Below are 72089 nucleotides of genomic sequence, written 5' to 3'. Positions count from 1 at the left end.
TATATACAGTAGCAGTCAAAAGTTTGGACACACCTACTCATTCAAGGGTTTTTCTTTATTTTTTTTACAATTTTCTACATTGTAGACTAATAGTTAAGACATCAAAACTATGAAATAACACATATGGAATCATATAGTAACCAAAAAATTGTTAAACAAATCAAAATATATTTTATATTTGAGATTCTTCAAATAGCCACCCTTTGCCTTGATAACAGCTTTGCACACTCTTGGCATTCTCTCAACCAGCTTCACCTAGAATGCTTTTCCAACAGTCTTGAAGGAGTTCCCACATATGCTGAGCACTTGTTGGCTGCTTTTCCTTCACTCTGCCATCCAACTCATCCCAAACCATCTCAATTGGGATGAGGTCAGAGGATTGTGGAGGCCAGGTCATCTGATGCAGCACTATATCACTCTCTTTCTTGGTAAAATAGCCCTTACACAGCCTGGAGGTGTGTTGGGTCATTCTCCTGTTGAAAAACAAATGATAGTCCCACTAAGCCCAAACCAGATGGGATGGCACATCACTGCAGAATGCTGTGGAAGCCATGCTGGTTAAGTGTGCCTTGAATTCTAAATATATCACAGACAGTGTCACTAGCAAAGCACCCCCACACCATACCACCCCCTCCTCCATGCTTTACGGTGAGAAATACACATGCGGAGATCATCCGTTCATTCACACGGCGTCTCACAAAGCCACGGCAGTTGGAACCAAAAATCTCAAATTTGGACTCCAGACCAAAGGACACATTTCCACCGGTCTAATGTCCATTGCTTGTGTTTCTTGGCCCAAGCAAGTCTCTTCTTCTTATTGGTGTCCTTTAGTTGAGGTTTATTTGCAGCAATTCACCATGAAGGCCTGATTCACACAGTCTCCTCTGAACTGTTCATGTTGAGATGTGTCTGTGACTTGAACTCTGTGAAGCATTTATTTGGGCTGCAATTTCTGAGGCTGGTAACTATGGGTCTTCCATTCCTGTGGCAGTCCTCATGAGAGCCAGTTTCATCATAGCGCTTGATGGTTTTTGCAACTGCACTTGAATAAACTTTCAAAGTTCTTGAAATGTTCCGTATTGACTGACCTTCATGTCTTAAAGTAATGATGGACTGTCGTTTCTCTCTGCTTATTTGAGCAGTTTTTGCCATAATATGGACTTGGTCTTTTACCAAATAGGGCTATCTTCAAATCAAGTCACATTTTATTTGCCACATGCGCCGAATACAACAGGTGTAGAGATTACAGTGAAATGCTTACTTACAAGCCCTTAACCAACAATGCAAAGTAAAACAAATAAAAAAAGTGTTAAGCAAAAAAAATTTAAGCAAATAACTAAAGAGCAGCAGTAAAATAAAATAACAGTAGGGAGGCTATACACAGGGGAGTACCGGTGCAGAGTCAATGTGTGGGGGCACCGGCTAGTCAAGGTAATTGAGGTAATATGTACATGTGGGTAGAGTTAAAGTGACTATGCATAAATAATAAACAGAGTAGCAGCAGAGTGAAAAAGGGGAACGGGGTGGGGGTGGGGGGGCAGTGCAAATTGTCCGGGTAGCCATGATTAGCTGTTCAGGAATCTTATGGCTTGGGGGTAGAAGCTGTTGAGAAGCCTTCTGGACCTAGACTTGGCGCTCCGGTACCGCTTGCCATGCGGTAGCAGAGAGAACAGTCTATGACTAGGGTGGCTGGAGTCTTTGACAATTTTTAGGGCCTTCCTCTGACACCGCCTGGTATAGAGGTCCTGGATGGCAGGAAGCTTGGCCCCAGTGATGTACTGGGCCATACGCACTACCCTCTGTAGTGCTTTGCGGTCGGAGGCCGAGCAGTTGCCATACCAGGCGGTGATGCAACCAGTCAGGATGCTCCCGATGGTGCAGCTGTATAACCTTTTGAGGATCTGAGGACCCATGCCAAATGTTTACAGTCTCCTGAGGGGGAATAGGCTTTGCCGTGCCCTCTTCACGACTGTCTTGGTGTGTTTGGACCATGATAGTTTGTTGGTGATGTGGACACCAAGGAACTTGAAGCTCTCAACCTGTTCCACTACAGCCCCGTCAATGAGAAAGGGGGCATGCTCAGTCCTCTTTTTTTCCCTGTAGTCCACAATCATCTCCTTTGTCTTGATCACGTTGAGGGAGAGGTTGTTATCCTGGCACCACACTGACAGGTCTCTGACCTCCTCCCTATAGGCTGTCTCATCGTTGTCGGTGATCAGGCCTACCACTGTTGTGTCGTCGGCAAACTTAATGATGGTGTTGGAGTCGTGCCTGGCCATGCAGTCATGGGTGAACAGGGAGTACAGGAGGGGACTGAGCACGCACCCCTGAGGGGCCCCCGTGTTGAGGATCAGTGTGGCAGATGTGTTGTTATCTACCCTTACCACCTGGGGAGGCCCGTCAGGAAGTCCAGGATCTAGTTGCAGAGGGAGGTGTTTAGTCCCAGAATCCTTAGCTTAGGTAGGATCCTTAGCTCTGCAGCATTGAAGGTCCACAAGAACACAGTGGCCTTCATCATTCTTAAATAGAAAAAGTTTGGAACCACCAAGACTCTTCCTAGAGCTGGCTGCCCAGACAAACTGAGCAATCAGGGGAGAAGGGCTTTGGTCAGGGAGGTGACCAAGAACCCGATGGTCACTCTGACAGAGCTCCAGAGTTCCTCTGTGGAAATGGGAGAACCTTCCAGAAGGACAACCATCTCTGCAGTACTCCACCAATCAGGCCTTTATGGTAGAGTGGCCAGATGGAAGCCACTCCTCAGTAAAAGGCACATGACAGCCCGCTTGGAGTTTGCCAAAAGGCACCCAAAGGACTATCAGACCATGAGAAACAAGATTCTCTGGTCTGATAAAACCAAGATTGAACTCTTTGGCCTGAATGCCAATCATCACGTCTGGAGGAAACATGGCACCATCCCTACGGTGAAGCATGGTGGTGGCAGGGACTGGGAGACTAGTCAGGATCGAGGTAAGGATGAACGGAGCAAAGTACAGAGAGATCCTTGATGAAAACCTGCTCCAGAGTGCTCAGGACCTCAGACTGGGGTGAAGGTTCACCTTCCAACAGGACAACGACCCAAAGCACACAGCCAAGACAACGCAGGAGTGGCTTCGGGACAAGTCTCTGAATGTCCTTGAGTGGCCCAGTGTTACGGATACAGGTATCCTGTTTGTGTTTTTGTGTTTTTCCTCTCCTTCTGCCCTAATCACAGGTGTCCTTTGTGTTCCTGATTGGAGGTCGTTGGTGTGATTGCACCACCTGTTTCTGGTTTTCATACTCAATCACATCACACATTCCCTTGTTTTAACAGCCAGTCAGTTGTGTTTTCTGACAGAGATGCTTTTTGTTTGTGAGTATGGGTACTGTGGTGTCTTGTTTTTTGTGTACTCACTCATTTGCTGTTTACTCCATATGGTAACTATGTTGTTTGTTTGTTCCTGGAAAAGGGGATTTTTAGCAAGTCGCCCTTGGGCATACACTACCCGTAGGAAAACTTTGTCTAAAAACTCTAGTTAGACCTGAGCGGACCACCCACTGTATTTTTGTGTAGTTAGTAGTAAGCTTAGTGGTTCTTGAGGCAGGCAAGATCAGTTTAGGGGTTTTTGACATTATTGTTTCATTCCTTGTGTCCGTCTCAGCCCCTTTTCCCCATACCTTTACTGTGTGTTTATAATAAACATTTTTGTGTTTGACGGTAGCTTTTTGGTTGTCGGCGTATTTTTGTTCTCACTGTTCCTTGGGAATATTCTAATTCGCATGAGTTATGTTACGGATCTCTTTTCCATCCACCCTAGACTTTTAAAGCCACAGGGTTCGTAACATCAAGTGGGGGTTCGTCCGGGATCTCGCAATGCTACTCATGCAAATTGGTTCAGTGTTGAGCTTGGCAGCTGTGACAAGATGGTTTCGTGTTCAGTATTCGTCGGCTCGTGTTGCTAGCTTAAGATGGCTACTTTTGATTTGGATGCCTTTTTGGATAACCCTACGTGGGAGGTTTTTTATAATTACCGTAGAGTGGATCTACAGGCTTTAGCTGACCACTTTTCTATACCCATAGTGAGGGTTTTAGTGAAAGCGGAAGTTAAGAAAGTGGTGTTAGAGGTATTATTGAACGAGCGAGTGCTTGAGTTACCGCCGCCTGAGTCTGCTGCTCCTGTAGGGGATGTGGCTGCTGCTCCTGTAAGCCCGTCGGTGTCTGAGGGCGAGGCTAAGGCTCCAGCCACATTGCCCCGTTTTGACTCACTCTCCCCACTGTCAGACAGTGATGCCAGGATGGATGTCCGCTCGACACGGCTCCAAATGGAGGCGGAAGAGGGGGCACAAATCAGGCGAGAGAAGTTGGAGATGCGTAAGCTAGAGGCAGAACAGGGGACACGTAAGATGGAACAGGAGACGTGTAAGATGGAACTAGAGACGCGTAAAATGGAACTGGAGGCAGAGACAGCGAGGTTAGTCTCTGCTCATGCTATGCCTGCTAGAGAGCCGTCCTCACCAGCTGTGTCGTCTGCTACTTTTGATATTAGTAGACAGATCACCTTAGTACCTGTGTTTAGGGAGTCAGAGGTTGACTCCTATTTTAGTGTTTTTGAGCGTATAGCGGTAGCATTGAAATGGCCCGAAGAGGTATGGTTCCTATTACTTCTGTGTAAATTAACAGGTAATGCCCAAGAGGTTCTGTCAGCGCTACCTCTTGAAGACAGCTTGAATTATGACGTGGTCAAAGCTACTGTTCTTCGGGCCTATGAGCTTGTCCTGAGGCATATCAACAGAGATTTAGGTCTCATAAAAAGTATTCTACTCAGACTTATGTGGAGTTTGCTAGAGACAAAGGAAATCTGTTTGACAAATGGCACACCGCTAGTAAGGTAACTGATTTTAACTCTCTACGGGAGTTAATCTTGTTAGAAGAGTTTAAAAATTGCTTACCAGAACGCATTGTAGTTTACCTAAACGAACAGAAAGTATCCTCACTATCGGAAGAGTCTGCACTGGCAGATGAGTTTGTGTTGACGCACAAGAGCATGTTTTCGGCTCATATGGAGAGAAGGGCCGCGGAGTTGCTAACTCTTAGCCCTAGTCGACCAGCAGTACATCCAGCACGCCCGAAAGATGTGCGTAACTGTTTCTATTGCCATAAGGTGGGACATATGGTTAATGATTGTTTCCTGCTAAAACGAAAACAGGGGATGCCTCTGCACGCCAGGCCACCAACGAGTGTTGGGCTAATTTGTACGGTTGTAAGGCCAGAATCAAAACAGATGACTCATGGTAAATGTAGTTTGAAAGTCCCAGTCCCAGATTGCAGTTATGAACCGTTCATTTTTGAGGGGTTTGTTTCGATATCAGATGACGAAGCGTCTCAACGTCCGGTTAGAATCCTTAGAGATACTGGTGCGGCGCAGTCATTCATACTATCTGATGTGTTGCCCTTGTCCGATAATACATAGTGTGTTCCAGTGTGTTAGTACAGGGAATTGAAATGGGACTTGTCCCAGTGCCATTGCTCTTTGTGAACGTACACTCGGAGTTAGTCAGTGGATTGTTTGGAGTTGGAGTACGTCCTATGTTGCCAGTAAAAGATGTGACCTTTATAATGGGCAACGATATTACCAGAGGAAAGGTGATACCCGTATTGGAGGTATTAGATGAAAGTGACCAGTCTCTCTCCGAGGAGCTGGCACAGAGTTATCCAGATGTGTTCCCCGCTTGTGATGTCACACGTGCTCAAGCACGACAAGTGGGTGACGCGATAGATTTGTCGAACACGATTCTATTCAGAGAGTGTGACCCAGAGGATAGCTTGTGTGCTACCTCTGGTAAGCTGGTGCAGTCTGACCAACAGCCCAAGGAAGGGGAGAAGTATGTAGAACTTGTTGCTGATGCAATACAGTTACCAGTCACTCATGAGCAGCTGATTGCTAACCAGAAGTTTGACATTAGCCTGGCTAAATGTTTTTCTAGTGTTGTCTAAGTGGAGCAGCTAAAGAAGAAAAACATGGCATACTTCATTGATGGTAATCTCCTCATGGGTAAATGGACATCCCATGTTGATGCTGGCGGAGATTGGAATGCTGTTGACCAAATAGGGATTCCTACAGCCTTTCGACAAAATGTTTTATCCCTCGCTCATGGTCACCAGTGGTCCGGATATCTGGGAGTCCAAGACTTATGATCGGGTTTTACAACATTTATTTTGGCCCGGTTTAAAACAAGATGTGGCTCAGTTCTGTCGGACATGCCACACCTGTCAAGTAACTGGGAAACCGAACCAGGTTATTCCTCCCGCTCCCCTTTGTCCCATACCTGTCATAGGTGAACCATTCGAACATGTGATGGTTGATTGTGTTGGGATCCTGGTTGTGTTTTTGTGTTTTTCCTCTCCTTCTGCCCTAATCACAGGTGTCCTTTGTGTTCCTGATTGGAGGTCGTTGGTGTGTCCCACCTGTCAGTCATCAGTTCATCTGCGGATTGCTGAGGTGGACCAATCAGTGGCCACTTCTCCTGATTGCACCACCTGTTTCTGGTTTTCATACCCAATCACATCACACATCCCCTTGTTTTAAAAGCCAGTCAGTTGTGTTTTCTGACAGAGATGCTTTTTGTTTGTGAGTATGGGTACTGTGGTGTCTTGTTTTTTGTGTACTCACTCGTTTGCTTTTTACTCCATATGGGAACTATGTTGTTTGTTCCTGGGAAAAGGGGATTTTTAGCAAGTCGCCCTTGGGCATACACTAACCGTAGGCAAACGTTGTCTAAAAACACTAGTTAGACCTGAGCGGACCACCCACCGTATTTTTGTGTAGTTAGTAGTAAGCTTAGCGGTTCTTGAGGCAGGCAAGATCAGTTTAGTTTTTTTTTACATTATTGTTTCATTCCTTGTGTCCGGCTCAGCCCCTTTTCCCCAAACCTTTACCGTGTGTTTATAATAAACATTTTTGTGTTTGACGGTAGCTTTTTGGTTGTCGGCGTATTTTTGTTCTCACTGTTCCTTGGCAATATTCTAATTCGCATGAGTTATGTTACGGATCTCTTTTCCATCCACCCTAGACTTTTAAAGCCACGGGGTTCGTAACACCCAGCCAGAGCCCAGACTTGAACCCGACCGAACATCTCTGGAGAGACCTGAAAAAGAGCTGTGCAGCGACACTGCCCATCCAACCTGACAGAGCTGGAGAGGATCTGCATAGAAGAATGGGAGAAACTCCCCAAATACAGGTGTGCCAAGCTTGTAGGGTCATACCCAAGGAGACTCGCGGCTGTAATCGCTGCCAAAGGTGCTTCAACAAAGTACTGAGTAAAGGGTCTGAATACTTTTTATTTTTAATAAATGTGCAAACATATCTAAATACCTGTTTTTGCTTTGTCATTATGTGTGTAGATTGATGAGGGGAAAAAACGGTTTAATCCATTTTAGAATAATTGTGTAACTTCACAAAATGTGGAAAAAGTCAAGGGGTCTGAATACTTTCCGAATGCACTGTGTATACACATACAGACACACACACTGATGACAGGAGCTCCCTGATGGGAAGCAATGCTACCAACCGGCCTGGGAAGTGCATCCAGTGGGTTTAGGCTGTACTCTAATGAAGGGCGCTGAGCTGGAGTCAAATCAATCTGCTCTGTCTGTCAGAAGACTTTGACACACGGCTGTCGTCTTCATTGACACTGGGCTGTGGAAGGTGTGTGTGTTATTGTGTGTGTGTGTGTATTGTGTGTGTGCGCGTTCGTGTGTGCGTGACCCAACTAGGACATGTGAGACTTGAGTTCTTGTCTGGCGCTATGCTCTCCAGAGTCCAGATGCCTGAGGCAGTTCATCTTGGTAAGGTGTCAGCTCCTCTGAATTTGCTGTCAGTCAGCTGGATAATGAATATCAACATAATGACTGGGATTGGTTTTTAATACCAGATGTCACACCACATGGTGTGATGACATCACAGCTGGATAAATTATGGCAGCTTCCAGGCCTGGCTCCAGGATGACATGCCTGAAGGGACAATTTAAATCCATGGGGGGGCACAACTAGTATTGCTTTAGAGCCCTAATAAAACAAGTTAGATTGGTCCTACTGCTGTTCAAATGTACAAAAATGTATCTGAAATGTAGCTGTACACATCAACATCCATTGTTTTATATAATAACACAAGAAGGCTATGCGCCCCACTACGACCTACACATAATTTGCGCCTACCAACACGCACAGATCAGCTCAACAGAATGAGCACCCCTATGCTATGAAAGATTCTTACAGGCTTCACAGTTTAAACTTCAATAATTAGAACTATAGGCTACATTTCTGTCGAATTTGTGACACTACGCTATGAGCGTAACCAAGCTGCCACTTCTCCAGGTGTGCAATAGAGTATCAGAAAAGCAAACTAAATCAAACTAAGTGCATATTCTATATTCATAGCTGATGTGACGTTTCCTACATGACAATAGCCAATTTGAATCTGCCGCACTATAGCAAGAGAGCAGGGACGGGGGCGAAAAAGTAGGCTATGTGTCGTTTTCATAGTATTGACATCACTTTTACAGTAGCCTATCACACAACGACTGTGTGTAAAGCAAATAAATGATAACAGAGTGAATGTTTGCCTACTTCTTTTAGTAGGCTACACACGGTATTGGTCCTACTACTGCGACATACAAAATGTAAAAAATGTAGGCCTATCCGAAATGCAGCAATATACACAACGACTGTCCTTTTGCACACAAGACAGCACGTGATATTATAGTTTTGACAATTTCAAACACAATACAACCACGCATGTGGATAAAGCATTTAAAATCATCGAGGATTTTATTTATTTATTTCACCTTTATTTAACCAGGTAAGCCAGTTGAGAACAAGTTCTCATTTACAACTGCGACCTGGCCAAGATAAAGCAAAGCAGTGCGATAAAAACAACAACACAGAGTTACATATGGAATAAACAAAACGTACAGTCAATAACACAATAGAAAAGCTATATACAGTTTGTGCAAATGTAGTAAGTTATGGAGGTAAGGCAATAAATAGGCCATAGTGCAAAATAATTACAATTATAATTTAGTATTAACACTGGAGTGATAGATGTGCAGAAGATGATGTGCAAATAGAGATACTGGGGTGCAAATTAGCAAAATAAATAACAATGTAAATAACAATATGGGGATGAGGTAGTTGGGTGGGCTAATTACAGATGGGTTGTGTGCAGGTGCAGTGATCGGTAAGCTGCTCTGACAACTGATGCTTAAAGATAGTGAGGGAGATAAGTGTCTCCAGCTTCAGAGATTTTTGCAGTTCGTTCCAGTCATTTGCAGCAGAGAACTAAAAGGAATGGCGGCCAAAGGAGGTGTTGGCTTTGGGGATGACCAGTGAGATATACCTGCTGGAACGCATACTACGGGTGGGTGTTGCTATGGTGACCAATGAGCTAAGATAAGGCAGGGATTTGCCTAGAAGTGATTTATAGATGACCTGGAGCCAGTGGGTTTGGCGACGAATATGTAGTGAGGGCCAGCCAACGAGAGCGTACAGGTCACAATGGTGGGTAGTATATGGGGCTTTGGTGACAAAACAGATGGCACTGTGATAGACTACATCCAACTTGCTGAGTAGAGTGTTGGAAGCCATTTTGTAAATGACATCGCTGAAGTCAAGGATCGGTAGGATAGTCAGTTTTACGAGGGCATGTTTAGCAGCATGAGTGAAGGAGGCTTTGTTGCGAAATAGGAAGCCGATTCTAGAGGATGCCACAAAAAAGTTTGAAAAAACGTATTTACATTGCGGTCCTCGTAGATAAATGGTTAAAACATTTACAAACATAGTATGCCTAGCCTACACAGTAGAGCTAGCTTACTAGGCAGACTTGGGTTACACATACAGTGCATTCGGAAAGTATTCAGACCCCTTGACTTTTTCCACATTTTGTTACGTTACAGCCTTATTCTAAAATGGATTAAACCGTTTTTCCCCCTCATCAATCTACACACAATACTCCATAATGACAAAGCAAAAACAGGTTTTTAGAAATGTTTGCACATTTATTAAAAATAAAAAGTATTCAGACCCTTTACTCAGTACTTTGTTGAAGCACCTTTGGCAGCGATTACAGCCTCGAGTCTTCTTGCGTATGTCGCTACAAGCTTGGCACACCTGTATTTGGGGAGTTTCTCCCATTCTTCTCTGCAGATCCTCTCAAGCTCTGTCAGGTTGGATGGAGAGTGTCGCTGCACAGCTATTTTCAGGTCTCTCCAGAAATGTTAGATCGGGTTCAAGTCCGGGCTCTGGCTGGGCCACTCAAGGATATTCAGAGACTTATCCCGAAGCCACTCCTGCGTTGTCTTGGCTGTGTGCTTAGGGTCATTGTCCTGTTGGAAGGTGAACCTTCACCCCAGTCTGAGGTCCTGAGCACTCTGGAGCAGGTTTTCATCAAGGATCTCTCTGTACTTTGCTCCGTTCATCTTTCCCTCGATCCTGACTGCCGCTGAAAAACATCCCCACAGCATGATGCTGCCACCACCATGCTTCACCGTAGGTTTCCTCCAGACGTGACGCTTGGCATTCAGGCCAAAGAGTTCAATCTTGGTTTCATCAGACCAGAGAATCTTGTTTCTCATGGTCTGAGAGTCCTTTAGGTGCCTTTTGGCAAACTCCAAGCGGGCTGTCATGTGCCTTTTACTGAGGAGTGGCTTCTGTCTGGCTACTCTACCGTAAAGGCCTGATTGGTGGCGTGCTGCAGAGATGGTTGTCCTTATGGAAGGGTCTCCCATATCCATAGAGGAACTCTGGAGATCTGTCAGAGTGACCATCGGGTTCTTGGTCACCTCTCTGACCAAGGCCCTTCTCCCCCGATTGCTTAGTTTGGCCGGATGGCCAGCTCTAGGAAGAGTCTTGGTGGTTCCAAACTTCTTCCATTAAAGAATGATGGAGGCAACTGTGTTCTTGGGGACCTTCAATGCTGCAGACATTTTTTGGTACCCTTCCCCAGATCTGTGCCTCGACACAATCCTGTTTTAGAGCTCTACGGACAATTCCTTCGACCTCATGGCTTGGTTTTTGCTCTGACATGCACTGTCAGCTGTGGGACCTTATATAGACAGTTGTGTGCCTTTCCAAAACATGTCCAATCAATTGATTTTACCACAGGTGGACTCCAATCAAGTTGTAGAAACATCTCAAGGATGATCAATGGAAACAGGATGCACCTGAGCTCAATTTCGAGTCTCATAGCAAAGGGTCTGAATACTTATGTAAATAAGGTATCTCTGTTTTTATTTTATTTTAATTTGTAAAGATTTCTAAAAACCTGTTTTTGGCTTCGTCATTATGGGGTATTGTGTGTAGATTGAGGATTTTTATAAAAGGCTGTAATGTAACAACATTATGAAAAAGTCAAGGGGTCTGAATACTTTCCAAATGCACTGTATTTAGAAATGTTTGAGGAGAGGATAGGGGAAACAGCGCTTAAGTGACTTATGGTGAAGCTATCAGGATGAAGAGATGAAACAGCGGCCTCAGAATGCCCCCCTTGTACTGTAGTCCTCTCTTCCTGTGGATAAGCTTGGGGCCTCTACATCCCTCTCTGTCTCTGTCTGTCCTCATAGAGAGGACCTCTCCCGTCCTCTCTTTCTGTTTCTCTCCCTCTCTCTACAGCCCTCTCGGTCTGTTCTCATAGAGGACTAAGGTATTTCTGTTTTTTTAAATAGATTTGCTACAAATTAAAAAAAAACTGTTTTCACTTTGTCATTATGGGGTATTGTGTGTAGATTGATGAGGATTTTTTTTTTGACTCCATTTTAGAATAAGGCTGTAACGTAACAAAATGTGGAAAAAAGGAAGGGGTCAGAATACTTTCCGAATGCACTGTATATAAAAAAAGTATAAAATAAAGGACGACACTGTCATAGCCTAGGCCCTAGAGCAGGACTCCCTCAGTAGATCAGCAATGTCAGGCTCCTAAACTGAGTTAGATGATGCTTGATGATGGTGATGCCAGATGATGATGATGATGCAATTGGCTTGCCGGCTCTGATGTTATCCTCGGCCTCTCGATCTGTAGCCTGTGATGCCAGGTGATGGTGATGAAGTTGGCTTGCGGGCCCTGATGTAATTCTCAGCTCAGCCTCTCTGTAGCCTGGACTTCGTACTCCTCCACAACTAACGTGTAGCACCCACATGGGTGATGCCTCTGCTGCTGCTACAGCGCAAAACCAGCTCACCACACATCAGTCCAGAGCAGTAGTCCTCCTAACTACGAGCTCTCTTCCATTTCCATAATGCAGTCAGGTCTCGCTGATCAACAAGCAGCCGGTGCTGAGATGTATCTTTTAAATGCAAACATTTACATTAGCCAGCTAGCTAGCCAAAACAGACAAGTCAACCTGCCATCAGTCCTGAAACTCTGTGGGTAAAGACAACCAGATATATCCAATCAACAACTAAATTACTAAAAAGCTGATTTAAAAGACGATAAAAAAAGAAACATGGCGGGCCTCCTGTGGCGGGCCGGGCGCATGCACACTGACACGGTCACCAGTTGTACGGTGTTTCCTCCGACACATTGGTGCTGCTGGCTTCCAGGTTAAGCGAGCAGTGTGTAAAGAAGCAGTGCGGCTTGGCAGGGTCGTGTTTCGGAGGACGCATGGCTCTCGACCTTCACCTCTCCCGAGTCTGTACGGGAGTTGCAGCGATGGGACAAGACTGTAACTACCAATTGGATATCACGAAATTGGAGAGAAAAAGGGATAAAAAAAGTATATACATAAATTAACAGGGGCCTCCCGAATGGCGCAGCGGTCTAAGGCACTGCATCGCAATGTTGCAGCGTCACTGCAGCCAGGCATTCGATCCCAGGCTGTGTCATTACTGGCTGTGACCGGTAGTCCCATAGGATGGCTCACAATTGGCCCAGCATCGTCAGGGTTAGGGGAGGGTTTGCCCAGGGGGGCTTTACTTGGCTCATCGCGCTCTAGCGACTCCTTGTGGTGGGCCAGGCGCCTGCAGGCTGACTTCAGTTGAATGGTGTTTCCTCCGACACATTGGTGCAGCTGGCTTCTGGGTTAAGCGAGCGGGTGTTAAGAAGCGTGGCTTGGTGGTCATGTTTCGGAGGACACATGACTCGACTTTCGCCTCTCCCAAGCACGTTGGGGAGTTGCAGCATTGAGACAAGATCGTAATCACGAAATTGGGGAGAAAAAAGGAGATAAAAATTACAAAAATAAATAAAAGAAAAATAAACACTTAAAATATTGAAGAGAAGCCCCACAAAGACTGGTAGCCCAAGATGCGCTCATTAAAACAGCACACCATAACCATCGATTCAGGACCATGGACAGAAGGCTACCACCAGTCAGCACAATGAAAGGATGACCTGCCAATTTCAGCACCACCGAAATGGAAAGCCTAGACAATAGGAGCACCGTGCCAGGCCTCACCTCAGAGTACAACCAATAGGCTACAGTGGAGAAAAAAAGTATTTAGTCAGCCACCAATTGTGCAAGTTCTCCCACTTAAAAAGATGAGAGAGGCCTGTAATTTTCATCATAGGTACACGTCAACTATGACAGACAAATTGAGAAAAAAAAATCCAGAAAATCCCATTGTAGGATTTTTAATGAATTTATTTGCAAATTATGGTGGAAAATAAGTATTTGGTCACCTACAAACAAGCAAGATTTCTGGCTCTCACAGACCTGTAACTTCTTCTTTAAGAGGCTCCTCTGTCCTCCACTCGTTACCTGTATTAATGGCACCTGTTTGAACTTGTTATCAGTATAAAAGACACCTGTCCACAACCTCAAACAGTCACACTCCAAACTCCACAATGGCCAAGACCAAAGAGCTGTCAAAGGACACCAGAAACAAAATTGTAGACTTGCACCAGGCTGGGAAGACTGAATCTGCAATAGGTAAGCAGCTTGGTTTGAAGAAATCAACTGTGGGAGCAATTATTAGGAAATGGAAGACATACAAGACCACTGATAATCTCCCTCGATCTGGGGCTCCACGCAAGATCTCACCCCGTGGGGTCAAAATGATCACAAGAACGGTGAGCAAAAATCCCAGAACCACACGGGGGGACCTAGTGAATGACCTGCAGAGAGCTGGGACCAAAGTAACAAAGCCTACCATCAGTAACACACTACGCCGCCAGGGACTCAAATCCTGCAGTGCGAGACGTGTCCCCCTGCTTAAGCCAGTACATGTCCAGGCCCGTCTGAAGTGCATTTGGATGATCCAGAAGAGGATTGGGAGAATGTCATATGGTCAGATGAAACCAAAATATAACTTTTTGGTCAAAACTCAACTCGTCGTGTTTGGAGGACAAAGAATGCTGAGTTGCATCCAAAGAACACCATACCTACTGTGAAGCATGGGGGTGGAAACATCATGCTTTTGGGCTGTTTTTCTGCAAAGGGACCAGGACGACTGATCCGTGTAAAGGAAAGAATGAATGGGGCCATGTATCGTGAGATTTTGAGTGAAAACCTCCTTCCATCAGCAAGGGCATTGAAGATGAAACGTGGCTGGGTCTTTCAGCATGACAATGATCCCAAACACACCGCCCGGGCAACGAAGGAGTGGCTTCGTAAGAAGCATTTCAAGGTCCTGGAGTGGCCTAGCCAGTCTCCAGATCTCAACCCCATAGAAAATCTTTGGAGGGAGTTGAAAGTCTGTGTTGCCCAGCGACAGCCCCAAAACATCACTGCTCTAGAGGAGATCTGCATGGAGGAATGGGCCAAAATACAAGCAACAGTGTGTGAAAACCTTGTGAAGACTTACAGAAAACGTTTGACCTGTGTCATTGCCAACAAAGGGTATATAACAAAGTATTGAGAAACTTTTGTTATTGACCAAATACTTATTTTCCACCATCATTTGCCAATAAATTCATTAAAAATCCTACAATGTGATTTTCTGGATTTTTTTTTCTCATTTTGTCTGTCATAGTTGACGTGTACCTATGATGAAAATTACAGGCCTCTCTCATCTTTTTAAGTGGGAGAACTTGCACAATTGGTGGCTGACTAAATACTTTTTTTCCCCACTGTACATTGGTCATTGTCCCTATACCCATAAAATAACACAAAGCTTTATATCCATCAATAGCAGTTAGACCCGCAAAAGCAAGCAATGACATTAAGAATCACAGATAAAGCTAACATGCATTGAAGTAGAAATCTAAGGCCTAAAGTAACTATACATTACATAAAAAAATCTGGCAACCAGGCTTACATGGGGGACAAACAATGAATTAATCATTCTGGCATGGCAACCAGGGTCATAAAGGTTGTAGATTACCATTTAGAAGAGCTGCAGCCTCCTTGATGATGTGTTGAACCTCATGAGAAGTTTCTGATTCCATTCTCCTTCCTAGCAAAAATTCCTGTCTTTTCTCAGTGTTTATTCCAATAGCGACAGAAAAAGTCCACTGCTTCCCTCTCCCATCGAGTCAATCGCATCCAAACTCCCTTGCAAAGGAAGCTCATTTACTGCAATCAACTCCACAATGTCCACAATCCCTGACACATAAAGACAATTTCTTCCTAGCTACAAAAGGCCCACTTTCTTCCACTGAAAATGCAGCTCGGGTAAGTGTCAATGCAAACCTGTGCTGGCCTCTTATCACCGAGGTTGTTAGGTGCTAGTGGCAACGGAGGTGCAGGTGCTTGTTGTGTTCTTACCCTTGTGCTGCTGGTGCTAGGCCATGGCTCTTCTCGATCTTGTTGGTCAGCAGGCAGCATCGGGGATGGGCAGGTTTGCTGCTAGGCTCCTCAACCTCGGTGGTCGGGCTAACAGGCTGCTCGGTGAGCTCGGCATCGGTCTCGACATGGTGGTCCTCCATTGTTTTTGCTCTTGGCAGTGCCCAGCCATTTTTGGATTTCCATGCTGATCAAAGCTTAGCCAACTAGCTATGATTATTCAGTGCGCCACTACCAAACCTTAACGAAGCTAGTTGTAGCTGTCTGCAAATGTGAACAACCTTTTTCCCCTCTTTGTGAGAAAATAACTGTTAATTTGACCCAGCCCTGGGATCAAATGAGCTTCCTAAACAAGGCAATGAATGAAATTATGACATTGCATGGCTAGGTGCCCAATCAGAATGTATTTTGATTTGAACTACAAAATATTACATTATTACATCCCCCCTCCCTCCCCCTCCACAGATCATGAGCGCACACCGGCCTATAGCCTCTGTCCCGATCTGCGCTACTGGTAGGCCCAGCGGTGCTACATTGGCTAAACCGAGCATGGTAATTCATATACATAGGCTTGTGGTTCTCACCTCCTTCCGTAGACTTACACAGTAATTATGACAACTTCCTGAGGACGTCCTCCAACCTACCAGACCTCTTGCAGCATAAACTGACATGTCCACCCAATCAAAGGATCAGAGAATGATTCTAGTACTGAAAGCATGAGCTAGAGCTAGCTAGCACTGCAGTGCATAAAATGTGGTGAGTAGTTGACTCAAAGAGAGAGAAAGACAATCGTTGAACAGTTTTGAACACATTAATTTCTTCCAAAATTAAGGAGAAGCAAGAGAGAGAGAGAGAGAAAAAGACAGAGCTAGCTATATATATATTTTTTTCACTTTCACTTACTAGTGAATGCATCTAGCTAGTTTAGCCTACTCAAACACCTGGCTCAAACAGAGAGGGATACTATGTTAGCTAGCTGGCTATGGCTATCCAACACTGGAACTCTTCCAAGTCAAGGTAAGCTTTTGGTTTGATTAATTTATTGCCACCGAGGCCCGCCGGTGTAACTGCTAAACTGCTTGCTGCTGACTGTACTGCATGATTGTAGCGGGTTAACTAATGTGTTCGTTCTAGTAGCTACAGTTGAAGTCTGAAGTTTACATACACTTAGGTTGGAGTCATTAAAACTTGTTTTTCAACCACTCCACAAATGTCTTGTTAACAAACTATAGTTTTGGCAAGTCGTTAGGACATCTAATTTTTCCAACAATTGTTTACAGACAGATTATTTCACTTATAATTCACTGTCTCACAATTCCAGTGGGTCAGAAGTTTACATACACTGAGTTGACTGTGCCTTTAAACAGCTTGGGAAATTCCAGAAAATGATGTGTTTTCATGATGTGTTTTCAAATCATGGCTTTAGAAGCTTCTGGTAGGCTAATTGACATATTTTGAGTCAATTGGAGGTGTACCTGTGGATGTATTTCAAGGCCTACCTTCAAACTCAGTGCCTCTTTGCTTGACATCATGGGAAAATCAAAAGAAATCAGCCAAGACCTCAGAAGAAAAATTGTAGACCTCCACAAGTCTGTTTCATCCTTGGGAGCAATTTCCAAACGCCTGAAGATACCACATTCATCTGTACAAACAATAGTACGTAAGTATAAACACCATGGGACCACGCAGCCGTCATACCGCTCAGGAAGGAGACGCGTTCTGTCTCCTAGAGATGAACGTACTTTGGTGCGAAAAGTGCAAATCAATCCCAGAACAACAGCAAAGGACCTTGTGAAGATGCTGGAGGAAACAGGTACAAAAGTATCTATATCCACAGTAAAACGAGTCCTATATCGACATAACCTGAAAGGCCGCTCAGTAAGGAAGAAGCCACTGCTCCAAAACCGCCATAAAAAAGTCAGACTACGGTTTGCAACTGGACATGGGGACAAAGATCATACTTTTTGGAGAAATGTCCTCTGGTCTGATGAAACAAAAATAGAACCTCAATCCTATAGAAAATGTTGGGCAGAACTGAAAAAAAGTGTGTGAGCAAGGAGGCCTACAAACCTGACTCAGTTACACCAGCTCTGTCAGGAGTAATGGGCCAAAATTCACCCAACTTATTGTGGGAAGCTTGTGGAAAGCTACCCGAAACGTTTGACCCAAGTGAAACAATTTAAAGGCAATGCTACCAAATACTAATTGAGTGTATGTAAACTTCTGACCCACTGGGAATGTGATGAAAGAAATAAAAGCTAAAATAAATAATTCTCTCTACTATTATTCTGATATTTCACATTCTTAAAATAAAGTGGTGATCCTAACTGACCTAAGACATGGCATTTTTACTAGGATTAAATGTCAGGAATTGTGAAAAACTGAGTTTAAATGTATTTGGCTAAGGTGTATGTAAACATCCGACTTCAACTGTATGTTGACTATGACATTAATATGGTGACAACGATGTAGGCTGTGTGTAGTGGTTACCGTTTATGATATGAAAGTTTGGCTTGGGAAGGTTTTTTAGCCTGGTCACAGACAGCTGATGTGTTGTGCACTGAAGTCCATAAGCGAAGGGTAAAGGTGAAAGGAGGAGAGCGCGTAGATGCGAGAAGGAATTATACAATGATCAAAGGGATCATGCTGTTTGTATGTGGCAGCTATGAAAGTGAACTGTGTTTGTGTGTGATCAGGGGTGTACTTATTCCGCCGATTCTGTTGAAAACGTTTCTTAAACGGAAGCATGCGGAACAAAACAGGGATAAACATACCGGAATTTCTCCGATAGAAACTCTTGTTTGCAACTGTTGGACTAATGATTACACCCTAGATCAGCTAGATGCAGGCAAGAGTGTGCAAGGCGGTATTGAATGTGCCAATGTCTGTCACCTTGATTACTCAAATGTCTCTCTATCTGTGCACCTATGTTGTAATCTTTCATTCATAGGCTAGGTTGTAGCAACCTCATGATGGGTATAGAGAAAATGTGAGTATCATGAAGTAACCTAAACCTATCGATGTTACATTGAGCTCGGTGAATGGAATATGAATGTAATAGAAATAAGGCACCGACCGCCACTGGTAAAGATATATGTACGGTAGATGTATTCGATTTCCATCACCTTTCACCTCAGTTACCCACCTTGTTCTGAACCATGTGTTCTTTTGTTCTTTGTGTCATGCTCTCATTAAAAAAATGACTAGAAACATAGGAGTTCACAAAGCATCACCTATTTATGGTGCTAATGTTCTGACAAAGGTGGAAAGGCAGAAACATCAGCACAATAAATTAGTGATACTTTGCTTGGACAGTGTGTGGGAGGGAGTTTCTTGTAGTTTGAACTATTTTCTTCAACACACCTGCAGAGGAACTACCATATGTGTAATAATGTGACCCTCTCCTACAGTGTCCTAGAAGGAGTCATCCAGAGCCACAGGGACATGAGGGTGTTTGCACCAGATTGCTTATGATCAATTACTAGACCTGTCCATCAGAGCTGGGAGGCCTATACACACACACACATGCGTACAGTACACACACGCGCACACGGACACACGCACACAGACACACGCACACGGACACACACATACACTCACACGTTCAGCCCATCCCCCTGTGTAAGGGACATCTTCTAAGCAACATCTCCATTTAGTTCATTAATAGCTAGCTAGCCCTGATGGTCACTCACTAACACAGCTTAAACCTTATATAACATATAGTTTATGTTTGTGTTGTGTGTGAGGGCCATGTCCAAATCTGATTTTAAACAGTGGAGTTGATGTTCACGAGTCACATCTTAATAGAGAGCGCTATGATCATAGTTTAACAGTGCATGGTGTCCCCGTAGTGCTCCATATCTCTATGACATCAGAGTATCAGCTGGGATAGGGGAGATTAGGGGCGAGGTGTGAAGTTCTATTGGGCCATCGTGTGTGTGTGTGGGTGTGTGTGTCTGTGTGTGTCAGTAGGGACAAGGTGAAAAGTTTTACTGTGCGAGTTTGAATGTGATGTTTCAGATTACAGTGTATCAGTAAACCACCATAGGAGTTGATAAAGGGAGAGGATGGGTAATGTACCTGTCAGTGGACTACAGCTTGTATCTGGCCTGCAGGATAAGGCACAAACACTGGCTGGGCATCTTTCAACCACAATGTCCAACATCGACATGGGCGGATGTAACCTTCAGTTATCTTGTTTTTATGACCAATATTTTGTTGACATTTTCACCTTTTTATATAGAAACAACAGAATACAACAAATACAAAGTAATAGGACCCCAAAATACCAATTAACAAACTACCTATAAAATCACTGGCTAATCAAATCACACTGGCAGAGGGAATAGGAGAAATACATCAACCAAGATTATAGAACATTATAGATTATTGAACTCCAGGGGTTGTCTTTTCCAGAACCAATACGAGGTAGCTTGGTGATGTGTGTGTTAAAACAAGTACAAATATGCAGAAATGTACACGAAAGGGAAAACTGCAGAATTTGTTTGTGTTGATAATTAGAATTGAGGTGATGAATAATTATATATCTAACACGATAATGTTGACCACAACGTGTCACTGTAGAGAGAGGACTAAAGGTTATATAATACTGAACTATAGCCATATGTCCTGATTGCTCCTAAAACACACTTCCAGCATGAAATCTATGCTGTTGGTCTCGTAATTCTGTGACAGTGGGAACACAATGGTTATAGTTATCCTGCCCTGAGCTTTGTTCAATGTCACAATGCTGTTGTATGCTCCAAACTGTCACAACACCTTCCTCTGCTAGTTTATCAAGGTCTCTAGCTATGCCCTGAGAAGATCTGCTATTGTTACGACGCAAACACGCACTCTCTGTGTGTGTCTCTCTCCATCGAAGACTGAGCAGTTCGCCTCCCCCAGCTCTCACCTCTTGTTGAAACCCAATTGTTTCGTTGAGGTGGACAAGGGAAAGAGACACGTATGAAATAACGTAACAGTGTTTTTGACCTCCAGGCTTTCCTCCTACTCCTTCATCATATGAGATAGGAATCAGACACAATATCATCAGATAGATAGTCTAGTATGTTATAGGAGAGAGTAGAGAGTGAGGGGGGGAGTCTTCTGAAGGATCATGGTGTGTGGACTCATAGTGGAAGCAGTGTATTGTCTTGATAGATTTCGCAAGACGTCATTGTTGCATTTCTCTTCCAATCGCCTTGGTTTGAAGAGAACTATATAGTGTTGTTTAGAGCAGGGATGGGCAACTATGATGGGGGTGGGGGCCACAAACAAGCCTAACTCATCATAAGGGGCTGCAGTTGCTCGCGGGTCTGCGTACCCACATCCATACATACAGTGCATTCGGAAAGTATTCAGACCCCTTGACTTTTGTCCACATTTTGTTACATTACAGCTTTATTCTAAAATGTATTAAAATGTTTTTTACCCTCATCAATCTACACACAATACCCCATAATGACAAAGCAAAAACTGGTTTTTAGACATTTTTGCACATTTATTAAAAATAAAAAATGGAAATATGACATTTACGTAAGTATTCAGACCCTTTACTCAGTACTTTGTTGAAGCACCTTTGGCAGTGATTACAGCCTTGAGTCTTCTTGGGTATGACGCCACAAGCTTGGCACACTTGTATTTGGGGAGTTTCTCCCATTCTTCTCTGCAGATCCTCTCAAGCGCTGTCAGATTGAATGGGGAGCATTGCTGCACAGCTATTTTCAGGTCTCACCAGAGATTTTTGATCGGGTTCAAGTCCAGGCTTTGGCTGGGCCACTCAAGCACATTCAGAGACTTATCCCGAAGCCACTCCTGTGTTGTTTGGCTGTGTGCTTAGGGTCGTTGTCCTGTTGGAAGGTGAACCTTCACCCCAGTCTGAGGTCCTGAGAGCTCTGGAGCAGGTTTTCATCAAGGATCTCTCTGTACTTTGCTCCGTTCATCTTTCCCTCGATCCTGACTAGTCTCCCAGTCCCTGCCGCTGAAAAACATCCCCACAGCATGTTGCTGCCATCACCATGCTTCACCGTAGAGATGGTGGCAGGTATTGTTTGTAGATTGCTGAGTATTATTTTAGAATAAGGCTGTAACTAAATAAAATGTAGAAAAACTTATCAGTAAAATAAAATAAATTACACTGAACAAAAATATAGTTACAGTTCATATAAGGAAATCAGTCAATTTAAATAAGTTCATTAGACCCTAATCTATGGATCAGAAAATAGTCTGTATCTGGTGACCACCATTTGCCTCATGCAGCACGACACATCTCCTTTGCATAGAGTTGATCAGGATTGAGGCCTGTGGAATGTTGTCCCACTCCTCTTCAATGGCTGTGCGAAGTTACTGAATATTGTCGGAAACTGGAACACGCTGTCGTACATGTTAATCCAGAGCATCCCAAACATGCTCAATGGGTGACATGTCTGGTGAGTATGCAGGCCATGGGAGAACTGGGACATTTTCAGCTTCCAGGAATTGTGTACAGATCTTTGCGACATGGGGCCATGCATTATCATGCTGAAACATGAGGTGATAGTGGTGGATGAATGGCATGACAATGGGCCTCAGAATCTCGTCACGGTATCTCCGTGCATTCAAATTGCCATCGATAAAATGCAATTGTATTCGTTGTCCATAGCTTATGCGTGCCGATACCATAACCCCACCGCCACCATGGGGCACTCTGTTCACAATGTTGACATCAGCAAACCTCTCGCCCACACGATGCCATACACGCTGTCTGCCATCTGCCCGCTACAGTTAAAACCGGGATTAATCCATGAAGAGCACAATTCTCCAGCGTGCCAGTGGCCATCGAAGGTGAGCATTTGCCCACTGAAGTCAGTTACGACGCCAAACTGCAGTCAGGTGAAGACCCTGGTGTGACGACGAGCACACAGATGAGCTTCCCTGAGACGGTTTCTGACAGTTTGTGCAGAAATTCTTCGGTTGTGCAAACCCACCTGTTTCATCAGCTGTCCGGGTGGCTGGTCTCAGTTGATCCCGCAGGTGAAGAAGCTGGATTTGGAGGTCCTGGGCTAGAGTGGTTACACAAGGTGTGCAGTTCTGAGGCTGGTTGGACGTACAGCCAAATTCTCTAAAACAACGTAAGAGGCAGCTTATGGTAGAGAAATTAACATTCAAATCTCTGGCAACAGCTCTGGTGGACATTCTTTCAGTCTGCGTGCCAATTGCACACTCCCTCAAAACTTGAGACGTCTGTGGCATTGTGTTGTGTGAAAAAACTGTACATTGTAGAGTGACCTTTTTTTGTCCCCAGCACAAGGTGCACCTGTGTAATGATCATGCTGTTTAATCAGCTTCTTGATATGCTACACCTGTCAGGTGGATGGATTATCTTGGCAAAGGAGAAATGCTCACTAACAGAGAAATAAGCTTTTTTGTGTAAATGGAACATTTCTGGGATATTTTATTTCAGCTCATGAAACATCGGACCAACACTTTACATGTTGCATTTATATTTTCGTTCAGTGTAGCTGACATGGGCTAATTGACTGACTATCGGTTAATTATATAACGAGAAAAACTGCTGATGCCCAACCAAATTTCGAAATTGCACCTGGTGTATTCTACTATTCTAACTCGCAAGAGTAAGTGGAGACCCCGACTGAGTTCCTAATTAAATATATATATTGATCCGAGGGCTTTCTGGGCCGCCAGTTGCCATCCCTGTTTTAGAGCCAGAAAGTAAGGTCCTTGTCAACACCAGGGGTGATTTAGGATAAAACCGGAAGTGTCAGGTTGTTCTAATGGAAACTGTCTAGGAAAATGAGGAATATTCTGTATGTGTGGAGAGTTACTCAACCAGAGTTTGCCCACTTGACCAAAGTGAAGACCACCCCACTCTGTTAATAGAGCTGCTATTGTCATTTCATTTCCTGATGGTGACAGTATTACAGCTGCTCATCCAGATTATATTTTCTCTCTTACTTAATAAAGTGCACATACTGAAACCTGGTCTCACATTTGACAGAATAATTTGACATTTGACCGTAGCCTTGCAATTTGACGCTTGCGACAGTTGGACAAATGTCAAGAATTCAAGTGAGTTTGTGAGATCAAAACTCACCCCACTGCTACTTTCTCAGATGAGTAGGGAGACAAAAGAGACTCATTCTCTCTGGAGACAAAAGAGACTCATCCTCTCTGGAGACAAAAGAGACTCATCCTCTCTGGAGAAAACAAGTGCCTCTCTCCCGTAACAAACCAGTGACATCATAATCACTAAGCTAATGGCAGCCATTATATCAGAGGTCCATTCAGGACATCATTGGAAGTCATGTCTGACCTAAGTGGACAATTAAACGCCTAACCACTTCCATGTCTTTAGTCTAGCTCCTGTAAAGAAATGGGATGAATTACCAGCATAGATGAGTGATTTACTCCAAATGCTCCAAATTCCTCCAAAGAGGAGGATAGCTAGATCTGAATGTAGCTCAGTTGAGAAGGTCAAGAGTGTTAAAATCAGTTCAGTCATCTTTCAAACACAATAGGCCTAGTACTCAATGGAAATGGATGTTGTCCTTTTGACCCTTAATGCTTCATATTTTAACACAGTAAATATTCTAATGTCTACTGCATAGAATGCAGGTTATACAAAATCCCATGTATTTTAAGGAGCTGTGTATGCACCCCATTGAACACATGACCTTGCAAGCAATTACAATACCTAACCTCTCAGTGGACCTGCTAGGCAGACAGAGAGGAAGCATCATCAGCAATTATGGCTAATAGATGCTAACAACATAATTTACCTTGAAATGTCCATTCAGCGTCTATGAAAAACAACTGTTTACTCTACCATCAGCTCCCCTCAGGGCCCACTTGGCATTTGTCAATGAAAGTCCACAAAGGGCCCTGCCTTTTATGTTGTGTAGGACACAGCCAAAGTACCATGTTTTTATAAAGACAGAGAGAGGCGGCGGACTCAGTGTTTTTACATGGGGCCAGATTTAATCAGCTCGATTTTTTTTATTTCATTTCAACATTGGGATACAAACCCCTCTTGGGATTAATACTTTTTCTTCCAAGTGAGTCCACTTACGCTCAGCAAATACCAAATCAAAGCCAACCAAACCAAACTGAGCCTGTGTTGCAATTAAACGACAAACCCAACAAGACATAACACTCTTTCCACTGTCAAAGCTCCATAAGGAATGCATTCACGTTTGGACCGAGGCTCACCTGGGTTTACAGAGCATCCCAATCCAATACTCTGCCTGGCACTCCCTCCATACGGCAGAGGGAGAGGAGATCACAGGGAACGAAGTGATTTATGCTAAGACAACACCCAGGACCTGCCAAGTGCGTCAGCACTCCAGAAAATCAGCTTTAACAGCAATGGAGGGAAGGATTAAACGAGCCAGACACCAGTTAGAATGATTTACCACGGCAACGGTGTGTTGGAACCCGGTGAGGTTCCCCAAGCCTCTCTAAATCACTTGTTAAATTTGGGTCACATTCTGCTAGAGCTGGGTAGGCACTCAGGCAGGCACACAACATGTCTTCTGGACTGGGTGTTTATAGGCTGTTGTTAAGAGTGTTGAGGCCCATGGTCCTCTGTAATGTGAGATGTGGTGTAATGCTCAGTGTGATCATCATGACCCTTCCATAAACTCATGGTACAATACATAGCCTCTGACTGTGTTATACATAACATCCCATGTGTAGCATATCCATCTATAGCATGTACCTCAGTGTTGTTAAACAGCTCAGCTTCAACAGTTCTATGGAAACAGTCACTATGAGTCTCAGAGAAGTACAGTGATGTCACGGTGCAAGGCTAAGCTAGCTGACGTTGGCTAGGACTCCAGCCATTGTTTAACCCCCTGGCAGTGTTTTGATTGAGAGAGACAAAGGACAGAAGGACAGGACGGACAGGTACAGAAAGGACTAAATGCCATGCCGGGATGGAGCTGACCTTTCTAAATGCCTAGGGCGCCCAGTGGCTTGGGGGGGATGGGCAGGAAGGAGGGAGGGTGGGGATGGGTGGGAGGGAGGGAGCGAGGAGACAGGTAGGGCAAGATGGAAATCTGTGGAGAAGATAACCAGTCAGTGACATGCATGGTGTGATCGGTGGAGGTCAAACTCGGATGGCCTGGCTAAACTGGCACAGCTCACATTACTTGTAGAATGGCTAGACTTGCTAAACTGTGTGAGTTTAACTACAACTAATAATAATATAATAACAATGATATAATAATATACAATCACAAGCTGATCTGAGATGTTCCTACAACTTGATTGGAGTCCACCTGTGGTAAATTCAATTGATTGGACATGATTTGGAAACGCACACACCTGTCTATGCAGTGCATTCGGAAAGTATTCAGACCCCTTGACTTTTTCCACGTTTTGTTATGTTACAGCCTTATTCTAAAATGGATTCAATTATTTTTTCCCTCATCAATCGACACACAATACCCCATAATGACAAATAAAAATCAGGTTTTTAGAAATGTTTGCACATTTATAAAAAATAAAAAACTGATAAGACATTTACATAAGAATTCAGGCCCTTTACTCAGTACTTTGTTGAAGCACCTCTGGAAGTAATTACAGCCTCGAGTCTTCTTGGGTATGACGCTACAAGCTTGGCACACCTGTATTTGGCGAGTTTCTCCAATTCTTCTATTCAAATCCTTTCACGCGCTGTCAGGTTGGTGGGGAACATCGCTGCTCAGCTATTTTCAGGTCTCTCCAGAGATGTTCGATCGGGTTCAAGTCCGGGCTCTGGCTGGACCACTCAAGGATATTCAGAGACTTATCCCGAAGCCACTCCTGCGTTGTCTTGGCTGTGTGCTTAGGGTCATTGTCCTGTTGGAAGGTGAACCTTCACCCCAATCTGAGGTCCTGAGGACTCTGGAGCAGGTTTTCATCAAGGATCTCTCTGTACTTTGCTCCGTTCATCTTTCTCTCGATCCTGACTAGTCTCCCAGTCCCTGCCACTGAAAAACATCCCCACAGCATGATGCTGTCACCACCATGCTTCACCGTAGGGATGGTGCCACGCTTGGCATTCAGGCCAAAGAGTTCAATCTTGGTTTCATCAGACCAGAGAATCTTGTTTCTCATGGTCTGAGAGTCCTTTAGGTGCCTTTTGGCAAACTCCAAGCGGGCTGTCATGTGCCTTTTACTGAGGAGTGGCTTCCGTCTGGCTACTCTACCGTAAAGGCCTGATTGGTGGCGTGCTGCAGAGATGGTTGTCCTTCTGGAAGGGTCTCCCATCTCCACAGAGGAACTCTGGAGCTCTGTCAGAGTGACCATCGGGTTCTTGGTCACCTCTCTGACCAAGGCCCTTCTCCCCCGATTGCTCAGTTTGGCCGGATGGCCAGCTCTAGGAAGAGTCTTGGTGGTTCCAAAATTCTTCCATTAAAGAATGATGGAGGCCACTGTGTTCTTGGGGACCTTCAATGCTGCAGAAATGTTTTGGTACCCTTCCCCAGATCTGTGCCTCGACACAATCCTGTCTCGGAGCTCTACGGACAATTCCTTCGACCTCATGGCTTGGTTTTTGCTCTGACATGCTCAACTCTGACATGCACTTTTGCAAAAAAGTCTAAAAACCTGTTTTTGCTTTGTCATTATGGGGTATTGTGTGTAGATTGATGAGGGAAAAAAACAATTTAATCAATTTTAGAATAAGGCTGTAACGTAACAAAATGTTGAAAAAGTCAAGGGGTCTGAATACTTTCCGAATGCACTCTATGTGCTTATCACAGTCCTAAGCGCTCGGGCATCTGTCAAAGTGCTCTCTCTGGCTTTATTTCTCCCTCCCTCCCCCTCTCTCTCTCTCTCTCTCTCTCTCTCTCTCTCTCTCTCTCTCTCTCTCTCTCTCTCTCTCTCTCTCTCTCTCTCTCTCTCTGCTCATCTGACAGTCACAGTCACAGGCGCACTGTGATTCCTATTGATTCCTCCTTTGCTCTCGTCACAAACACGCTATCTGGGGGACTGTGTAGCAATTGATCTTTACGGAGTGCGTTTTTATTGAGAAGCGCGCGGTGCGTCAACCTATAAAAAGGAGTGTGGCTTGGAGCGCTGGACCAGACTTTCCCCAGTTCTGTTCTTGAGGTGTGAGGGAGACTCCAGAGAGAGATACTGAGCAATATGGAGGGGACTTTTCGAGAGCAGCTGTTCTTCGTTGTGTTATGTCTGTCAGTTCTCAAGGGAGACACCAGGTACATCGAGGTAAGCCTCTGGAAACACTTTGCCTTTTTTATTGACCTTTTTCGTTCCCACGTGTTTACTCTACTAGACTTTGTAATAAAAGCTCAATTAATGCCATAATGTGTTTTGTGTAAGAAAAGTTGTTGCAACTAAAGTAGGCCTAATGTTCACATTGCGCACTTCTATGCTACTCAAGACGTCTTTGAACATATTGGCTTGATTTATGCATTCTGTAGCTACTAACATTTACTTAAACCCTTGTGTTATCTTGCTTGACGGTATATTGCTGTCACTTGGCCACATTAAATCTTAACTTTCTTTTTTTAAATATTATCTAAATGTTTTTTTATTTTTCTTGCAGGAAAATGAGATCACTCCAGAAGGATTATTTTCACTTCTTAATTCAGAGCTCAAAAGAGAAATACCAGAGGAATTAATGTACAGCCGACCCCTCCGTAAGTAACTGACTGAAGTAATTTCCTAGAAAACTTTATTCCCCATAGGTATATTTTCCATTTCATTTACATGGTCGACTTGTGAAGCAATACGTTTCTGTTGACATTATCACACCTTCTAAAATGCATATTTTTATTAAGAAGGTGTTTTTCATATTTTCTTTCTCTGAATTTGTCAGTCACAATTGTGTTTGGAATTCTGAGAATAATTCATAATCGAAAATAATTAATGTGAGATTAGGCCTATTGTAATTTACATCATTATAATCTGTGTATGGCTTTCATGACCAAATGTACAGACTGATGAATACTACTTGATTAATTAGAAATTGATATTAATTGATTGAAGTTTGTCAGAAACACTTCATAATGTAAAATTTAAACAGCCACTGTGCAAAAAATGTAATGTTAACCCTGTCTCTATTTCAGTCTCCCTTTCAATGTCATCTCTCTTTCTGTATCTGATTCTCCCTCTCTCTTTTCCTCCCCTGTCTTTACCCCCACATCCATCTCCCTCGTTCTAGCCCTCTTCCCTATCTCTCCCCTCTCTGTTACCCCCACACCCATCTCCCTCGTTCTAGCCCTCTTCCCTATCTCTCCCCTCTCGCTCCTCTTTCTCTCTATCCTTCTCTAACCCCTTCCTTCCTTTCTTCCTCCGTTCCTCCTCCTCTCCCTCTCTCAGAGTGTCTGGACATGGTGGCAGCAGAGGGTCAGTTCACCTTTACAGCAGACCGGCCTCAGCTCAGCTGTGCTGCTTTCTTCATCGCTGAGCCCAACCAGGTCATCAGTGTGGAATATGACAGCGTTGACATCGACTGCAGGGGTGGAGACTTCATCAAGGTAACCACACACGCAGGCAGGCATGCATGCATGCACAGCACACACACACACACGCCACCACCTCTTTCACACCCACATACGTCCCAAATACTCCACTCCCACCTCCACCTTAACTGACATCAGCACCACCAGGTCCAGGGATATAGGGGCATTTCTGGAACATTGACGGGATAAAATTTCTGGCAGATTGTTGTTGTTATTTGTGCCCAGGTCTGAGTAGTCCTCTTCCCCTGCCGAGAGCACCCAAGGCCAGGCATAATCCCTTGCCTCACCCCCCAGCCTGGGGACACTCGTTCTTAGTAGTAGATGATTACAGACTTGTAAATAGCCTACCACTAAAATATATAGCCACTTAGCAGATGCCGTCACCAGGGGGAAAATAGGGTATTTTCCTGTGTTGTTTTCTTACTTTACTCTGTAAATCCGTGCTAAGGTTACAGTTAAGTCCCACCCTGGATTTAAACACAGACTGACACTACAGAGAGTCACTTCCTGATTAAGACACCAGCTTAAATGGAAATCACTTTTAAAAGTCAATCACAGTGCACAGGTCGTTCATCTGCATTTGTTCGAATCCTGGCCATTTTTCTTAAAGAGATAACTGGGTTTGATTGACTGGTTTTGATTAAGTCCACATCTCTCTCCCCTCTCCTCTCTCCCCTCTTCTCTCTCCCGTCTCCCCTCTCCTCTTCCAGGTGTTTGATGGCTGGGTGATGAAGGGAGAGAAGTTCCCTAGTTCCCAGGACCACGCCCTGCCGCTGATGGAACGCTACGTGGACTACTGTGACTCCGGGACTGTCAGGAGAACCGTGCGGTCATCTCAGAATGTTGCCATGGTGTTCTTCCGCGTTCACACAGTCGGCAGCTCCTTCACGCTGACTGTCAGGAAACCCATCAACCCTTTCCGTGAGTAGAAACCTGAACCAGCCTGATGGCCAGTCTTACTGTTAATAGCCTTGAGGGTTTTACTTATATACTTAGTGTCAGACAATTGTGACTCGATGTATAGATAAACATGCTGAGTTAAATGTGTGTGCAGGAGTACTTTTAACAGCTATCATTGATGATAGAACCTAATGCCTGTCTGGCAGAGTGCCTCGGCCATATAATGTGCTAACATGGGGCAGGATGCCAATGTACTGCTTTAATTCTTTATCACACGCTGTAATGCCAGGGTAGTGTGTTAATGCTTTAGTAACACTTTAGGTTGTACAAATGCATGCCAATACTGGATCATGTTAGTGAGAGATTTCAGAGTAAGTTGTGGTTAAGCTAAGCATGTGTATCTCAACTAAGTATTAGGTTCAAAGGTGCGCAGCAGGGATGTATTACTAGATTTTAGTCATTTAGCAGACTCTCTTATCCATAGCGACTTACAGGAGCAATAAACGTTAAGTGCCTTGCTCAAGGGCACATCGACAGATTTTCCACCCAGTCAGCTCAGGGATTCGAACCAGCGACCTTTCGGTTACTGGCTAAGCACGCTTAATAGATAGGGTACCTGTTATGGTACAGAGAGTGAAGGAATTTCAAGCACCTAGCAGTGTGTGTTCTCTAGCTGACATATGTACCAAGCACAGAGCTGCTCACGTCTAAGTCGTACATCTGCTGATGTTTTTGTGTTTCTGTGTGTGTGTGTTTGCATTTGTTTACTAAGAAATTGTACCCACGTACTGTAAATTGATAAATGCTTTGCTAAATGAAGATCAACATGTATGAAAAGTCTAGACACTCATTTATCCCCCCCTACAGCCTGTAATATCATATCCCAGACACCAGAGGGCAGCTTCACCATGGTGATACCCCAGCAGCACAGGAACTGCAGCTTCTCCATCATCTACCCCGTGGAGATCAAGATCGCTGAGCTCAGCCTGGGACACCTCAACGACTTCCCCATCAAGGTGAGCCCTGAGCAGGGACATCACCACACAGAACAGAGCTACTCACATCTGAGTCTGGAGGTCTGCAGCACTGTTGGTTTTCTTTTCTCCCCGGTAGTTATTTGGTTGATTTAATGCCACTCACTGATTGGCCAGAGATTCCACTCACCATGCGTCACAGGTCTGAATGAAACAGTTCCTGATTGGAGGCTTCAAGGTCCAGATTTGAGTAAAGGGGGCTTAGATGTTTAGGGAGTTGTAAGGGAGGTGGTTTAGTGAACTACATTTACATTTTACATTTTAGTCATTTAGCAGACGCTCTTATCCAGAGCGACTTTACAGTTAGTGAGTGCATACATTTTTTTTTTTTTCATAACTACCCTTCCAAAGACCTAAATACTTGTGTTAGCTCCTAGTGATGATGAGGGGATGCTTTGAGTCAGAAAAAATAAGGGTAGGAAGGGAAGTAAAAATGCTTGTTAATCCACTGAGCTGGTCTCTTTCTCTCCAAAAGTCCATGCCAGGCTGTGCGGGAGCAGGGGACTTTGTGGAGCTGCTGGGAGGGAACGGGATGGACCCGTCTAAGATGTTCCCAGTAGCTGACCTCTGCTACAACATCAATGGCCCCGGTGAGCAACACCCACACCCACATCCACACCATCACCATCACCCAAATCCACACCATCACCAACACCATCAGCATCACCACCACCATCACCATGCTAACTAGAGTAGATCTTTACTACCCACACCATCACCATCCTAACTAGAGTAGATATTTACTACCCACACCATCACCATCCTAACTAGAGTAGATATTTACTACCCACAGCATCACCATCCTAACTAGAGTAGATATTTACTACCCACACCATCACCATCCTAACTAGAGCAGATATTTACTACCCACAGCATCACCATCCTAACTAGAGTAGATATTTACTACCCACACCATCAACATCCTAACGAGAGTAGATATTTACTACCCACACCATCAACATCCTAACTAGAGTAGATATTTGCTACCCACACCATCAACATCCTAAATAGAGTAGATATTTACTACCCACACCATTGCCATCCTAACTAGAGTAGATATTTACTACCCACACCATCACCATCCTAACTAGAGTAGATATTTACTACCCACACCATCAACATCCTAACTAGAGTAGATATTTACTACCCACACCATCACCATCCTAACTAGAGTAGATATTTACTACCCACACCATCACCATCCTAACTAGAGTAGATATTTACTACCCACACCATCAACATCCTAACTAGAGTAGATATTTACTACCCACAGCATCACCATCCTAACTAGAGTAGATATTTACTACCCACACCATCACCATCCTAACTAGAGTAGATATTTACTACCCACACCATCACCATCCTAACTAGAGTATATATTTACTACCCACACCATCAACATCCTAACTAGAGTAGATATTTACTACCCACAGCATCACCATCCTAACTAGAGTAGATATTTACTACCCACACCATTACCATCCTAACTAGAGTAGATATTTACTACCCACACCATCACCATTCTAACTAGAGTAGATATTTACTACCCACACCATCACCATCCTAACTAGAGTAGATATGTACTACCCACACCATCACCATCCTAACTAGAGTAGATATTTACTACCCACACCATCACCATCCTAACTAGAGTAGATATTTACTACCCACACCATCACCATCCTAACTAGAGTAGATATTTACTACCAACACCATCACCATCCTAATACTGTATGTTTAAGCCTACACAGGCAGCCAATTCTGATCTTTTTTCCCCCACTAATTGGTCTTTTGACCAATCACATCAGATCTTTTCACAACACATATTTTTCAGAGCTGATCTGATTGGTCAAAAGACCAATTAGTGAAAAAATATCAGAATAGGGTTGCCTGTCTAAACGCAGCCTAAGAGTAAATCTTTATGATCCATTGTTGAATGGAAAGTATTATTTTTGCTGACACACTCTCCAACCCCGCTGATACAAACCTGTTATTCATGTCTGACAGTTATTTATTTTTTCTTTCCTTTCCTCATCCTCCAGCCCAGATGAAGATAGGTTGTGACAACACTGTGGTGAGGATGGTGTCCAGCGGCAGGTTTGTCAACCGGGTGGTGTTCCAGTACCGGCTGTTGGACCGGCAGGAGCTGCAGAGGATCAAGGTGAACAGTGTGGAGGATTTCTGCTTCTCTGGCTGAGCTCTCTCTATCTATCTCTCCACCTCCTTTATCTACCACCTAGCTAATGGGGACCACCCATCACTGGCTGCCAAATCTACCATGAGACTGATTACAGAAAATAAATCTTGAGGGTTGCCATAACGTTCTGTTCTGTACTCCATTTTGAATTTAAAGAGATTTATTTATTTTTTACATTGTTTGTTTTTTTATTCACTATATGTTAAATGAATTGTGGCTGGCACTCAAGCTTAATAAAGTGTTATTTTGTGTTTGTGGGCATTTCTGCTATTGGTTTGATTTCATATTTATATTGTCTAAGTTGTGTGATCATATAAATGACAGTGAAATTAGAACAGTGAGGGTGCTAGCAGGGTGTTTTAGTTCACATTCTTTACAAGGAAGGGAGTTGAAAAACGGAATGTTTCTTTCTATTTATTTTGTGAGACGATGTGTGTTGTTACAGGACTGTGGCAGGAGGCAAGTGTTCAATAGAGTATGTTAAATACATGTTCATTGCTGTTATCTAAATTTATTTGTATCAAACTATTTTTTTGTAATAAAACTGAGCCGCATGAGAAAGCACTCATTGGAGCTGATAATTCATTTAATTTTCTAATCAGTTTAATTATACAGAACTTAACAGGGTTTGTTGTCAGGGAGGATGCTAGGGTGGGGTAGGGGGACACACGATGAAGAGAAGTGGACGATGTCAACATCAGTCACGTCTCAACCTAACAAGAAAACCCTCTCCAGTTCACCATTACACAGAATACAAACACTGAAATATCCATACATTGATATTGACTTTAATTAGATGTCAATAAGATTTGATGACTTGAGTTCCCAGAAATAACACTGTAATATCAAAGTCATTCCATATCTTGAAGAGCAATCCATCCAGTTCATGATTACATTTAGATTATAATGTATTAATACTTTAAATTATTCATACATTGATTTGGAGTATTATCCCACATCGCACATCAAATTATTTTGATGAGCCACTTTTAGAAGCAGGCTACTTTGGATATCTAGGGTCCAAGGTTAAAAGCTTTATTGTTCATTTAGGGTTGTGTGTGTCTGTATGCATACATATTTCTCAGAAGAGAGCTGCTCTTATACATTTTTCAGAGCGAGTTCAACAAGAATGCTTTGACTGTCGCTGTTGGACAGAGAGTTGAGATGAGCTGCAAAACAACCCTATGTTATGAAGCTACATATCACTGTCATAACAGTGACATAACAAACATCATAAACAGTTATAACCTCTCATATCATTATTATGGAAGAGAATAAGGAGAGGACAAGGGAGGTGAAGAGAGAAGAGAAGAAGGAGAGGACAAGGGAGGTGAAGAGAGAAGAGAAGAAGGAGAGGACAAGGGAGGTGAAGAGAGAAGAGAAGAAGGAGAGGACAAGGGAGGTGAAGAGAGAAGAGAAGGAGAGGATAAGGGAGGTGAAGAGAGCAGAACAGAGGAAAGGTGAAGAGCAGGAAAGGAAAAGAGAAGAGAGGGAAGGAAGGAAAACAGATGAGAGAAGGAGGAGAGGATCGGAGAGGAGGATGAGTGGGAAAGAGAACAGGAGAAAGGAAGTGGGGATATAGTTACTTTTAGCTGTTCTGGCGGATAAACTGCAATTACCAGCTTAGTCATACATCACAGTTTAACCTTGTCTGTGTGTGTGTGTGTGTGTGTGTGTGTGTGTGTGTGTGATTACGTGCGTGCCTATAGTGAGGACAGCGGAACATGTTGTTGCTGACAAGCGCTGGCTTGATTAAAAGTCGGAGTGTGTATTATCACGGTGAGACACCTGGCGCACCGCACCACCCCAATGAGTAGCACAGGTAATCACCCTGGGAGGGAGTGTGTGTGTGTGTGTATGTGTGTGTGTGGCAGTGTTTGTGCACACAGCTGTTTGAAGAGTCCTGCAATGATGTCACGACTGTAAATCATCTTCAACTGGAAATTGGTCTCACACTGACTCACATCAATGGCTAAACAAGTAGAACAGAGAAAAGGAGCGATGAGTGTGTTGAGGAGGGGGGTATGTGATGGAAGCTCTGAGGCAATTGTGGGGTATGTTTACATCTGGCTGTCCTGAGAGGAAAAAAATGGATCTGTCAGTCAACTGTCACTATGGGCTCTATTTTCGGCACAATTATTAAATGTAATTTCGACCTCTTAAAGCAGGTGCTCTGCTATTTTCAAACCCTTGCACCAGGGTTGGTAATTCACCTGTCTTAATTCACCTGTCTCTTGCTTGCGCTGAGGTGAGAGGGGTGGAAATATTTGAGGTGTGTCCTTCAAATCGTGCGCCAAAGTGCCAATTTCAGTCAGTGCTGTGGGGATATTTAAGACCAACCAAAAGCTGGTCTTAGCGGTAGGGCAGTTGTCTATGGCATGGATTTAGCCAGCGGAGGCGCACAGTATCCTAATCAATAGAATAGCATATCACCAATTGTGATATTCAAATATCACTTTTGGGAGCAGCAAAACAGTCAACACTCTTTTCTAATTATATTGGATAATATTTATGTCCAGCTCCTGTGAAAATGTTTAGACACATGTGCGATGTCCATTGAATGAACAATGTCAGCAAGCCTACAGTGAGGGAAAAAAGTATTTGATCCCCTGCTGATTTTGTACGTTTGCCCACTGACAAAGAAATGATCAGTCTATAATTTTAATAGTAGATTTTATTTGAACAGTGAGAGACAGAATAACAACAACAAAATCCAGAAAAACGCATGTCAAAAATGTTCTAAATTGATTTGTATTTTAATGAGGGAAATAAGTATTTGACCCCCTCTCAATCAGAAAGATTTCTGGCTCCCAGGTGTCTTTTATATAGGTAACGAGCTGAGATTAGGAGGACACTCTTAAAGGGAGTGCTCCTAATCTCAGCTTGTTACCTGTATAAAAGACACCTGTCCACAGAAGCAATCAATCAATCAGATTCCAAACTCTCCACCATGGCCAAGACCAAAGAGCTATCCAAGGATGTCAGGGACAATATTGTAGACCTACACAAGGCTGGAATGGGCTACCAGACCATCGCCAAGCAGCTTGGTGAGAAGGTGACAACACTTGGTGCGATTATTCGCAAATGGAAGAAACACAAAAGAACTGTCAATCTCCCTCGGCCTGGGGCTCCATGCAAGATCTCACCTCGTGGAGTTGCAATGATCATGAGAACGGTGAGGAATCAGCTCAGAACTACACGGGAGGATCTTGTCAATGATCTCAAGGCAGCTGGGACCATAGTCACCAAGAAAAAAATTGGTAAAACATTACGCCGTGAAGGACTGAAATCCTGCAGCGCCCGCAAGGTCCCCTTGCTCAAGAAAGCACATATACATGGCCGTCTGAAGTTTGTCAATGAACATATGAATGATTCAGAGGAGAACTGGGTGAAAGTGTTGTGGTCAGATGAGACCAAAATCGAGCTCTTTGGCATCAACTCAACTCGCCGTGTTTGGAGGAGGAGGAATGCTGCCTATGACCCCAAGAACACCATCCCCAACTTCACCGCATCAAAGGGACGATGGACGGGGCCATGTACCGTCAAATCTTGGGTGATAACCTCCTTCCCTCAGCCAGGGCATTGAAAATGGGTTGTGGATGGGTATTCCAGCATGACAATGACCCAAAACACACGGCCAAGGCAACAAAGGAGTGGCTCAAGAAGGAGCACATTAAGGTCCTGGAGTGGCCTAGCCAGTCTCCAGACCTTAATCCCATAGAAAATCTGTGGAGGGAGCTGAAGGTTCGAGTTGCCAAACGTCAGCCTCGAAACCTTAATGAGGAGTGGAACAAAATCCCTCCTGAGATGTGTGCAAACCTGGTGGCCAACTACAAGAAACGTCTGACCTCTGTGATTGCCAACAAGGGTTTTGCCACCAAGTACTAAGTCATGTTTTGCAGAGGGGTCAAATACTTATTTCCCTCATTAAAATGCAAACCAATTTATAACATTTTTGACATGCGTTTTTCTGGATCCTTTTGTTGTTATTCTGTCTCTCACTGTTCAAATAAACCTACCATTAAAATTATAGACTGATTATGTCTTTGTCAGTGGGCAAACGTACAAAATCAGCAGGGGATCAAATACTTTTTTCCCTCACTGTATTTAAAAACATCAAGTTGTTATGTGTAGGAAGCCTATTTAGAAACATCAAGTTGTTAAAAAGTCTGCTTGTTTCTCATTTCTAATTTAGTTGAAAAATGAATCTTCCACTGTCCTCTGTTGATGTCAAATGGTGCTGAATACACTTGGTACACTACATGACAAAAAGTATGTGGACACCTGCCCGTCGAATATCTCATTCCAAAATCATTGGCATTAAAATGGAGTTGGTCCCCCCTTTGCTGTTATAACAGCCTCCACTCTTCTGGGAAGGCTTTCCACTATATGTTGGAACATTGCTGCAAGGACTTGCTTCCACCACTCCAGCCGACGCTTGGCATTGCACATGGTGATCTGAGGCTGGTGTGCGGCTGCTCGGCCATGGAAACTCCTTTCATGAAGCTCCCAACGAACAGTTCTTGTGCTGACATTGCTTCCAGAGGCAGTTTGGAACTCAGTAGTGAGTGTTGCACTTGGCGGTTCTGTTCTGTGAGCTTGTGTGGCCTACCACTTCGCGGCTGAGCCGTTGTTGCTCCTAGACCTTTCCACTTCACAACAACAGCACTTACAGCTCTAGCAGGGCAGACATTTGATGAACTGACTTATTGGAAAGGTGGCATCCTATGACGATGCCACGTTGCAAGTCACTGAGCTCTTCAGTAAGGCCATTCTACTGCCAATGTTTGTTTATGGAGATTTCATGGCTGTGTGCTCGATTCTATACACCTGTCAGCAACGGGGGTGGCTGAAATAGCCGAATCCACTCATTTGAAATGGTCCACATATTTTTGTATATACTGTATAGTGTATTGATATTTGCCTAGTTTCGTAAACCTGACCCTAGGCAGATACATTGTGGAAGGCAACCCGTCTGCCTAAAGGGAGACTAATATTTGACTGTTGGTTTGTTTACCTTTACAATTCTTCACGTGGCAAAGTCATCACACAAGCCATATCAATGGTAAAGGTAGGCTAATCTTATTATAACATTTGGTAGGCAATGTCTGTTGCTCAGATATATAACGCAATTTAGGCTATAGGCGACCAAGTTTCCAATGCAATATTCCCATGTTGAAGCCAATTACCCTTTATGAGGCATATGAAAAACTGAATACAATAAAAAATGTACAACTAGGACTATTGTAGGGATACTGTAGGTTATTTATACTGTATGCTATTTAATAAACTAGTATGCCTATCTTCAACGGATAGGACAAACATCCATGCTCTCCTGCCAGAGTTTATGACAACAGAACATCAAACATCGTAAATACACAACTTGAAGCAACCACAAAAAGCATTATTTGTCAAGCCCCCGTCACACCTTCAACTTGTTAATTCATTGAAAGCCTGCCTCTTTACGCTACCGCCAGGTGTTGCGGCCATAATTCCCGCTGTAAAAATAATAAAAATAGAACTCTCTATGGGGGGGTCACACGGTAGTGGCAATACGGACAAGCTTGGTGCCCAAATTGAAGACGTATTTTGGGCAGCTGAGAGTTAAGTGTGGAGAAGAACAGTTTTGTTTAATGAGTTCAGTCTGTCGTCCTGATGAGCCCTTCCCAGCTAGCTAGTTTATGCTGGCTAGCTGCCAACAACAGCAGCATGGCGCTAGTTAAAACTTGTAAAAAAGGTGACGTTCATTTCGATGGGCGAGGGAGAAATAACTTGCAGTATTGGTCACCATCTGGATGTCAGCTAACGTAACAACAAGACATTGCGAATGACCACTGCAGCAGTGTTGTATCGAGGTGTTTGCCGATGTGAGTTGCTTCCCATCAGGCAGCTGTAGGCTATCACATTTCGCCGGCGGTAGCTAACGTGGCCAATTTGTTCCATCCCACTTTGTTTTATTTTGAGTAGGATAGCAACCTACACGAAAAAATAACTTGTGATATTGGTAGTAACCATCTGGATGTCACCGTGATACAGTCTACTGCTCAAGTGCCTGTGTAAACACAGCCTTCGTGAACTGTGAAATGGATAACCTCTCTCTACAGGGTTTTCTGGTAAATGACCTACTCTAGCTGTTACCCCTAAGCGCTACACTACTGCCAGTTTCCAGAACAGAGGACATTAGTGCCAGATATCACCTACTGTTTTGACATTGATTACATACATCTCCATGGTCATAGCAGGACAAATACGCACACTCTCAGAGAAAGTTACATCAAATTACATATTACATCAAATTACATATTACCATATTAAATGGTCATTTTCTACTTAGGCGGTCATGTCTCTCATGGGACTAAATATCGAGGAATAAATCAGTAACAGTAACACTAACCACTGAAAATATTTGTCATGGGCCCTCAGATCCTCAAAGGGTTATAAGGCTGCACCATTGAGATCATCTTGACTGGCTGCCTCACCACTTGGATTCGGCAACTGCAAGGCATCCCACTGCAAGGCGCTACAGAGGGTGGTTAGTATGGCCCAGTACATCACTGGGGCCGAGCTCCCTGCCATCCAGGACTTCTACACCAGGCGGTGTCAGAGGAAGGACCCAAAAATGGTCAAAGACTCCAGCCACCCAAGCCATAGATTGTTCTCTCTACTACCGCACAGAAAGCGATACCAGTGCACCAAGTCTGAAACGGAAATATCACATTTACATCAGTATTCAGACCCTTTACTCAGTACTTTGTTGAAGCACCTTTGGCAGCGATTACAGCCTCTAGTCTTCTTGGGTATGACGCTAAAAGCTTGGCACACCTGTATTTGGGGAGTGTCTCCCATTCTTCTTTGCTGATCCTCTCAAGCTCTGTCAGGCTGGATGAGGAGCGTCACTGCACAACTATTTTCAGGTCTCTCCAGAGATGTTTGATCGGGTTCAAGTCCGGGCTCTGGCTGGGCCACTCAAGGACATTCAGAGACATGTCCCAAAGCCACTCCTGTGTTGTCTTGGCTATGTGCTTAAGGTCGTTGTCCTGTTGGAAGGTGAACCTTCGCCCCAGTCTGAGGTCCTGAGCGCTCTGGAGCAGGTTTTCATCAAGGATCTCTCTGTACTTTGCTCCGTTCATCTTACCCTCGATCCTGACTAGTCTCCCAGTCCCTGCCGCTGAAAAACATCCCCACAGCATGATGCTGCCACCGCCATGCTATACCGTAGGGATGGTGCCAGGTTTCCTCCAGACGTGACGCTTGGCATTCAGGCCAAAGAGTTCAATCTTGGTTTCATCAGACCAGATAATGCTGTTTCTCATGGTCTGAGAGTCCTTTAGGTGCCTTTTGGCAAACTCCAAGCGGGCTGTCATGTGCTTTTTACTGAGGAGTGGCTTCCGTCTGGCCACTCTACCATAAAGGCCTGATTGGTGGAGTTCTGCAGAGATGGTTGTCCTTCTGGAAGTTTCTCCCATCTCCACAGAGGAACTCTGGAGCTCTGGCTGAGTGACCATCGGGTTCTTGGTCACCTCCCAGACCAAAGCCCTTCTCCCCTGGTTGCTAAGTTTGGCCAGGCGGCCAGCTCTAGGAAGAGTCTTGGTGGTTCCATTGTGTTCTTGGGGACCTTCAATGCTGCAGACATTTGTTGGTACCCTTCCCCAGCTCTGTGCCACAACACAATCCTGTCTCAGAGCTCTACGGATAATTCCTTCGACCTCATGGCTTGGTTTTAGCTCTGACGTGCACTGTCAACTGTGGGACCTTATATAAACAGGTGTGTGCCTTCCCAAATCATGTCCAATCAATTGAATTTACCACAGGTGGACTCCAATCAAGTTGTAGAAACATCTCAAGGATGATCAATGGAAACAGGATGCAGCTGAGCTCAATTTCGAGTCTCATAGAAAAGGGTCTGAACACTTGTGTAAACAAGGTATGTGTTTTTATTTTGAATACATTTGCAAAAAAATTCTAAAAACCTGTTTTCGCTTTGTCATTATGGGGTATTGTGTGTAGATTGATGAGGAAAAACATGAATTCAATCCAGTTTAGAATAAGGCTGTAACGTAACAAAATGTGGAAAAAGTCAAGGGGTCTGAATACTTTCCGAATGCACTTAAGGCTTAAGACCGAGACGATAAGACACAGTGGAAGAATAAATTCAACCACACCTTTGTTTCATCACAAAACCGGAGAGCAACCTCTAACCGGTGAAGTCCACAAAGCATATTGCATGTAACAAACAGTTACATGACCTACAGCATGGTCAAGCAAGTTAATTTTTCTGACATTTCCAGACTACTAAACAACTAATGAGTTTGAACCGCAGAGAGTTACTGCAAGTCGCAAAGAAAACAGTTGCTGCCTCCACTATTCCAGCACCATTTCAACTTCAACATTTCAACATCATCAAATCACCTATGTTTAGTCTAATACAGTGACAACAAAAAGATACCAGAAACAATTTAGTCCAATCAACTAAAGCTAAATATGATGTGGCTGTCCATGGTTCTGATTTCTCTCTCTGTGTGTGTGTGTCAAATCAAATCAAATCCAATGTATTGGTCACACATATATGGTTAGCAGAGGTTATTGTGAGTGTAGCGAAATGCTTGTGCTTCCAGTTCCGAAGTGTCAAATCAAATCAAATCAAATGTATTGGTCACATACACTTGGTTAGCAGATGTTATTGCGAGTGTAACGAAATGCTTATGCCTCTAGCTCTCTCTCTCGTGTGTGTGTGTGTGTGTGTGTGTGTGTGTGTGTGTGTGTGTGTGCGTGCGTGCGTGCGTGCGTTCGTGCATGTAGAAAGACCATGTTGACTCACCCTACTTGTAGAGAAACGTGCCATCCTCCTCTCTTTCATGTTGACGAAACGGTCTATGACTCTGTCACACAGTACAGGCTTTTATTTTTTGTTGTCCTGGCTAAAATGCTTGCTTGCTAGCCTAACTTCCTTTCATGGGCAATGTTAGCTAGTTAACATTAGCCTTCTACGTCTAGCTACATATTGAACTTCCATCCTCTCAGGCCAAGAGCACAATATATTAATTTATGGTTGGATCAGAATCGCCGTTATAGTCATTGGGCAGTACGGAGAATTAAGTAAAACCACAAGTCTAAATCCCTATCTCCATCCATGGCTAATTTAGGAAAGGGCCCATTTTAGCTAGCTAGCTAGCCACCAGAGGACAACAACACAACAAGATGCAACAATTCAAGTTATTTCTGTCAATGACGTATTCCTCTCGATGTGAAGTGATAGGAGTGAAGCATCCAAATTGGCTTCCCTTGACACTTTTTTGGTGCGCCAGGACCATTCACAGTTGAGCTCACTCAGTTTAGCTCAATGCTGATTGGCTATTATTTTGTAATTTTCTTATCAAAGGAGGTCAAATGCTCGCTGTCTTCCCTTGCATTCAATGCTATGGGCGGCAACAATTTCATACTCTTTTTGGCCAGACAGCATCAGATATACTGCCTACAAACACAGAGACAGAGGGGCGCTGTTTCGCTCGCATGCTTTCTCCGGTGAGATACATTCAGCCTCTTGCGAATTGAAGGAAAATTATGAAACAGAGAGACGAAAGATACATTATTTCATATATTTTTGCACACAGAGTGAGTCCATGCAACTTATTATGCAGTGTTGTAGTACTCGAGACCAGTCTTGGTAGAGTAGGCTAACAACAGCAAGGGCGCTGCAATAAAAAACACAGTTCCACTCACCAGATGATGATAATTTGAAACTTAGCTTCTTGTTGAAAGTTATTCTTGAAAAGGGAGAAGCCAACAAATGAGCAACAACATCCTCTTTGATAACACCTGCTGCAGCCGTTGCAAACTAGCCGACAACAAAAGCTAGTTAGCTAGACCGTGGGAAAACTACTGCTCGCTATTGCGCAGTGATCTATTGGCCTTCAAGAAGGCAGAAGTTTCCATATGTTTTTGTAAAAACGGTCCCACTCATGAAGTCAAAATGTGATTGGTTGATTCCACTGTCACTCCAAAATGTTGCCCTAATACAGTTGAACAGCAGATGCCTTTATCTAGCTTCTGATGGCCTAGCCAATGGCTGACTTAGCTAGCTAGATTTATCTCCCCAGAGACCAGCAAAGAAAAATCCTGATTGGATATCTCTTCAGTGTTAACCCTTTCCTTTCCAACAAACGCTGAAGAGATTAAATCAGGAAAGCATGGAAAATTGTTATTATAATCGTTCTTTTATAAATCCTTAGCCCTTCTCTGAAGATGTAGAAGGCCCATTGTTCCCCACTGTTTTTGGGTTAGTAATAATTTGTTGAGTGGCTCTATTTTCCCTCAGCGTGTCTTTTTTCACTATTCTGAAAGTCTAAAGAATCCATACAGTATGTTGGTCTGAAATATGAACACAGAAATACTAGATATTCTGAACTCTTATTTACATTTTAGTCATTTAGCAGACGCTCTTATCCAGAGCGACTTACAGGTAGTGAATGTATACAAGTTTTTTTTTTCTTCATACTGGCTCCCCGTGGGAAACGAACCCACATCCCTGCCGGCCAAACCCTCCCCTACCTTGGACGACACTGGACCAATTGTGCGCCGCCCATGGGTCTCCCGGTCGCGGCCGGCTGCGACAGAGCCTGGACTCGAACCAGGATCTCTAGTGGCACAGCTAGCACTGCAATGCAGTGCCTTAGACCACAGCGCCACTCGGGAGTCCTTATTATGATGGTGATTTGACAAAATTACAATCATGGTCTTGAATTGGACTCGCATTTTGCTGGTCTCGGTCTTGACTCCGTCTCCGTCTCCGACCCCTTGTCCCTCTCCCGGTCTCGGTCTTGACTCCGTCTCGCCCCCCCTCTGGTCTTGGTCTTGAATCGGTCTTGCTTTAGGTGGTCTCGAACACAACACTGTTATTATGTGATTTGTTAAACACATTTTTACTCCTGAACTTATTTAGGATTGCCATAACAAAGAGGTTGAATACTTATTGACTCAAGACATTTCAGCTTTTCATTTTAAATTAATTTGTAAACATGTCTAAAAACATAATTCCACTTTGACATTATGGGGTATTGCGTGTAGGCCAGTGACACATAATCTCAATTTCTGTAACCAAACAAAATGTGTAAAAAGTCAACGGGTATGAATACTTTCTGAAGGCACTGCCACACACATTGACTCGGTACTGGTACTGGTACTCCCTGTATATAGCAATGTTACTTTTACTCATTATTGTTATTTGTTATTCACTGTGTATTTATTACTCATGTCACTATTTATTTTATTTGAAACTGGTGTTTAGAGAACACAGAGAAAACAAGGGAGAGAGAGAGAGAGAGAGAGAGAGAGAGAGAGAGAGAGAGAGAGAGAGAGAGAGAGAGAGAGAGAGAGAGAGAGAGAGAGAGAGACAGAGAGAGAGGGAGGGAGAGAGAGGGAGAGAGAGAGGGAGAGAGAGAGAGAGAGAGAGAGGGAGAGAGAGAGAGAGAGAGAGAGAGAGAGAGAGAGAGAGAGAGAGAGAGAGAGCGAGAGAGAGAGAGAGAGAGAGAGGAGAAAAGTGGTCAACTGCTCCTATGACTGGTTGAACAAATCAACTAAATGGAAATAAATCTCAGAAGAGATATTCATAAAAAAAAAAAAAATTAGTCAATTTTGAGGGTTGAAAAATCATCCACGGCCCAGTCTGCACTTCAACAGTTTGAACTAATCGAATGTCATCTGGACATTGGATTATCGACATCCATTTTCTCTCTGACTGTTTAAGAGTGTATTTCTCCTGTATCACTGGACTAATCTCTCTTCCTCCACTGGGTTGTGTCTCTCCACCTCCTCCTCCTCTCCAGTATCACTTGCTATCAGCAGGAGCCATCTCATCTCCTCTCTTCTCTGGCATATTTTATCCCCTCTCCTCTCCCGTATCTCTAACTCTCCTCCCTCCTGACAGTGACCCCTGTTGTATCTCCACCCCCCCATTCCCCCGTCCTACCCCCTGACAGAGTGACTCTGATCAGGCAGCGAGAGCAACATGGCCAGGGCCTCCTGGAGCCTTGTCTCCAGATAACAGTGTAACCTTACATGCCTTTACTCTGATCCCTGCTTCCATGGTCCTTTCTGCCTCACCGATCCCCTCTTAGGACAGGAATGATTCCTGTTGACATTGTTGAAGGCCGGTAAACGTTCTTCTAATTCTTTCTATTCTATACATTTTTATTTTGAATAGATATATTCTCAAATTGAGATAAACAATCAGTCGTTTTCTCTCTATAGTTATTCAAGTCCCTTGATTCTCCCATGATGACATTGACCTTTTAGTGCAGGTGGAAAAACTGCAGCAATCCTGTCTATTCAATGTCATCAGTCACCATGTGACCTCTCAATGGAAACTGTCCCATTTGTCCTGCATTAAACAAGTCATACGAAGTGAAAGTCATACAGTACAACAGGAATCACAAGGGACGTCATAAGTGATACAAAGAACATGCAAACACTTCGGTTCCACTGAAATAAGAAGATTATCCCTCTTAACACTGAAACCCATAGAGAAGGAGGGAGACATGGTGTGTGTCCTACACACCTCTTTCCACCCTAATCTATCTCTGAGGAAGTATATTTTGTCTCAGGACCTTATGTCTCTACGTACATGGCATGCAATGGTGTGTAACGTAGAATGGTCAGATAGTGGTGACCATAGAATTAGGAATTAGAATACTAATAATTAATAGTAGTAGTCATTTTTTAGGATCTCTATGGTGGCCACAGAGCATAGATTTCAGAGCCATGTATTTAGACTAAATACATGGCTCTGATAGATTTGAATGGGGATTCTCTTTCTAGTCGCCTGGTCTACTTCATTGTATTTCTATGATGGCACCTCTCTCCATCTCTTTCTCTCTGCCTGTTATTAGGCCCCAGGGGATGACCTTGCTGTTTGGCAGAACATACCGACCTGTCCTGGAAAACTGTCCTGGAGGCTGGGCCTCACGTGTTGTTTGTTAGCATCATCTTCCATCTGTCGCTGAATTAGAGCACTATGGTGTGGAAACGTCTGAACGATCCGTCTCTCTTTCCATCCAAAACCCCCGGGAGGAAAATATCACACTTATTCTCTCTCTCTTTCCCTCTGTCCCTCTCTTTCTTTCTCTTTCTCTCTCTTTTTCTCTCTCTTTCCCTCATTATGTTATTTTAGGGGCATACGGAGAGAAACTGTAAAGGACAACCTTGGATGTTGTGGTTCGTGTGCCTTTTTCTAATAGGCTGATATGCCGTCTTTGAACAGACAGTCCTTAGTCCCCAGTGAAGGAAACGTTTCCCTGTATCTGCAGCAGCCTACCGATGGCTTTTTATGTAGTCCTGTCCTTGTGTTGTACTAGTCTATTAATGTTATGTATTATGCAACGTTTTATGTTTTGTGTGGACCCCAGGAAGAGTAGCTGCTGCTTTAGCAGTAGCTAATGGGAATCCTAACATAGTTTTTATGTTCTGAGTTCTGGTCCTAGTGTCTATAGAGCATGCTCTGTCATGCTATCTGGATGGGTCCAGGCCCAATAACTCTCTACTGTAACACCCATGCACGCACATACGCACACACACGCACAGGCACACACACACGCGCACACACATTCACATGTTATGTTCTTCTCACACACACACACACACACACACAGCTGACGTTTCTTTCAGCTGGGTAAAATGAATCGTATACGTTTTTAAAATTGAAAACTGACACGCTTGATCCACCACAGATACTGTGTTCAGGCAGTCTTGGAGGGATATGGATGATCAATTAAAGGTGTTTCTTTGGCGTACCAACGGGTGACTCTTCATGATTCTCTACAGGGGAAATTATGTAATGTTTTATGTTTTGTGTGGACCCCAGGAAGAGTAGCTGCTGCTTTAGCAGTAGCTAATGGGGATCCTAATAAAATACTACAAAAGACTAAATGGCTGATCCCTGGTCATTGGGATTTAAATATACCCTGGTTGTAACTATCGCTGACACACAGTCAATCAGTACCCTGTCAGGCTTTGTTGGCGTACACATCACTTCCTTGGCGTACACATCACTGACAAACTGAAATGGTCCACCCACGCAGACAGTGTGGTGAAGAAGGTGCAACAGAGCCTCTTCAACCTCAGGAGGCTGAAGAAATTTGGCTCGGCACCTAAAACCCTCACAAACTTTTACAGATGCACAATTGAGAGCATCCTGTCGGGCTGTATCACTGCCTGGTACGGCAATTGCACCGCCCTCAACCGCAAGGCTCTCCAGAGGGTGGTTCATTCTGCCGAATGCATTACCGGGGGCAAACTACCCGCCCTCCAAGACACCTACAGCACCTGATGTCACAGGAAGGCCAAAAAGATAATTAAGGACATCAACCACTGCCTGTTCACCCTGCTATCATCCAGAAGGCGAGGTCAGTACAGGTGCATCAAAGCTGGGACCAAGAGAATGAAAAATAGCTTCTATCTCAAGGCCATCAGACTGTTAAATAGCCATCACTAGCACATTAGAGGCTGCTGCTGCCTATTGAAATCACTGGCCACTTTAAGAAATGGAACACTAGTCACTTTAATAATGTTTACATATCTTGCACTACTCATCTCATATGCATATACTGTATTCTATTCTATAATATTCTACTGTATCTTAGTCCATGCCGCTCTGTCATTGCTTGTCCATATATGTATATATTCTTTAATTCCATTCCTTAATAGATTTGTGTGTATTGGGTATATGTTGTGAAATTGTTAGATATTACTTGTTAGATATTACTGCACTGTCAGAGCTAAAAGCACAAGCATTTCGCTACACCCGCAATAACATCTGCTAAACATGTGTATGTGACAAATAACATTTGATTTGATTTGATTTGTCTTCATTTAGCATTCAGGATTAGAAAGAGAAGGATCACATATCTACTATAGATAATAGCCACCACTAAGAGCCGGTCCTCCAATTATGAAGCCCCATTGTTAGGTGAAAGACATGGAGACAGACACAAAGACCGAAACCAAGGGACCATCTGAAAGTATTCTAGTGTGAGTGACGGGCTGTCGGCTGTGAAAATAAAAATCTACCATCACAACCCTCCATCTCCCCATCCCAAACATAGCATGATGGGAGGGGAGTGATCGATGATAGTAGTTTACGCTTGAATGGCAAAACAAGCCCTTCATCATCAGTTCTGTAGACGTCACAGACTGAGGGTCCGATCACGACAAGGAGAGAAAGAGATAAATGTTGCCACCAAAGAAATAGTGGCATTCTGACAGCGAGAGAGAAATGTGTATGATGGGGAGAGACAGCGGTCAAAAGGAAGGGTGTGTGCATGTGTGTGTGCCTGTGTGTGTGTATGTGTGTGTGCCTGTGTGTGTGTGTGTTTATGTGTGTGTGTGTGTGCCTGTGTGTGTGTGTGTGTGTGTGTTTTTATGTGTGTGTTTATGTGTGTGTGTGTGTGTGTGTGTGTGTGTGTGTGTGTGTGTGTGTGTGTGTGTGTGTGTGTGTGTGTCCTAAAGACATCTTTCCACCATAATCTATCTCTGAGGAGAGTATCTCTTTGCCTCAGGATCTTATCTTCCTTATTCTGTACCTTCTCTCCCTCCGCAACTCTGTATATCACTCGTCACTCCATCTACGTGTAGGTGTGTGTGTGATCTGAGGGAATCATCTTTAGGGACAGGTAATAGTTTTTATGTTCTGAGTTCTGGTCCTAGTGTCTATAGAGCATGCTCTGTCGTGCTATCTGGATGGGTGCAGGCCCAATAACTCTCTACTGTAACACCCATGCACGCACATACGCACACACACGCACAGAAACACACACACGCACAGGAACACACGCGCACACACATTCACATGTTATGTTCTTCTCACACACACACACACACACACACACACACACACACACACACACACACACACACACACACACACACACACACAGCTGACGTTTCTTTCAGCTGGGTAAAATGAATCGTATACGTTTTTTAAAATTGAAAACTGACTCGCCAGATCCACCACAGATACTGTGTTCAGGCAGTCTTGGAGGGATATGGAAGATCAATAAAAGGTGTTTATTTTGCGTACCAACGGGTGACGCTTCATGATTCTCTACAGGGGAAATGTGGTTCTGCTTGCCTCATTAAATAATATTGAAGACTAGCACGTTCTCCATGTAATACACAAGTGTTCTATGGAACCTTCTGGCCAACACTGCAATGCACTGCAGTAAGTTGCGGGCTCCTGAGTGGCGCAGCGGTCTAAGGCACTGCATCTTAGTGCTAGAGGCGTCACTACAGACCCTGGTTCGATTCCAGGCTGCATCACAATTCGGCTGTGATTGGGAGTCCCATAGGGTGGCACAATTGGCCCAGGTTTGGCTGGGGTAGGCCGTCATTGTAAATAAGAATGTGTTCTTAACTGACTTGCCTAGTTAAATAAAGGTTAAATACATTTTTTTAAATAAACAGAAATGCATGTATTAGTTCAGCATGCTTCCAATGGAAAGATGACGCAACATCACTCTAAGGAGTTGATAATAAAAGATAAGAAGGGTGTTACACCAACTACAAGTTCTTTAACAAAGAGAGAATCTATGAATCATGGAAAATTAAGTATAATTTCTAAGTTGATGATAGGGCCTCTATGATTACAGCTGTCAACCAAAAACAATATCCAGGGGGGACAGGCTCATTATCTCGCTCAATTACAATCAATCACACAGAAATGAGAAATTAACTTTCTCTGTGTGTGTGTGAATCCGTGCGTATGTAGATGATGTTTTTTTCCCCCTTCAGGATCCTCAATAACAGATCTCTGTGTTGGAGTAAAGAGAGGGGGTTGTGGGTCTGAAAAAATAAAGGAAGACTTTACTAATTCTAAATGTTATGGTTTCAGCTCAGACAACAGAGGATATTGTTAGGACTGTTGAGATAATTCATGAGGTACTATATACAGTATGTTGTTGTTGTTAACAATAACCCCCTCTTCTACAGCGCTTTTCTAAAACCTAAAGACCCTTTGTTGCTTGTAATGGATCAGGGGTTGGGTGTAAGGTTAGTGTAAAAGCTCAGGTTCAGGTTAGGGGTTAAAATCACATTTGTAAAAATAAAAATGTGTTCTTCTGCACTTTCTAGCATGGATATACTTTATGAATCCCCAAGGAGAAACTGTGACTGTGACTGCTGCTGAAGTAGGGATGTCATGCGTCACTTTGACTGACAGGTGGTGGAAAGTCCAGGTGGTTAATGGGGATTGCATCATCATCATCATGCGTCATCGAACGCATCACCAGGCGTGTTATACAGAGACCACCCAAAAGCACAGCACAACCTCTCCTTGAGAAATATTCAGAAGACTTTACCAAGAGGAGTGATGGGGAAGGAGACACAGGACAGGCACATACAAGCACACATACACATACACACACATACACTCGCACACACACTAACACACTAAATCTAAAACACACACACACTCAAGGTTTTGGGATTAGAACTTTATTATGCTGTGTTACTGTCACAATATAAAACCAATATTGTCAAGCTAATAATTTTCATACAACTGCTTGACAATATCATGTTGTCATAATCATTTACATGTGATCGATAATTAATCATGAATAAGAAACATGCTCAAGCAACTGTAATTCAATTTACATTTCTCATTAAGTGACACATAGTTTATGTCAGAAAGGGTTTCAAGAAACAAGCAAATTTTTGAATGGAAGGAACATTGATAGTTACAATACATTGCAAAAATCTATGAAAAGGTGGATGAATGACAGAATAAATCAATCAATCAATCAATTAACCAAGCAGACAGTTATTCTGACATCAAATTATTATTATATTTTTTTGGCCTCAGGGTATGTGACGATAGCTTGGGTACCAGTCTGTTTCTGCTCCAGCCAGATCTTTGTGGTTATGTTCTCTGGCGAGAAGTGTTGTTGAGAGAAGAAACAGTCTGGCACTCAGGCTAGTGTAACACCATGTTTACAACCGTTTGAAATCATCCTTTTTGACGCGTTGGAGGGACAGAAGTATCCTATCTCTAGCAAGAGTATGTTGATTGATGATTTCTACTTTAGTCTAGTCTACTTCTGCTGTTGACAAACATATAGTGTAGTGGTTTTAGTAGCACTGAGACCATGGGGAATTGGGAAGTGATCACAGTAAATATGAAATGTTCAGCATGATGGGTGTGGTTGTAATTCGTTACTTTCTACCTCTGTTGGTTTGTAATTCTATTTCTATCCACGGGCCAATCTGAAATGGCTCCCTATTCCGTTTGCACTGCACTACTTTTGACCAGAGCCCTATGTGCAGTCGTGGTCAAAAGTTTTGAGAATGACACAAATCTTAATTTTCACAAAGTCTGCTGCCTCAGTTTTTATGATGGCAATTTGCATATACTTCAGAATGTTATGAAGAGTGATCAGATGAATTGCAATTAATTGCAAAGTCCCTCTTTGCCATGAAAATGAACTTAATCCCAAAAAAACATTTCCATTGCAATTCAGCTCTGCCACAAAAGGACCAGCTGACATCATGTCAGTGATTCTCTCGTTAACACAGGTGAGAGTGTTGATGAGGACAAGGCTGGAGATCACTCTGTCATTCTGATTGAGTTAGAATAACAGACTGGTTGCTTTAAAAGAAGCTTTAAAATCATTGTTCTTCCTCTGTTAACCATGGTTACCTGCAAGGAAACACGTGCTGTCATCATTGCTTTGCACAAAACGGGCTTCACAGGCAAGGATATTGTTGCTAGTAAGATTGCACCTAAATCAACCATTTATCGGATCATCAAGAACTTCAAGGAGAGAGGTTCAATTGTTGTGAAGAAGGCTTCAGGGCGCCCAAGAATGTCCAGCAAGCACCAGGACCGTCTCCTAAAGTTAATTCAGCTGTGGGATCGGGGCACCACCAGTGCAGAGCTTGCTCAGGAATGGCAGCAGGCAGGTGTGAGTGTATCTGCACGCACAGTGAGGCGAAGACTTTTGGAGGATGGCCTGGTGTCAAGAAGGGCAGCGAGCAAGCTACTTCTCTCCAGAAAAAACATCAGGGACAGACTGATATTCTGCAAAAGGTACAGGGATTGGACTGCTGAGGACTGGGGTAAAGTCATTTTCTCTGATGAATCCCCTTTCCGATTGTTTGGGGCATCCGGAAAAAAGCTTGTCCGGAGAAGACAAGGTGAGCGCTACCATCAGTCCTGTGTCATGCCAACAGTAAAGCATCCTGAGACCATTCATGTGTGGGGTTGCTTCTCAGCCAAGGGAGTGGGCTCACTCACAATTTTGCCTAAGAACACAGCCATGAATAAAGAATGGTACCAAAACATCCTCCGAGAGCAACTTCTCCCAACCATCCAAGAACAGTTTGGTGACGAATAATGCCTTTTCCAGCATGATGGAGCACCTTGCCATAAGGCAAAAGTGATAACTAAGTGGCTCGGGGAACAAAACATCAACATTTTGGGTCCATGGCCAGGAAACTCCCCAGACCTTAATCCCATTGAGAACTTGTGGTCAATCCTCAAGAGGCGGGTGGACAAACAAAAACCCACAAATTCTGACAAACTCCAAGCATTGATTATGCAAGAATGGGCTGCCATCAGTCAGGATGTGGCCCAGAAGTTAATTGACAGCATGCCAGGGCGGATTGCAGAGGTTTTGAAAAAGAAGGGTCAACACTGCAAATATTGATTCTTTGCATAAACTTAATGTAATTGTCAATAAAAGCCTTTGACACTTATGGAATGCTTGTAATTATACTTCAGTATACCATAGTAACATCTGACAAAAATATCTTAAAACCCTGAAGCAGCAAACTTTGTGAAGACCAATACTTGTGTCATTCTCAAAACTTTTGACCACGACTGTAGACCGGTCATAGCCCTATGAGACTTTGGCCAATAGTAGTGCACTAAATAGGCAAGGGGAAGCCATTTCGGACTTAACTGTTAGTTGGCTTTCTTCTTCTGCTTCTCCTGGAAGAAGTCGTTGCAGGCTACGGTCAGGGCCGCCACCAGAACCACAAACTCATTAAAGTCCACCTCGTTGTCTTTGTTGGAATCCAGATCATTCATGATCTTCTCCACCAGCATGGGGTCTTTCTGAGACTGGAAATTAAAACAAACAACAATTAATCAATCAATCATTAAATCAATGAATCAAAGAGCTATCCACCAATCAAATAATTAAAAACCTTGATACCGTCAATTTGATAATCTGAAGGACGGGGCTAGGGGAATGTAAACACTCTCAAATTCATATACAGATCTATGGATGCAAGGACTGACAGTCCATGAGATCGACATAGTTTTGAGTCTAAAGATATAGGCATATCTCATAATTAAAACAACTATTGAACAGTAGCAAATCTTCTAGACTATGACTCTAATGTGTTCTGTTCCACTGAGCTTACTCCAGGCCTCCGACTCACTCTACTACTCTACTCAACAGGAAATAGACCGTCCTGAATCGTGTCTCATGTCGCCCATTGACCGGTCTGGATTCAGCTGCCTGGCCAATAAATAAGTCCCCTCAGGACAGCAGGCTGCAATTAGGCCCTGTGTCAATCTCCCAGCCAGAGATCTGAGATGGAGATGGGGGAGATCTGAGGAGAGACGCCTCAGGCTCTGAGTCATTGGATTCATGGTGCTGGAGCCCCATCCCGGATGTTAGACTGCCTAAGGCACTGACTGGGCACCGCACAGCACAGCAGGGCACCACACCACACAGACAATGTCCATTGGAAGCCAGAGTGACGGTGGCGATAATCAATGACCCATAAACTGAGAACCATCAGAGGTGTGTGTGTGCCCTTGTGTGTGTGTGAGATGGTGACTGTTGGATGGTTTCTGTCAGTCAAGCCAAGTCAGCCCGTGATACAGAGCCCTGTGGTGACATGGAGCTAATGGAGGTATGTAAGACACACACACACACACACACACACACATACACACACACACACACACAGCTTTACTGTATATGTGCAAATGTAAATGAAAAGTCAGTATTTGGCCCCAAGGTAACAACAGTGGATCTAATTAAGCAGTAATATCTATCGCCTCAGCATACAGTGTGACTGTGATCAGTGAAAGAGTTACTCAGTGATAGGTTACAGAAATAAATCACATAATTAGCTCAATGTTGTCCTCAGGATATGAAATGACAGTATGAGTCTCTGTCCAAAATGGCACTTTGAGACAAGTAGTGCACTAAATAAGGAATAGGGTGCCATTTGTGGCGCGTCCTGAATGTGTATTCAACTGTTACCAGTCTCTATACTTGTCAGAGGCACGTCGGTGGGTGGAGACTAGTGACATCAGAAGAGAGTAGTCCAAGTCTATATTTGGAGGTGATATGGGTCACTGGTGATGATGCATAGGCACCTGAGGCTTCCTTCCATCAGAGGGAGGGAGAAGATGTAGAGAGAAAAAACGGAGGGGGAGAGATTTGTCTCTTCAACCCCTCACTCCATCTCTCACAGTATGAAGCTCATCCATTAGAACACAGACAGGCGGGTTCACTCCCCAAACACACTCGCATTCACACAGTCTTGTTTAACTAACCTTGTGGGAACACAATTTATAACCATTCAAAATCCTATTTTCCCTAACCCTAACCCTAACCTTAACCCCAAAACCTAACCTTAACCCTAACCCTAACCTTAACCTCCAAACCTAACCTTAACCATAACCCTAACCCTAAAACTAAACCTAACACTAATTCTACCTTAACCATAAACACCCTACAAATAGCATTTGACCTTGTGGGGACTAACAAAATGTCCCCAGTTGGTAAAAAAAAAAAAAAAGTTTACTATTCTTGTGTGGACTTCTGGTCCACACACACACACACACACACACACACACACACACACATACACACACACACGTGCGCGAGCACAAGCACACGCACGTGCACATGCACACACATACACACACACCTGTCCACTCCTCTGCACCGTCATGGCCACTACAGCATGGTAGGTTATCTACAACAACCTACTACAATCACAGAGGGCAGTGAAGAGGAACTACTATCTTGCCTGCTTTCACAAAGTTACAAAAGCAAGAGACTTATACTCAACTAAACCAGAAATCAAAACTTCACAGCGGCTAAACTAATCCAGCGTAATGTAGAAGGAGAAATGTCAAATAAGGTCCCTTTGCATTAATGTTTCCTTCTTACCTTCCTTTTTGAAAAACTAGAGAACTCTACCATTCTCTTAATCAACAATGTTCTACACACTTAGAAAAAAAGGTACTATCTAGAACCTTAAAGGGTTCTTTGGCTGTCCCCATAAGAGAACCCTTTGAATAACCCTTTTCGTTGTAGGTAGAACCCTTTTGGTTCCAGGTACAACCCTTTTGGTTCCAGGTACAACCGTTTTGGGTTCCATGTAGAACCCTTTCTACAGAGGGTTCTACCTGGAACCAAAAAGGGTTCTACCAGGAACCAAAAAGGGTTCTCCTACGGGGACAGCCGAAGAACCCTTTTGGAACCCTTTTTTCTAAGAGTGTAATTGTATGCTTTCTAGCCACTGAGGCATATTGAAGAACAGAAAAACAACATTGCCACGTCTCTGAGAATCATGTAAATATTGTGTAGTAGGTCTATAATTTGAATAAATTAACACAACAGACCACATGGATTTCTACAATCCTGACATGAGTGAGTCTGTTTTTAAATGCTGGACATTTGCAAATTCAGTATGTACTTGGTTGTCTAATTCATCTTTCAAGTCTCAATGTGTAATCAAGTAGCATCAAAAAGCCCCCCAACATATCCAAGTACAGCATAAACATCACTAATGTTCATCATGAAATTAATGGAAGGAAAGAATACAAGTTGAAAAGGTCACACTTCACTAAACCAAACCATTTCCAATAACGATAATTTTGTTTAACATGACGACGGCCGGATGTTATGTGCTGTTATGATTTATCTAAATGTGTGGGCTAAATGTCACAAGGAGGTTTGTAATTAAAGACAGCTAACTTATTATTTGAGGTTCAACACACAGCTAATGTGGTTCATCTATTCATAAACATGTCACTGTGAGGAGGAGAGGGCAATTTAAATTATCCATAGCGACTTACAGTTAACTTGTGACACTTCTTACGACATGGTGCCAAATAAAAACAGATTGATATAAATATAAATTATACAGTTATTGTTTTCTATTCAGACTCTACCCACACAGGCACACATACTACACTGACACTCCAAAACACACACACACAATTCGCTTACACACAAAAAACACACACAAATGCATATTGACGCTACACACACACTCACACATAGACACACTTTCACACTCTTCACATATGCTGCTGCTACTCTGTTTATTATATATCCTGATTCCCTAATCACTTTTACCCCTACCCACATGTACATACTGTATTACCTCAATTACCTCAACTACCTCGTACCCTGCACATTGACTCAGGACTGGTACTCCTTGTATATAGACTCATTATTGTTTTATTGTGTTACTATTTCCTTTTTTATTTAGCAAATATTTGTCTTAACTTTTTAACTCTGCATTGCTGGGAATGGGCTCGTAAGTAAGCATTTCACTGTAAAGTCTACACCTGTTGTATTCGGTGCATGTGACCAATACATTTGTATTTTATTTGATTCACAAATAATAGTGTCAACTCAGAAATATACCCATGTTTAGGGGCCTTTCAATTACTAAACACTGTCTAGTGAAGAGAATACCAAAACATTGTGAAACTATGTTGAGATTGATAAATTATGAATATGAAACAGCTTCTTTACCATGAGAAAGTCAGTGAGTTCACTGTTCAGTAGCTGTTTCAGCTCTCCCTTGTTGAGCTTGTATTTGTCGCCGTCGTTCCCGGAGTATTTGTAGAAAACGGTTATAAGTGCGTCCATGGCACTCTGGAGTTGACTTGGCATGGTGCAGATAGGAGGGCAATGTCTCTCACCACCTACTGGGGAAAAGTGTAAGGGAAAAACTATTTCATTCTATGGCTACAATTATTCAAAAGCATGCAATAGGCGACATGTACAAATATTAGATATTACTCTACAGACAGACATGAAACAACATATGGGTAGACATAACAAAAGCTCTATAGGAGAGGTGGTGTACCTACCTGGTTAGAATCCTGGGCTAGTGTGATCTGAGAGAGGTTGCAGCGTGGCTTGTTTATCTAGAAATCAGTGGCAACATGACGCTGCATCCTCCATCGCCATGGCAATAATTAATTCCACAGGTGAGAGACCCATGGTAACATGGTAACTGTGTCTTCCTGCCCTGCTTTTAATCAAAGGCCCAATGGTGGCGCCGTGAAAAACAAAACATATTCCCATATAGGCCCTGGTGTCCCCTGTGGGTTCACCATAGTCATAGGAGGCCCTCAGTGTTACTCCAGTGGAGAGATACTGCACCACGCCAGCTGAAAATAGATCTATGTACAATATGTGTCTCAGCTGCAATGAATGGGATTGTAGAGGATATGTTCTTATTGAAGAATATGGGAGAACAAGGTGAAGTGGTTTTCAGTTGGAATTGTATGGCGCTACTTCATTTCACTGTGTTCATCAGTCACTGTTCTGAATGTGTTGTTTCTAGGTGCGAGAGCAGCAGATGTGGATTTAGAACTGAAATAGGCAATAACTTATGGACCTGCTGGTAAAATATAGGACAAATCTCACATTGGTATTTTGATATGATGATATTAAATATAGGTAGGATATTTGCTTTTGTTTCATGGAGAGTCAAACACTTTTTGGACAAATTGGATCACCTGTGGACACACCCATCTCTCTCTCTCTCTCTCTCTCTCTCTCTCTCTCTCTCTCTCTCTCTCTCTCTCTCTCTCTCTCTCTCTCTCTCTCTCTCTCTCTCTCTCTCTCTCTCTCTCTCTCTCACATGCGTCCTGATCATGTCCACATTCTGATTGTGCACAAATTCTTGGGGGTCTACACATGGTCCCTCTCTGTATGCAAATAGCACCGGTAGGGAGACTAAGCCTTAGGTGCTTCAACAACGCAGGCTGGTTCTTTTTTTAGCCTTCATGCCCCTACAGACCTCACCTGAGGGAGAGTGGATGCCCTCCTCTTCCACAGCTAAAATACATTTCCGTTAGTTAGGGTGATTAGGGTGATGAAACCGCTCCCTTCAGAGTTGGCCAAGCTAAATTAAAAAATGCTACGCAGAAGAAACATGTAATGTCCCCATGGAGGTGGTGAGAGGGGAAAAGCATAAGAAGTCCTAATGAAATTATATCTGTAAACATGATTGAATTACTCTCGCATTGCATAGAGACCACTGAGTCCCCCTTCGAAGTTTAAATGAAAATATTCTGTAAATTGGAGAATTAGATTACTTTGTTGTTGTGTCATGAGTTTATCTTGTTGTTACATTTGTGGTCTCTAAAAGGTATGTGGAACAGCTATGGACCAGACAACAGTAACACACAGTAACATACATTCTCATTGAGATACGTTCAAATCCCACAATGTGCTCTATCCTTCAACTTGTTCTAATACATATATAAACAAAGATTAATGGAGCTTCACATCACTCAGTTTCAGGTATTCGTGAAACAAATCGAAATAAGGGAGATTTTTAGTTGCAGCCCTCAGAAAAGGGTTGTGTATACACAAAATTAAATGTTTTGGAATCAAGATTCCAATGACATAAGTGAAAAACCCCTTCAGAAACAACTATCTATGTTCCAGAGCATAGAGGGCTTTCTTCCAGTGGTACTTGTCTGCCCTCTAGTGGTGCCATACAGTGCACAATATTGTGGTGCCATTGCCCATAAACACAGTGTTGATGTGCAATTATCACAAAAACTGAAGCAGAATTCATTGCCCATTATTGGGTTAATTTAGATAATATGATAAATAATGATATAAAGCCTTGTTTGAATTAGAAAGGGATTACTTGAGCTCCACCATAGAAACATCTCCGTGGTTAGTTCCAGTTGCCTCTTTTCACTTCCAACAATCAGACCTTATTCTCAGCAGTATGATGCAAGCTGAACCATACAAAAAGCCAAGTTTAATTCAACATTAATAAAGTAGAGCCTTTGAACTCAATGTCACTTCTGACAGCTTTCTATGATTTATTACTGTTTACCCTCACAACAAGTCAATAAGAGAAAGAGAGAGGAAGAGAGAGAGAGAGGAAGAGAGAGAGAGGGAGAGAGAGAGAGAGAGAGAGAGAGAGAGAGAGAGAGAGAGAGAGAGAGAGAGAGAGAGAGAGAGAGAGAGAGAGAGAGAAATAAAAAGAGAAAAACATCTTTAAAAATGTTGTTTTTAATAAAATAATCAACAGGTTTAACCAAAGTGATCAATTACTACCCATTGAGCAAAATCGTATTTTGGACGTCGTTTCAACAAAAAAATATGTATTTTCAACAAAACCAAGATGTCTTTTCAGCTTCTTGTGCTCATACGGCAGTGTTTGCATAAAACAGACATTGCACCAAAGTCTGGCTTTGACCACAGTTTATTGTTGCTCCTCAATGCCAGTAATGAAAATACACTGCTCTTTTGACAAAGACAAATTCAAGTCATTTCTGATCGGTGGGAGGCAGCTCTCTAAGATCTGGGTCAGGAATAAGAGCTGCTGTGACCCAGGTCCTGAGTCCTGGCAGTGATCCTCTTGCCAGAGAAAGAGGGGTCTTCACAGACCACCTGCTTTAAAACCCAGGGGAGGGGGTGGCGCCTCGATGTACATAAGAGGCTAAGATCGAAAGCCAAACCAAGTTGGCACGACGGCATCAGATTATTTGCCTTTTGCAAGTACGTTAGAGCTGTAAGGATCTTTGCTATTCTTGTGCACTCTGCTGCAACCAACCCAGTTACATATAAATGAATCCTCTGAGATAATTAAACTTTATAGAGAACCACCAATCCTAGTTGTGGTAATAATGACTGCTGGCGGTTTGTTCAGTGATGTGGCTGTCCCCTGGATTCCTCACCTGGATGTGGCTAACCTGACCCTGGGTCTGGGGCTCCCGGAGCCATCCGTCCTCCAGCCAGTGTGGGACTACCTCCTGCAGTACCACCAGGCTGAGCTGCGGAACCCTCTGTTCCCTGTGGTCATCTCCGTCTCCACCTACCTCCTCCTGGTGACCCTCTACACCCTGTTGGACGTCCTGGCCCCCAGCTGGCCCACCCTCAACCGCTTCAAGCTCCACCCAGACAGACCTGTCACCTGGGACAACATCTGGACCACGCTGGGTCTCACAGTCTACAACCACCTGGTCTATGTCTTCCCCGCTGCTGTGGGCCAGTGGCTGTGGAGGCCACCCGTACCGCTCCCTCGCGAAGCCCCCACTCTAACGAGCTTCCTCCTGGGCATCCTGGGGTGCACGGTGGTCTTTGACTTCCAGTACTACCTCTGGCATCTCCTCCACCACAGAGTCCCCTGGCTGTACCGTACCTTCCACGCCATGCACCACCAGTACCTTCAGCCCTTCAGCCTGGTCACCCAGTACCTGTCCGCCTGGGAGCTGATCAGTGTGGGCTTCTGGACCACTGTGGACCCCCTCCTGCTGCAGTGCCACTGCTTGACCGCCTGGGGCTTCATGGTGTTCACCATCTGTGTGTCCACTGAGGACCACTGTGGCTATGACTTCCCCTGGTCTCTGCACCGCCTGGTACCCTTCGGCCTGTGGGGCGGACCCCCCAAACATGACGCTCACCACCGGATGCCTGGGACAAACTTTGCCCCATTCTTCTCCCACTGGGACTGGCTGGGGGGGACTAACATGGTGCCTACCGTCCCTTCCAGAGATAAATCTGTTACGAAAGGTCTGAAAGGAAGGAAAGATAAAGGGACTGCTTAAGTCTTGCTTTTTTTTCTCCTCCTCTCTCTCTCTCTCTCTCTCTCTCTCTCTCTCTCTCTCACTGCCTTCCCCCCCTCTTTTGTGTGTACTTCATCCAACATCTCTGCTCTGCTTACTCTCTCTATACTGTCTCTCTCTGTGTCCACCTCTCTCTCTCTCTTCCCATTTTCCACCTTTCCTCTGTGTGTTTGTCTTTACTGACTTCATACTAACTGTGCTCTGTTGCTGTCTTTCAGATCTCTGGTTTTGTATGCAGTGATATAGAGCTTTTTTGGGATTACTCAGTGGTTTTTGATTGGTTTCCATGGCATTCTCAGGTCAGACATCTGTGCATTTAAAATGTGTGTGTGTGTTGTGATTGTCTGTTTTTCAGATACTCTCAAAACAAATACTCAATGTTTCACTAATACCTCTAAAATCCTTGCTGAATGGAATTTTATATTTTTGCTATGTTGTTTGATATCAAAATGTTCTTAAGTTTCTCTGTTTCGAACTCTTTGAATAAACTTTTATTGTAAATCCTATGACATACAGTACTACATGGATAATCTGATATAGCTATAACTGGATGTTGCTTGATGTGAGACAGGTAAACATAACACATATTTTATAGACATTCTAATAACTGATCATAAATAGTTATTTCCTTGTTTTGGAGTATTTTGGAATATTTGGGCTCTGTTAGGAGTATTAACACAGAGGATTACAGCACAGCAATTCAAGAAGGGTAATAAAAGGGAGTTGAGCACACACACACGCACACACACACACACGAACCAGTGAGCTGAATGACGGTCTTTTCGCTGTGCCCAGTGGCCGCCAGAGTGATGCGTGGGGCCAATACTAATGTAGCATCCTCTCATCCAGAAGCTGTCAATGCTTTTATTGGCTGAGACCTGTACACCGCCCCTCCCACCTTCTTTGTGATCCATGATCTTCAGCTGTGATCCAAACAAAAACCAAACACAACTATTTCTCTTTTCAAGCGCGTCTTTGGCAGATCACCAATAATAATTGATGTTCCTAGAAAGTGTGCTTGTTATCTAATAGATGTATAACATATTATTTGTACTACTGATCAGTGGCGGCTCCTGAAAAAATTCTCAGGGGGGGCAATTTTTCTGATGATTTAGGTGACCTACACACATTTAAAAAAAGATATGTCCAGCAACAACATGAAGACAGGGGCAGCATATAAGTCAATACCAGAAGCATTTATTGACTGATCTGGGGAGATGGATTCCAGTTTCTGTGACAGATTATAAATAATCTCTGATGCCTTTGTTATATTAGCTTTTGGTTGAATGTACACAACGGTAACAAACAATTGGGGGAACTCACGGGGCAGATAGTAAGGTCGCAGTGACACAGAAAGCAGTTCAATGTCGGGGTACAGAGTCGCTCTCTTACCAGGATCGATTTTCCCTGTGACTGTCAGATCGCGGTCCGCTCTGACCAGGGTGAAGCCGGCCGGCTCCACTTCTCTGTCCGGGACTCTGTCATCCAGCCAAGTCTCAGTAAATGCCAGCAAACAGGCCTCCCGATATTCGTGTTGGAAGCGCAGATTCGCTGACAACTCATCCGCTTTCCCCCCTCAGTGACTGGCCATTAATCAGCAAGGTGGTGGGTAAGGGAAGTTTGTTCTGCTGTATTGGATTCCGCTGCCAGCAGCGTTTTCATTATTTAGTCCGTTCGTAGCGGGTATGTACACGATCAACAAGATCAGTCCAAAACCCACCACTGGAAATCCATGGTTGGCAGAATGTTTGTAAACTAAGTGTACAAATTAAAAACATAAAATAACGCCACTAAGTGTACAAATTAAAAACATAAGATAACGCCACACTGCAGGTCGCAACAGAGACGCTGCTACCTGCTATTTTCTTAGTTACGTTCATGGTTACGTTACGTATGACGAAAGCGCGTAAGTGCAAGCCCTCAGAAACCCATAGAGATTGTATTGAAAGATCTGAAATTTGAAAAAAATAGATTTTACATGGGAGTCTATGACAGACTTCTGGGCGATTTTCAACCTGACTGAAATCGCCCCAAAAGGGGGGGCATTTGAAGCACGACTTTAGCCTGATTGGACATTTAGTGGCAGTCAGATCAGATTAGAACACTGATAACTACTGTTGCCGTGATATAATTGATTAGAAAAAAAATCCCTTCCTTTTCCCGTTTGGCAGTGCGTCGCCCATATCGCCCTATTGAACACACCGCCCCTGCTACTGATGATTGGAGCAGAGGGCTCATGGAGGGATAGAGAGCACCCAATGGGCACAGAAGTCAATTCAACGTCTATTCCACGTTGGTTCAACGTCGACGTGGAAACAAGGTTGATTCAACCAGTGTGTGTCCAGTGGGTAGTATCAAATGTGAGCTGTGTTTTAAGCAGATTGTCAAATTAGTGAACAATATTGAAACAATATGAAACAAAAATGAATGTTGATTGTCATTTAAACTAGTCATCATCCACTGTGAGATGAAATCCTTATATTTCAGCATATGACCTTCCATTCATAATGTTAATTTGTTCACTGTGGACATGTAGTATCTCTCGTCACAAATACATGCACTTGCACAAACTATCCAACATGTGTCCCCCTAAACGTAATGTACAATTTTAGACACCATAGATTTGTTGAGAAATGGGAAGAGAAATATACACACACTTCCATTCACACCTGGACTGCCATATATAGGAAATGGTCAGAGAATAGTTTATATATACAGTATATGTATAACTCCCATTACCTGAAGCAGACCTGACCACAGGCGCAGTGACTTCCTTATTTGAACAGCTGCCAGTTTGTCATGAAGTATAATATTCAAATCAAATCAAAGTTGCATACACATTTTAGCAGATGTTATAGCAGTTGCAGTGAAATGCTTATGTTATTAGCCCCCAAATGTCAGTAAAAAAGTACAAAAAATAAATTAAAAAAATATGTCACAACTAATCCAATTAACAACCCAAATAGAACTGTAACAGTAATCCAAATGCAATCTATACGCATATACACCGGATGAATTTACCCAAGATATACTAAGAATTATACAATATGGACAGCAGTAGATATATTACAACAGTACCCATTAAGCACTAAGCAAATTATAGTAGGCCTATGGCATTCATGTAAAATCTCTTTCTGTTATTACAGGAAAAGAGCCGTTACTGTGATTGTGGTTGATAACCTTGGTAAAGCATGTCACAATACACTGTTCCTTTGCTTGTTGTTATTCACAAAGTGACAGTACTTGCAGAACTGGTTTGGCGTGTCGAGGCATGAAGATGGACTCAAGCGTTGCAACACAAGGTGACCATGAGTCACTGGCTGAAACAGAGACTGTGTGTGAGTGGGTTAAATGAACCAAAATAGGTGAGTCATGGGAGCTACAGATTGGACTAAGCGGCTGTATCTCCCTAGGCACCTCGGGACTAGGTTGAAAATAATTAGCCTCAGGACAGGTCATGCCCTTCCTGCCCTACTATCAGCTTGAGAACTACTGTAAACACTTGTTGGTGACGTGAATCATGTGATCTGATTGACTCAAAAACATGTCACCCTTTTACTCTCTCTCTCTCTCTCTCTCTCTCTCTCTCTCTCTCTCTCTCTCTCTCTCTCTCTCTCTCTCTCTCTCTCTCTCTTCCTCTCTCCACCCTTCCCTCTGCAAACCATCTGTACTTGTAGAGACTGCTCTTCTTGTACCCTATATTCAAATGTATTCACACACGACTGTAAGTTGCTTTGGATAAAAACATCTGCTAAATGGCATATGTTATATTATTATTTTATATTAAATGCAAATTAATCAGCCATTGGGAGAATACTAGTCCCTGTAAACAACCCTCCCTCTCAGGTGATGAAAATCTACTGACGTCTGCCTCGTGACGGGAAGGGCTTCAGCATACTGTGACCTTGGGACTACAAGATTCTATCTGACATTTTGGTCAAAAATGAGTTATTCACATAGAGTTGCTCTTTATGATGTCCTTTGCATGTGATATACAATATGTCAGATTTGTGAAAAAGTCAATTTCTTATGAAAATAAATAAAAATCAGAAACTTCTATCTGCGCTAACACCTTTTACCTTGGTGCTATAAGGTTCTATCTGCAATCCAATCACAAAAACCACTGGGCACAGACGTCAGTTCAACGTCTAGTTTTGATTTAAAGTACTTGAGTTGTCAACTAACGTGATTTAAACACGAAATCAAAAACAAATGTCACCATGTCATTAACAAAATATGAAATTCCCTTAGTTGATACTGAAGATAAAGCCATAGGCCACTACTCACGGTGATGGCCGATGCGCTACTTTGAAAAACAGTGCTGCTTTTCGCAAAACATTGGGAGTTGTTGGCATGGTTTAGGTCCCCTTGTAGAATCTATGCCAAGGCGCATTGAAGCTTTTCTGGCAGCTCGTGGTGGCCCAACGCACTATTAAGACACTTTATGTTGGTGTTTCCTTTATTTTGGCAGTTACCTACATGCACTTGTGATAAAATGTAATCCACCGTTATTTTTGAGAAACTATTGAACTTTTGTAGCTAAATTATGCTCTCTAATGTATTTTGAATATTGTGAGCGGGCTCCTGTGGTTGAGATGTGTCTGTTACTTGAACTCTGTGAAGCATTTATTTGGGCTGCAATTTCTGAGGCTGGTAACTCTAATGGTCTTCCATTCCTGTGGCAGTCCTCATGAGAGCCAGTTTCATCATTGCACTTGGTGGTTTTTGCAAATGCACTTGAAGAAACTTTCAAAGTTCTTGAAATGTTCTATATTGACTGACCTTCATGTCTTAAAGTAATGATGGGCTGTCATTTCTCTTGGCTTATTTGAGCTGTTCTTGCCATAATATGGACTTGGTCTTTTACCAAATAGGGCAATCTTCTGTATATTTTTGTTCAGTGTATAAGCATATGCGCCTGTACTGGTCAATACTGTGTGTGTGTGTGTGTGTGTGTGTGTGTGTGTTTTTCCCCAGCTAGCACATTTGGTTCCTTGGAAGTTGTGGGAACCTATGTTTTTGGTTTCCCATTGTCTCTGGGAACGAAGCCATACGTTTCCTGACCAGTAAAACAACGTTTTTTAAACTTTCTGAGAATGTAAGTGAACATTTCTGGGAACGTACTCTTCTGGGGACGTACATTGTTTTATTTTATATATTTTTTTATATATATATATATTTTTTTATTTAAATAATTTTTTTGGGGGGGGGGAATGGATCAGCTTAATATTGCAGATAGATTGTATCTTCTATCAATGTAATTGTCTGCATCACTTCCAATCCCCCATGTTTTTTTTGTTGTTTTTTTTGTATATATATACTCCCCTTTATTACTTTTCAACCCCACCATCCTTTCCCTACTTGGAGTAATTAGTGAACAACAATGCCCAGGCCTCTACTTCCGGTCTATACTTACTATCTACACCTTATGGACAGAGTTAATTTTACAATAATTCTATTATATATATATATATTTATTTTTATTTTTTTATTGCTCCTGAACTTCTTCTACTCTCAACCTCTCCGATCATTTTCATGATGTCCATCCGGTTTGCTTCTATATGCCATATCTTTCTAACTGTGCTCTTTCCCAAAAGCTCCCAACATACAACCTATATACTTATTATGGACACAGTATGCTTACATTATTAGCTATCTTTGTTATTATTTGTTGTTATTTGTTATTAGTCCCATCCTTCAACTCTATTCAATACCTCCCATCTATCTCTTAACACCATCCATATAGGATTTATATTTGCCATATATATTTCAACCGTACTGTGATGTTTTACAAAAGTTCTGAACCTTTCTATTCTCATTGCTTCTACAGATTGTGAATTAAAAATAAACATTTTTGCTAAAAGTATTATTATATTATTGATTGATTGACTATGACTTTTCAGATCACCCAGTAATGCTATCTGCAAGGTTAGTTCCAGGTAAATATTGCAATCCTTTAGCCATTCCTGGACCTGTGTCCAAAAACAAGCTACAAATGGACAGAACCAAAACAAATGATCTAATGATTCTGTCTCTTCACAGCAAAATCTGCAGATCTGGGAAGATTGTATCCCCCATATAAATAACATTCTATTGGTAGCAAGAATTTTATATAATAATTTAAATTGAAAGATTCTAATTTTTGAATCCGGTGTCGTTTTGCGTGTCAGTTCATAAACACTATGCCATGGGATCGGTACGTCAAAGATCTCTTCCCAACTATTTTGCAATCTATATGGGATGGCTGTCAATCCTTTGGTCCTTAAGTGAAACTGATATAGTTTTTTATTTATCACAGTTTTCCTTAACCAATTATGTTCTTTAATGCAAGGCCGACAGACAAGTTCCTTACTTCCCCCCCCCTTCCACTTTCCTCTTCCACTTTTGCGGTAAGGCTGCAATTATTTGGTTGTAATTTTGGGTAGAGCAGACACTTCCATATGTTTTTGTCAGCTGCATGTGCGACATAACTCAACCAGTCCTACCGATGATATCATTTACGAAGATTATACCTTTTTTAAACATTCTTTCAAAAAAGAAAGGTTTTTTGTCAATTAGTATATTTGAATTCAACCACAATATTTGTTGCATTATTTGTTCTGTCGTTTCTGGAGGATTACATTGAAATTGCAACCAACTTTCTATGGCTTGTTTTAGAAATAGTGACATTTGGGAGATTATTTCCTTTTCAAATAACTGAAAGTGAGAGGTTGTAATCTGAATAAAGGGAAAAAGGCCTTTCTTGAACATTGGGTGAGACAATCTTACTAATTTGCTTGAGAACCAGTTCGGATTTAAGTATAACTTTTGTATGACTGAAGCTTTTAGTGATAGGTCTAATGCTTTAATATTTAATAATTTCTGTCCTCCGAATTCATATTCATTATAGAAATATGCTCTTTTAATTTTGTCTGGCTTGCTGTTCCAAATAAAATTGAATATTTTTTTCTCATATAATTTAAAAAACTGTTCGCTAGGCGTAGGCAAGACCATAAGCAAATAGGTAAACTGGGATAATACTAAAGAGTTAATCAGGGTGATTTTTCCACAAATTGACAGGTATTTTCCTTTCCATGGTAGTAAGATCTTATCTATTTTTGCTAACTTTCTATTAAAATTTATTGAAGTGAGATCATTTATTTCCTTTGGGATATGTATTCCGAGTATATCCACATCACCATCAGACCATTTTATTGGTAAACTACATGGTAATGTAAAAATTGTATTTTTAGTGATCCAATACGTAATATAGTACATTTGTCATAATTTGGTTGTAATCCAGAGAGGTTAGAAAATGTATCTAGATCCTCTATGAGGCTGTGGAGGGATTCTAGTTGTGGATTTAAAAGAAAACATGAATCATCAGCGTACAATGACACCTTTGTTTTTAAGCCCTGTATTTCTAATCCTCTGATATTATTATTGGATCTGATTTTAATAGCTAACATCTCGATGGCCACAATAAATAGATATGCCGATAGTGGACAACCTTGTTTCACTCCTCTTGACAGTTTAAAACTTTCTGAGAAATAGCCATTATTTACTATTTTACACCTAGGGTTACTATACATGATTTTGACCCATTTTATAAGAGATTCTCCAAAATTGAAATGCTCCAGCATTTATATATAAACCCCAGTCTAACTTTATCAAATGCCTTTTCGAAGTCTGCTATGAATAGCAGGCCTGGTTTCCCATATTTTCCATAGTGTTCTATTGTTTCCAATACTTGCCTTATATTATCTCCAATGTATCTTCCATGTAAAAAACCTGTCTGATTAGAATGAATAATATCCGACAATACCTTTTTAATTCTATGCGCTATACATTTTGCTAGGATTTTTGCATCACAACACTGAAGTGTAAGGGGCCTCCAATTTTGTAAATGGACTGGATCTTTATATTTTCCACTTGTATCCTGTTTCAGTAATAATGAGATCAGACCTTCTTCTTGAGTGTCAGATAATCTACCATTTACATAGGAGTGGTTAAAACATGCTAATAACGGTCCTCTTAGTATATCAAAAAAGGTTTGGTATACCTCGACTGGTATGCCATCCAACCCTGGAGTTTTCCCAGACTTAAAGTCTTTAATTGCATCCAGAAGTTCCTCCTCTGTAATTTCACCTTCACATGAGTCTTTCTGTGTGGCTGTTAATTTGACATTATCAATAGAAAAAAAAATCTCTACAATTAGCTTCAGTTAGAGGAGATGGAGGCGACTGAAAAGAAAACATATGCTTAAAGTACTTTGTTTCTTCCTTCAAAATATCATTTGGTGAATTATGGGTGCGTACATTGTTAGGTTGCAGGGACGTTCTGAGAATGTTTCACTATGGTTCCCTGAAGGTTTTCCTGGGAGGTTTTATTAACGTTCTCAGAAAGGAAATTATAGGGTATTTGAAAGTAATTAAGTAACGTTCTGAGAACATGTTTCAATAAGACTTTTAACTTTAATGACACTACTAGCTTAGTTTAACTGTTTTGAACTCCAAGCACAGATAGGACACATGTAAATTAATTTGCTTTGGCATTAATCATGCAAACACCATTTTTTTTTTGTGGCATGGCATCAGTGAGATTCAAACCTATGATCTTCCATTCTCTATCCATGGAATTAGTCCACTGCACCACCAGGGTGGAGCTAATATGCCAAAGCTGTTCATTTTTGTCTATTCAAACAGACAGAGCCCATTTCAAAGGAATCAAGCACTCATTAAGATCAGGTGTGACCAATTACTGGGTGCAGCCAACACACCTGAACACGCTTAATAAGATAGAGGATAGAGAGCATTTTGTTGACAGTAACCACATTTCCATTCACAGTTTTTATGTGAGCAAAGTCATACCGTATAAAATAAAATCACGACAGCTGTGATGGAAACAGGAAGTTTCGGTACAATTTTAGAAATGCCGACAGATCATTTGTTAGTTCGACATGGTGGGATCTTTTTGTGTCCGTAAAATGAATTATACGCAAATATTGATATAATAATCATAATCTCAAAGTAAACTTGGAGTCACGTGATGACGTGTGTGCTCCTCCCACTACGGCTCGGGAAACTATGCAGTTCATTAGGCTACAGATGAAATAAGTTATGATGAACTTCACAGAATGGTGAAAGTGCACGGTATGAGCTTGATGATCCTTTCCATTAAATGTTGAGTGTCTTATTCTGGTGACATGATGATCGATGCTTGACTGACGTTTGACAAATACAAATATTATATCATATAATAATCTCATCATGTAGACTAACCTACCCACAGAGCCTACCCGCACTGTATCTGAAAGCTTTTGGCTAGAGCGCATGTGCCAAGACCAGACTAGGCACATTTGCTATTTAACGTAACAGTTTTTGTGACAAAACTATCGTTAGAGTTGAACATGTGATGGAAAGACATTGAACATTAGATTTTTATTCGGTACATGAAAACTTAAGGTATATTTTGTGTGCACTACGTCGTCACATATAGATTTTTAATCCGCAACAAGTCAGTATGTTGGACACACCACTGGTGAGAAAATCCCCATATTTTCTTTTCCAGATTTTAGAATATTCGCATGAAAATCTAACGCCAATTGGATGGAAACCTAGCTACTGAGAATGGAATGTATATGTTTTTAATATGTACAGTATACGTTACTAATGTTTTCTATGCAAAGTTTTCTTAAAGCTGCAATATGTAGCTTTTTGGGAGACCTGACCAAATTCACATAGAAATGTGTGTTATAGATCTGTCAACCCTGTTTCCATTGGCACTTTGAAGTCAACCCGGGTTGGGCTGGCCTCCAGAAATGAGAAATGATGTCATGCTGCTAGGTAGCCAATATGTGACTGTGAAGCTGGCATCGCTTATGTTGCTAGCGAGCTAGCAAGATTAAGAATTTAATTCACCCTCACTGTACTGTAACTAACGTTACCCCAAACTCCTGCTAGTGCCAGCCAGACTCAGAGCCATGTATTTAGCTTGCTAACGTTAGCTAGCTAGCTAACCAAGCAAACCAGACGACAGGCTTGATATGATGTAGCTAGCTGTCAATACGACCTGGCCAGCTAAAATTCCTGCTAGTTAGCCAGCTAGCTTGTTTCGACTCTGATTTTCTAGCTAACGTTAGGTAGTTAGCATTCGGGGCTGACTGTTCTCATAAAAGTTTGTTGTGTACTGCAAAAATGTATGAAGGACCCAGCTATGGTGGTAATGTGCTAGCTAACAGCAACAAGTCCAGATGAGCTAGCTAAACGTTGTGTCAGCATCCAGAAGTGATCAGCTGGTGGTCACCAGCCCAAATTCTAATAGAGCTGCCACCAGTTGTGAAACTGGGCTGCACTGGCCCGGGTTTCCCTCGACCCAGCTCGAATTTGACCCTAATTTTAAGTGCCAGTGGAAACGGGGCTTCATTCTCATTGAAAGCAAGTGTATGAAGCGGCAGATCTGTTTTATGTGCACTATTTCTGTGCCTCCCGTTCTTAAGTTTCATTTTTTGCGTCTTTTACTTTTGGTTTTGTACTACAGCTTCAAACAGCTGAAAACACAATATTTTTCTTTATGGAAAATATATTTTACAGCGGTTTAGATGGTACAATGATTCTCTACACTCTACTTGCTTGTTTTGTCACAAACTGAAATTAGGCAAACTATTAGAATTTTAGCAAGCAGGAAATGGCGGAGCAATTTCTGCATAATGCATCTTTAATGTTCAGAGAACATTGAAAAAGAACCATGATGAAACATGGCAGAAAACGTTACGCTGAAGTACTGAAATTCCCACAGAACAACGTTGTTTCTTAACGTTCTTGGAACAATTTGAGAACATTACTTTAAATAGAATGAGGAAACCTGTAGGAAACGTTATGCTGAAGTACTGAAATTCCCATCTAAGAAACATATGGTTCTCAGAACGCTGTGTGGAGGTTGTATGCAAAATATTCATAGGACAACCA

General features: G+C 42.8%; 3 protein-coding genes across 3 annotated transcripts; 2 read left to right on the top strand and 1 right to left on the bottom strand.

Moving 5' to 3' along the window:
- The first annotated feature begins 27627 nt into the window (after positions 1-27627).
- LOC121583355 (corticotropin-releasing factor-binding protein) lies at positions 27628-33551 on the top strand. Its single transcript, XM_041899534.1, has 7 exons — positions 27628-27900; positions 28241-28334; positions 29017-29174; positions 29870-30080; positions 30927-31075; positions 31569-31683; positions 33136-33551. The coding sequence occupies exons 1-7, from the start codon at positions 27820-27822 to the stop codon at positions 33288-33290; spliced, it is 963 nt and encodes a 320-aa protein (XP_041755468.1). The 5' UTR covers positions 27628-27819; the 3' UTR covers positions 33291-33551.
- Positions 33552-53098: 19547 nt separating this feature from the next.
- Positions 53099-57457, bottom strand: LOC121583354 (protein S100-A1-like). The gene is made up of 3 exons (XM_041899533.1): positions 57415-57457; positions 57074-57249; positions 53099-53397 (listed from the first exon to the last, which is right to left on the bottom strand). Exons 2-3 carry the CDS (start codon positions 57212-57214, stop codon positions 53239-53241), a joined length of 300 nt encoding a protein of 99 aa, XP_041755467.1. The 5' UTR covers positions 57215-57249; positions 57415-57457; the 3' UTR covers positions 53099-53238.
- A 2644-nt stretch (positions 57458-60101) lies between these two features.
- Positions 60102-61192, top strand: ch25hl2 (cholesterol 25-hydroxylase like 2). The gene has a single exon (XM_041899532.1). The coding sequence runs from the start codon at positions 60205-60207 to the stop codon at positions 61123-61125; it is 921 nt and encodes a 306-aa protein (XP_041755466.1). The 5' UTR covers positions 60102-60204; the 3' UTR covers positions 61126-61192.
- The last annotated feature ends 10897 nt before the right edge of the window (positions 61193-72089 follow it).

Source organism: Coregonus clupeaformis, chromosome 15 (assembly GCF_020615455.1).
Source record: "Coregonus clupeaformis isolate EN_2021a chromosome 15, ASM2061545v1, whole genome shotgun sequence".
In the NCBI taxonomy this organism is placed as follows: domain Eukaryota; kingdom Metazoa; phylum Chordata; class Actinopteri; order Salmoniformes; family Salmonidae; genus Coregonus; species Coregonus clupeaformis.
The sequence above is the reverse complement of the archived record's forward strand: the minus strand, read 5'-3'. Positions and strand labels throughout refer to the sequence as shown.

Excerpts from the sequence above, each read along its gene's own strand:
- LOC121583355 (XM_041899534.1), top strand. The coding sequence starts at position 27,820 with ATGGAGGGGACTTTTCGAGAGCAGCTGTTCTTCGTTGTGTTATGTCTG. Across the intron at positions 27,901-28,240 it reads GAGACACCAGGTACATCGAG|GAAAATGAGATCACTCCAGA; the intron begins GTAAGCCTCTGG and ends TTTTTCTTGCAG. Across the intron at positions 30,081-30,926 it reads GAAACCCATCAACCCTTTCC|CCTGTAATATCATATCCCAG; the intron begins GTGAGTAGAAAC and ends CCCCCCCTACAG.
- LOC121583354 (XM_041899533.1), bottom strand. The coding sequence starts at position 57,214 with ATGCCAAGTCAACTCCAGAGTGCCATGGACGCACTTATAACCGTTTTC. Across the intron at positions 53,398-57,073 it reads AACTCACTGACTTTCTCATG|TCTCAGAAAGACCCCATGCT; the intron begins GTAAAGAAGCTG and ends TTTAATTTCCAG.
- ch25hl2 (XM_041899532.1), top strand. The coding sequence starts at position 60,205 with ATGACTGCTGGCGGTTTGTTCAGTGATGTGGCTGTCCCCTGGATTCCT.